A 71,779-nucleotide genomic window follows, 5' to 3' on the forward strand; every position below is an offset into this window, starting at 1 on the left:
GTGGAAACCCTCACACATATGGTTTTCAATTGTAAACTATATGCTGATCTCCTCCAGCAATTTCTAAATCAACTCTGTATCCCCAAATGGAAACCAGAGTCATACATTTTCTATTACCGGGGGGAATGATCAGGAGCTCACCAAGTTAGTGGCTAAATATCTCTATTTGGTTTTTTGTTGTCGAAATACACTGCAGAAGCCAGATCTCCCTGGAGACCTAGAGATGTGACGATAGACTGCTCTGCCTCCTTTCTTTTAGCAAATGTTTTGCACCACTCGGGAAGTGGTAATTCTGTATTGATTTGTTTTGGATGTTGTATGTGATGCCAATAAAGGTTTTACGACACGATACGATATGATAAAGGCCTTGAGTGGAGTTACACAGTTTAGGGATACTTCCCTGCTTCTTCTTCAACAAACTTCAAGTCTCTTATACTTTCATTGTACACAGCACAATGCCAACTGCAATTCTTCTTTAAGCAAACAAGCAAGCACACATGCACACACGCACGCACGCAAGCAAGCAAGCAAACAAACAAACTGAATTTCATTCCTGACAAATTTCCCTGTTTTTCAGCTAAAGGTCATCTGAAAGGCTACAACACCTTTCCCCACCTGTTTTTCTATGCTGCTGGTAGAGCGGGTTGTGAGCAAATCTCTCACAAACCCTTAGAAATAATTAGTGAGATGAATCAGCACTCTTTCAGAAAGGGCTTTTTCACATCTATAGGGACAGCTATTTTTAAAACGTTTCAATGAATCACGCAATAAGGGCTTATCCAACGAGGATAATGCTATCTTTATGTGTAAAACTTAAAGGAAAAATAACAACAATCCAACAGCTGCTTCTAATACACAGGCGAAAAAGTATGTACAGCCACATTATCAGAAGGGTGACGTTGCAATACATGTGATTACAAAACAGAAGCAACTTCTTTTTTGATGGTGTTTCTTGTGTGGTTCTCCTAATGTCTTCAAGCCCCAATAATTTAATCAGAAAGGGTTCAGTCCTGAATTTTCAGAACACTCCTTTTCTCCAGGTCATTCATCTCCTTCAGGATCAGAGCAACATTGTACCTTAATTCTTGGAATTTTCCAGCTGGCACCTGGAACATAAAAATACCCAGAAAGGTCAGGGCACAACATCTCCTTCTGAGAATATATAATAGGCTTGTAGGAGGCCCCTGAATTCTGAACCTATTTAGAGGACAAGTCACCAGAGGAGAAATCCGACAGATCACCTGAACATTATGTCCCCCAAATTGAAATGATCTAATTAATTGCATTTTTGCAAATAGAGTCCACAGATCTTAACTAGCCCACAAAAATTTCCTGCCCAACATCACTACAAAGGGAGACAGTGACTTTCATTTCCTAGCCACTTTGAGCTTACTTCAATTCCGTACCCATGCATCTGGGAGTAAGCGCTTTGGAACTCAGTGGATTTACTCCCAAGTATTTATTTACAAATTGCAAAGCTTTCTTACCTGCCCTTCACTGCAAGGTCTGAGGGCAAGTTATGACAATATGCAATTACAGAAAATGAAATTATAAGAACAAGTCAACAGCATGACAATGATAAAACACATCAATCCATTCCAAACGCAACAGAACAGTATAAATTCAGCAAAAGGGGCGGGTCCCACAAAACACACTACTTTAATCGTCAAAGGCCAGGGGCAAAAAGGTGAGATGTCAGCATCTGTCAGAAGCTGCATAACGACGGTGCCAGATAGGAAGACAGATGTACAGTTTAGAGGCTGCCTCAGAGAATGCCTTTTCCCAGGCTGTCACTCCCTGCAATTCTGAGGATGAGGGATCTACCAAGAGTTCTCTCCTCTGCAGATAATAATAACGTTCAACCAGTTCGCATGTAAAGGATTGTGCCATTAAGTCTGTCATCAAAACTGATTATCAACAGCAGATCTAACTGTTAGATTTATTAGCAGCAGCCTTGCACTTGTTACTCAGGAACTCAAAGATACCAAAATATCGGGGCAGTTTTGAAGTCAGCGGTTAAAATCAGTTTTGAAACATTTAGCTTGTCATCTTGATTGAAAATGGCACACTGCTATATCCAAACATAGGTGAAAACCTGCTCCTCAGGAATAATCACCCAAAATGTGCTAATGATATCTTAAAAGGTGTCCGAATGCACAACTTTCCAAAATACTTTTTAAAAAACAAACAAACCCAAATGTATTGTTGCTTTGATGGAACAACCTCCTGAAAACACCCAGAACAAAACAAACAAGCTGGTTGCATAACTTTGTATAAAGAAAAGCCGCAGTTTCAGCAACTTCTCTGTTTTCCCCACCTCCTGGAGAGTACAGGATCCGACCTGGCCACTTAGCACATGAGTGTGCTGACTTAGAAAAATGTGATAGCTCAGGATCAATTTCTCTTTCAGCCTGCCAACAGCACTAAGGATTTACCTCATCTATTTGCCAAATCCCTTCATTAGATTCATGAACTAAATGAGAGATAATTTGTGGAAATGACTGCTTATCTCCCTGCTGCCAAACATACAGCTCAGTAGGTAGAGCACGTGACTCTTAATGTAAGGGCTGTGGGTTTGAGCCCCACATCGGGCAAGAGTCCTGCATTGCAGAGGGTTGGACTAGAAGACCCTCAGGGTCCCTTCCAACCCTACAATTCTATGATTCTATACCAGGGTCTCCCAAGCTTGCATCTCCAGCTGTTTTAGGACTACAGTCCCCACCATCCCTGACCACTGGTCCAGCTAGCTAAGGATGATGGGAGTGGTAGTCCAAAAAACAGCTGGAGACCCAGGTTTAAGACACACTGTTTGATACCAATTCACCTCTCACATCACACACTTTGTACTCCAGATTAAGCTTTGTAGGATCTACAACAGTGCTGGGAAACCTGTGGCCCTCCAGATGTTGCTAGACTTCAATTCCCATCATCCCTGAATGCTGGGGGTGTGTGTGCTGCTGATAGGGGCTGGATTCCAACAACATCTGGAAGGCCACAGTCTACCCAGCCCTGACCTACATTATGGATTTTCAAATCAAATTTAGGCAAAAAGGAGAACTTGCTCTCTGGAGAATCATTTCTTGTCCGCACCACAAGAACTGCATTCCACATTAATTTCTGCAGAGCTACAATACTGCCCACTCAGTTCCATGTTGCCCCCACCTTCCAAAAAGGAATGGGGGAGAACTTAAGAGCCTTAATGGACCAAGCTAAAAGCCCACCCAGTTCAGTATCCAGCTCTCACCATGGCCACCAGAAGCCTCGGAGTCCATCAGCAGGACATGGGGGCAACCCAATGTTCTCTGCTTGCAGTTTCCAGCAACTGGTATACATGGGCTTGCTAAAACTTGTTGCTTAAACACGAAGGCAGCTTTGCAGGAACCACTCTGAGAAAGAGGTGTGAATCACTAGCAGGGCCCTCCTTTCAAGAAGGCACCATTTGTGTGGGCAAGCACCTCTCCATGGCCGCTGCACTTTACAACCCTGCAATTCTTTGCAAAAGCAGAGTGGCGGCCCTAGAAAGGTTTGAAGACCAAAGCTTAGTGTGAATTTACAAGGCTGTGCACCATAGCTCACTGGGCAGAGCATCTGCTTTGCATCTAGAAGGCTTCAGGTTCCATCCCTGACATCTCCAGGTAAGGCTAGGAGACAACTCTGGAGAGCTGTTGCCAGCCAGCATGCAGGGCTAGATGTAGCAGTGGTCTGGCTTGGTATAAAGCGAGCTTCCTACACTCCTAACTATATCTTGCATCTCAAATGTTCATTAGTTATTTGCATATTTAGATGGCTGAGCTGATTAAAGTCTGTTCAGCAGCAGCAGCAGACAATGCCAGGGAAATCCAGCGTGGCTCCCCTCCCGATGCTGTTGAACTCCCCTAAAACCCCAGCCAACATGGCCAACAGGAACTGCTCTTGGCATCAGTCTGTCTCAAGAGGCAATGGAGTGAGCCTCCTCTCTGGGATGCAAGCCTGGGCAGTGTGTATGGAGGTCCTGGGCTACCCAGACAACAAGACTCTCCTATCAGCCTTCTTGGTGTGGCCCAAAGGAAATCTGAGCAATAGTTTTGGCACCAGCTTGACTGCAGCAGTTGCCGGAAGGAGGAGTACAAGGCGCCATCCAACCGTCTTAGGGACTCCACTCTGGATTTGTGTTGGGTTGACTCCTGAGCCTTTTCTTCTCCCAAAGATGTCCCACAAAGCAGCAGGGCTGGATTTTCCCTTGGGGTTTACTCCCGAAGCCTTTCTCAAGAATGAGTATAGCAGAGGTTTAGGACCAGAGTTTTCCTTCTCCTAGATGAGCTACCTTCCCAGGCTGAAGAACCCCATCTGCCCCTCACCTTCTTCAACAGCTTATTCAGAAAACTACCATCTTGACCATTGGACCCACTACTGGTCTCTTTGTCTCAATCTGCTAGAGCCTGTCTTCGCATGCAGGGGAATTCCCTAATTCACCAAGGGTTTGAGACCCTTTGGCTACCCTCACTTAGTTTACCCAGCTAGTTGAAGCAGTTTTCTGAGTTGTGACTGCTGTCACATGCTGACAGTTTCTAGGAGCCACAGGTGAGAGCGGAGTGCAGGGTGGGGACCAAAGGTGGACAAGCTATCGCAGAAAGAGCATGATGTGTCCCCCGCCAGGGGTGCTACCTTTCCCCTAATACCCCATACACTCCTCAGAAATGGTTGACCAACAACATATGGAGGACCCACACTGACACTTTGTGCTGAATTTCTTCTGAGATGATGAGCTGTGGCTTTTGGAGGAGAATGTTTTTATTAAACAATGCCTGACACTACAAATCAATTATTTCCTATTATATAGGAATATAATTCTGGTATATTCTGCATTTTTGGATGAAATGACCAGGAGATGGTCGCGACAACAAATACACTTTGTTTGATTGACTGACTGACTGATGGATGTTCGTAAGTGGCAGACTTAAGTGTAGTTTCAAGGGAATCTTAAAGATTTTAATTTATTTTTAAAATGCAAATAAATGTAAGCTGGATAAACCATTAAGGTGAATGCATAAGAAGTGAACTCCTATGAAGATCTGCTCAGAAGGAAGTACCTTAAGCTCAATGGGACTTACTCCCAGGTAAGTATGTATAGGATTGCAACCTAAGTGTATGGGAAACAGTAAACACATGAAGCTGCCTTATATGAAGTCAGACCAGTGGTCTATCTAGTTCAGTATTGTCTACACTGACTGGCAGCAGCTCTCCAAGGTGTCAGATGGATGACATTCCCAGCCCTATCTGGAACTGGACCTGAGACAACTGGCATGCTCTATCACTGAACCAGAGCCCATTCAGTTGGATATTTCAGACTTGTTTGCTTTTCATGTTTCTCTCTGAATCCAGAAGAGCAAGAGATATTTCCATTTTTTCACCCATCAAGCTCAGCCCTTGTTGGGGTCTCCTTCTTGGATTTTTCCCTAAAGCACACAACCCTTATGCCTCGGCACTGTTGTTTTAACCTCTTAAACCACATCACTCACTCAGTGAATATTGGAAATAGAGATAATGCAGTGCACTCTGAGAGCTTTAATTTGTTTTGCAGCCCAGGTCACCCTGTGCCTGATTCTTAAGAGCAGTCTTTCAGAGAACTCCATACAAATCCATGAATATAAATTGCTTCCAAAGGCTTTCTAAAATTCCTAGTAAACAGCTATTCACTGTCGTACGAAGAATATAAAGCAAGCCCACTCTTATTTAGCAATGGCAGTACTTACTTCAAAGCGATGAGCTGACCCGTCAGAGAGCTTCAGTTGCATTAAAATGGATGGCTGCAAAGCCCGAGCCAATGAGCTAAAATCAATCACATTATTACCATTAGAGTTGCTAGGGGAACAAGGAAGACTTGGACATGAGTCCTTTACATGTAGTGCAAAACAACAACAACAACAACAACAACAACAACAACAAAACCCCACAGGCAGTATCTGCTACATTCCAGGGGAATGTGTGCCTTTAAGCTGGACAGGAAACCAGATCCAATTAATGGCCACAACATCTGGACTCTACATGTAAGCAAATGTGGGCACATGTGTAAAAAATACAATGCAAATTATCTTAAGATATAACCACTATATGAAAAACACAGGTGTTAGGGTTGTCTTAAGCATATGCGGCACTGGGGTGCAAAGACCTGCCCGGCGCCCCCCCCCCCCAGCCCAGCACAACAAACAAGCCCGAGGCCTTGGCAACTGAGTGAAGCCAGGCGCCTCGTGGTGTGAGCAGCATGCGCTGGGCAGGCCTACACCAATCCCAGCATGCGCTGGGCAGCCCTACACCAATCCCAGGCGTGCAGGAAGGTGGAGCCAGCCAGCCGCTTCAGTGCCTCACTGGCTTGCTCGCCCCCGAACTCACGGTGCAGAGCTGCCCATAGCAGAAGAGCCTGCGGCGGCGCTCTGATGGGTGGCCACTTCCCCAGACTCCAACTCTTGGGCCCCAGACTCTTGGCCTGGTCCCCCTGAGAGCCTGGCTCCCGGGTGCCCCGCACCCTTGGTGCCTATGGTTAAGACGGCCCTGACAGGTGTTCTTTAAACCATGCACTCTTGGAGGAAACTGATTTTATAGAACCATTTCAATGAAAGTCTAGGCCCATTTTGGCACAGAAACTGCTTTTTTCATAGGCCTTTGGCTAATTAAACACTCTACAGTCTTATAAACCGTGTGTGCACGCGTGTGTGTGTTATTGTTTTGTTTATTGTTAGGCTATGTATTTTTGTGTTTTTATATTGCAAACCGCCTTGTGATACTCTGAGGAAGAGCAGCATATAAGATTTAATAAATACCGTATTTTTCGCTCTATAGGATGCACTTCCCCCCTCCAAAAATTAAGGGGGAGCGAATGCCGGCTCCTTGGCTTCAGCGATAGCAACGCGATGCCTCCGAAGCACAGAGGGAGCACTCCCTCCGCGCTCCGGAGGCTTCGTGTTGCTTTCGCTGAAGCCTGGAGAGCGAGAAGGGTCGGTGCGCACCGACCCCTCTCGCTCTCCAGGCTTCAGGGATAGCCACCTGAAGCCTTTGGAGTGCAGTGGGAACTTGCGCTCCGGAGGCTTCGGGTTCCTTTTGCTGAAGCCGGGAGAGCAAGACTCTCCCGGCTTCAGCAGAGAGGGAGAGCTGTGCAGCGCCCCTTCAGCAAAGCGGGAGGAGAAATGGAAGGGGCTCTGTTTCTCCTGCCGCTTCGCTGAAGGGGCGCTGAGCAGAGAGAGGAAGAATTTTCCCCCCTGTTCTCCCCCTCCTATTGTCCGGTGTGTCCTATGGTCTGGTGCGTCCTATAGAGCAAAAAATACGGTAAATAAAATAATTGACGAACTCTCCACAGTTTAAAGCATGAAACAAGATGTATTCCTGGAGACTATGGTTACGTGCTTAAATAATCATTATTGCTGCTATCGTTTTATTGTTTCTTGTGACTTCATCATTTATATACTTCTACCCCCACCCCCCACCCCTGAATGAAAGAAAAACTGCTGGGGCTGCCCTATCAAAGGCTCAAACAGCTGGGCCACTAACACAGTATTACCTACTGTGACAGGCAACTGCTCTCTTAAGATCTCAGGAGCAAGCCTTTTCTTCTTCCTATCAGAGAAGTTTTTCACTGGAGATGCAAAGGACTGATCTAAGGTCCTTCCACCAAGCCAAAAAAGGTCACATAACATTATAATCTATCCCATAGTATGATGTCAGCTGCTTTCAACCTGGTATTCTGCCCCCTCTAAATTCCTTAATTCCCCTAATGCTGGTCCCAGCTAAGTCCCGCTCAGAGCAGACCCACTGAAATTAATGTGCATGACTAATTTTGCCCCATTAATTTCAATGGGCCCAGGTTTGGTTGAATGCAACCTCCTGCTCTCTCTCTCTCTCTCCTAGCAGTAGGATTCATTTCTGAAAGTGTTATGAGCATTGGCAATCCTCAGTAGGGATGCACTCTCAGCAAACTCGCACACAGGAAGTCAACAGGGTGGCAGGGGAGAGCAGTTTTCCACTACAGTGGTACCTCGGGTTAAGTACTTAATTCGTTCTGGAGGTCCGTACTTAACCTGAAACTGTTCTTAACCTGAAGCACCACTTCAGCTAATGGGGCCTCCTGCTGCTGCCGCGCCGCCGGAGCACGATTTCCGTTCTCATCCTGAAGCTAAGTTCTTAACCTGAGGTACTATTTTTGGGTTAGCGGAGTCTGTAGCCTGAAGAGTATGTAACCTGAGGTACTACTGCGTTTCTCATTTGTGGAAAATTTTTCCATTCCTGAAAATATACTGTTTCATAAAGCTAATTAGAAACAGGCTGATTGCATGATGATATCACTCAAACTGGGCAGTTTCAAAAACAGTGATTCACTCTCTGCTACCCTGCAAAGCAGGTGAAGGCCACCATCCCCTTACCTAATAAGCAACCTTGAGTCATTATTGTTTGTTCAAGGTTTTCTAGCTGGATGAGAACATCTCTGGCTTAGGTGTTCCTGCTGCTTTGCTTTCAAAATTATATTTAGTTGCTTTTATGGCTATGCTTGTAAACAACCTTGAGCCTGATATGGAAGACAATCTGTAAAATAAATTAATGAATTTGTATTTGCAAAAGTGGGCGGCAGGCAAGTTGAAAGGTGTTAAACTGAAGGAGTTTAAATTTGATTTGATTTGATTTGAAACCAAAAGCACACATAATTAAAACACGGGAAATTAGATCTAAATAGAGTTAGGGCATATGGGGATTGAAAGTTATCAAAACAACAACGACAACCCAACATCAGCTGAGAAAGAAACCCATCTCTCTGAAAACTGGACAAGGACATTATAGCAACCAAACTGAGGGAAGGGCCTTTCTGGAGCCAGCCTTGTTGAACTCTCCCCAGAAGTAGAAAATGAATCACTGTGTGTGCCATTCTGCCAGCCAGTTGGCCTCTACCAAAATTAGAAAAGAAACCAGCAGATGCCAAGAGCTCTATGGCCAAGAATGAACTCTCCCGTGCCTGTAGGTGAGGCTGTTTCCTGAGGATAAACAGGAAGTTTCTGGGGGAGCTGGCAAGGGATGGAAACCAAGAAGGAAGAAAACCCAAAAATGGAACCCACGTTCTCCAAGGAAGGACTGTTTACACCTCCCAAAACAACTAAGGTGAAGAATATTTAGCTATGTGTTCTCCAGTCTTTCGTTGGTGCGCAATATATAATAAAAGCCACTGTGATGATAGTACTGTTGACTCCAAATAAATAGAGGGATCCAGCTCCTGTCAGGTCAGGTTTCTCTACCTAAAACATGTTCAGCAGATTACTGTATTTTTTGCCCTATAGGACGCACTTTTTCCCCTCCAAAAAATGAAGGGGAAATGTGTGTGCGTCCTATGGGGCGAATGCAGGCTTCAGGAAGCTATCCACAAGCTGTGGGAGAGCTGTGTGAAGTCGCCCCCCAGGCTTTGGGCTTCGCACAGCTCTCCCACGGCTTGTGGAGAGCTGCCTCTTCTGGGGGCTGGGGTCGGGGGAAGCTCAGGCTTCCCCCGCGCCTGGGGGAAAAATTCTTTATTTCCCCCCCAAAAAAACTAGGTGCGTCCTATGGGCCGGTGTGCCCTATGGGCCGAAAAATACAGTACCTTGAGACACTGACTACCCGGCAACTACATGGAGCCTTTGTTGAACCAAGGTTCCAACAGATGCCTTCAGTATACTTAGAAGGGAGACACCCAGGAATCCCCAATATGGAACGCAAATGCATTTATGGATGCAATCAGGTCGAGGGTATCATCCAATACCTGCTGATTTGCCCCTTATATACCATATTTTTCTCTCTATAAGACACAAATTTTCCCTGCCAAAAATTAAGGGGAAATGTGTGTGCGTCTTATGGAGCGAATGCAGGCTCCTTGGCTTCAGCGATAGCATTGCAAAGCCGCCAAAACGCAGAGGGAGCGCTCCCACTGCGCTCTGGAGGCTTTGCATTGCTATCGCTGAAGCCTGGAGAGCGAGAGGGGTTGGCATAGGCGCCGACTCCATGGGGCCTGAGGGGGCCCGAGCCCCCTCAAAAATTCATTTGGGGGGCTCCGCCCCCCCCCCAATAATTTAAGAAAATTATTAGTTATATTATGCTTTGTAAAATCACAAAATTATGTTGGTATTTTTTATTTTCCTTGTTTGACGATAGTTACCTTTTAAAATACATTCAGTAATGAGTTAAAACAAATAATTATTACGGTAGTAAAAGAGGCGGCGCGAGTAGTTTTGCTCGGTGCGTGCGACTGGCCCAGCCCCTCTTTCCTTTTCCTCTCTTCTGCTCTCCCGCCGGGCGCCTGAGGGAGAGTTACTTAGCGGTTCTGAGGAGCCGCTGTTGTTTCGGCAGGGGAAAAACCGCCGCCCGCGAACTGCCGAGCTCCCTCTCTCTTTCCAGCCCCTCTCTCTCTCTCTCTCTCTCTCTCTCTCGCTATGGCCAAGGAGGAGGAGAAGCCCTTCAGCCAGTCTATGGCCGAGTGGCGGAGGTTCATCTACAACCCCAACAGTGGCGAGTTCCTGGGGCGAACGGCCAAGAGCTGGGGTGAGGAGGGCGAGCGAGCGAGCGCGCGCGGGGAAGGGAGGGGAGGGGGCGGCCGGCACGAGGGGCGGTGGGAGGCACTTGCCTTGCCCACCACGCATCTCTCTCCTTCTCGGTCTCTCTCCCTCCCTCAGCTGGCGAGGGGGCCACGAGGCGGGCGTCAGCAGCAGCAACGGGCCGGGAGCGGCTCTTAGAAAACTTCCCGGGGCAGGACCCCGGTATGGGCCCCCCCAATATTTTTTATAAGTCGGCGCCCCTGGGGGTTGGTGCACACCAACCCCTCTCGCTCTCCAGGTTTCAGGGATAGCTGCCTGAAGCCTCCGGAGCGCAGCGGGAGCTCCTGCTGTGCTTCGGAGGCTTCGGGTTCTTTCGCTGAAGGGTAGGTGCCCCTTCAGCTAAGACCCAGCACTCCTTCAGCAAAGCGGGAGGAGAAACGGAAAGGGCTCCGTTTCTCCTGCCGCTTCGCTGAAGGGGCGCTACGCAGAGAGGGGGAGAATTATTTTTTCTTGTTCTCCCCCTCTAAAACAAGGTGCTGCCTATGGTCGGGTGCGTCCTATAGAGCGGGGGAAAAAACGGTACAATGCACGGACAACTTTTTTTTATCTCCTCTTCTCAGGCTGATCCCCTTCAGGAAGTGACAGTCGAACGCTTAGGCTTCGCTGATAAAAGATCTACAAATTACAAACCTGGTAGCCAAATTTGCTCTGTTCCAGTTATGTTAATGCTTCCTAATTTTAAATATTTATGCTTTAAACTTTTTATGCTGCAAACCTTTATAGGTTATGTCATGTGATTTCAGAAGAAAGTCTTGCTCCTGCCTTTGTAAAGGCCTTTGGCTATACACAATAAATGGATGGATGGATGGATGGATGGATTGATTGACTTTCAGCAGACCAGCTCCCTACTTCCCTGTCTGCTACAGCCTGGAAAATTACCAACTATGAGAATGGCAGACTGTCAATTGGCAACAAGAACACGATCAGGGTCCCTCTGGGTTTACATCTGTTCTGGTAGTTAGGCTTTTCCTAAATGTGCTTGAGAAGGTGCTTATTTTTTAAGAATGTGGCGGCTCTGCTAGATGAAACCAAAGGCCTGTCCAGTCCAGCATTCTGTTCTCACAGAGGCCACCCTGAGGCCTATGGGAAGCCTGCAAGAAGGACACTCTCTTTCTCATGACCCCCAGCTACTGGAGGTAACACATAATCTTCATGCTCATGTTTTCCTAACCAGGTGGGACCTGGCTGAGGGGAGATTTGAGTTTGGGGGGCGGGGCACTTTCCCATCTGCCCAAACTGAGCCAGCCTCCACAGACACCCACTGAAAATTCAGGCATGGGCTTCATATATCCTGTACCTGGTAGAAATGGCCACATCTACCCTCCACTTGAAGTCTTCGATTCTAGGCAGCTTACTAGCTTGCTTCTGAATGGCCTCTTCAAGAGCAGGTTGCCTGTTGGTGAGAAAAATTGAAACGGCACTCAAGAAAGCAGGAGCGAGACTCTTCAGAGCAGTGGCGCGCTTGGAACCTTTGTACCCCAAGGGGCACATTCCCTTCTGGACAATTTTCCAGGGGGCCACACCCAGCAGTGGGCAGGATCAGAGGCAAAAGCAAATTTTACCTTTGTATACCAAGCTAACTTTATGCACACACTCACTTAGCTGTCTGCCCCCTCCATTCAGGCAAGCAAGAGAAATAGCCAGAGTTTAGCAAATTCCAGCCAGGCAAAAACACTCAAGGAGGGTATGCAGCAAGACACTGGTGTGGCATAGGGAGGGAGGGTGGCATAAGGCGGGTGTGTGGCCTGGAGAGGATTCCGAGGGCCAGACAGAGAGGTTGGGAGGACCACATTTGGCCCCAGGGCCAGAGTTCACCAACATTGCTCCAGAGGCAATGAACTGGGGGAACTGGAGTATGACTTCAGTGAATAATCTAAAGAGTAAGGTATACTGCCATGACTAAGGAACATGGGCCAGTATCAGTGTCTGGGATATTAAGGGGATCCTCTTGGTACATCCACCACCCACAAGAGAGGGCATTCTCTGTGGTAACCCCCTAATTCCCCCTCCTTAATTAGGGGGAACCAATAAACTTTCTGATAAATGGCTTGTTCAGAAATATATTAAATGAAAGAATAAGACCTTGTGGAGAGAAATATAGGTTAGGGAATGATGCAAATCTCAAGAAAGGGAAAGGGAAAGACTGAAAATTTCAAACTTACCTGTTTCCAAAGACTACAGTGCCGAAGTCCACAATGAAATCTTCTGGAATCCTTAAAATAAAAGAGCAAATTGAGGCAAACGGCACACGAACCCCACTATGAAGTATGTCCTCCTCCCAGTTATTAAAGGAAGAAAAGATAGTAGCTTACTGGATGTGGAATTGCGTTTTAGGAAGTCCCCCATAAGGAAAGCCAGCACAACAACCTTGTGGTCAAACTATACAGAATCAAGTTTTTAAAGAGAGATTTTGGTCACAGGTGTGTATTTCAGCCTAAGGGTCTTGGACAGCTGATTTTGTTATCACAAATGCTTCTCCGATGTTTTAATTCTCTAATGTTCAATTTCTGTTTTGAATTCTGTATATTGTATTTTGTAAGTTGGTTTGGGCCCCAGGTGGTGAAAAGTGGGGTATAGATTTTTTTTAAAAGATGAGTAAATGGAACAGGGAAGTTTCCCTAGCTGAGTGAAAACCTCACCCAGAACGTCAGGGTAGGAGAGGAGGTGAGAGGTGAAAGGATTGGGGAGCCGGGACTTCCGGAGGCGGCGCGAACGGCAATGGCTGCCCTCTTCTAACTGGGAGAGGGAAGCTCCGCTGAGAACGGGTCGTCCGCTGCGGCGAAGCGGAGACCCACTTTGAAAAACCACAGGCGGCAGAAGCCTGTGGCCTCGGGACACGGCGGGCGCCAGGAGCGGCCCCCGAAACGTTGAAGGGACCCCGTAAGGGGCTCCGGATCGCGGAGGGGGTAGCGGCGCTGTGGGTCATCACGCAATCAGCGGAGCGAAGCCGCGTTGCTGCTGCCGGTGAGCGCTGACCTTTCTTCCTTGAAACTTCTGATTCGGAAAACAACAACCCGTGAGTAACAAGGACTATACAAAACTTTAAGATTTAAGAATATTGAATTTGGCCGAAAGCGGAGTGACGAAAAACAGGAAGTCCGTCTTCCACTGACACTGAACTTCAAAGTAAAGAGCTGGAGAAGTGGAGGCAAAGAGCGAACTTTCAATTTAACTGATCTGGGCACCCACTGAAATTAATTTTAAGCAGATTAAGGACTCTAAGTATTTGATTTTATGACTTCTATGGGATTGTGATACCTTTCTTCTATTTGGATTACAATTTAAGCAAGAAACCCAGGTGCTGGAACTGCCTGAGTAGCTGAGCACTCAGCCTGCAGATTTGGATACTTTGAACTGAAACTTTGAAATAATCTGAGGGAGTCTGGACTTGCTATTTTGAAGCACCTTTCTGAATTCCAGTAAGCACTGTCTGAAACATTGTGGCTTTTTAAATACTAACTCTGCCAAAATCTATCTTAGTGAGGGTTCCTGGATATTGAATTAGATTTTATTTTATTGGAATTGATCTCTTCCCTAAAGACATTTTAAGCTCCCCCTAGAGGATTTGGGACTCACAGCAGTGACATTGTTTTACTTTCCTTTTCCCGGCCTCCCGTTTGACTGTTACCATCTGGGCCGTTGCTTTCTCATGGGAACAACTCAGCTTGACCTTGACTTTTAGATAACTTTGGAATGAGTGGCGCAAAAAGAAAGGGACCAAAAACCAGACAAACAACTCTAACAACCTTAACCGCAGCCTCACAGGCACGCAGATCATCTGTGCCTACTTTGCCTTCTGAGGAAGAAGCTGCTTCTCTGCCACGGGCAGGGGAGGGAGAAACTGAGGAATTACAATTGGAAGATATGGCCTCAGGAGCAACTGGCTCCATTTTAGAGAGAATTCTTGATAAATTGGAGTCTTTGGATAGAAAAGTTGATCAGCAAACAGCCAAAATTGATCAAAATACAGAATGTTTAAATAGATTAACTGGACAAGTTGCACAGAATGCTCAAGCAATTGGAGAACTGAAGGAGGCTGCAGGTGAAAATCAGAAATTGGCTGAGGATACCAGCCAAAGACTGGGAGAGTTAGAAAAAGAGGTAAAACCACTCAGTAAACAAGTAGGTGAACATCAGACCTATCTTTCTATGATAGAACTTCGGAACAGGGAGACCAATTTAAGGATAAGGTCGATACCAGAAGTGGAAGAAGGCAACCTAGCTGAGTTTCTGACTAAAGAATTTTCCAAGTTTTGGAACCTAGAGGAAAAAGATTTTAAAATTGTATCAGCTTTCAGGCTTGGAAGACTTATAAAAAAAGAGAAGCCCAGAGACTGTTTGATAACGTTGAGATCAAAGGAGGAAAGGGACAAGATTTTGGGCCTGCATTACGGAAAGTCACTGGACATTTCGGACAAAAGAATTGAAATTTACAGGGACATCCCTAAACAACTGTTGGACCTTAGATCTGGCTATTTGGAACTAGTAAAATTGTTGAGGAGCAACTCAATCATCTTCAGGTGGGACTTTCCCCAAGGATTATCTTTCACTTTCAGAGGGAAGAAGATCAAAATTAGAACATTGGAAGATAGAGATAAGTTTCTGACTGCATACGGAGAGGACCTTCATAAAGGACTTGAACTACCCGCGGGGCCTGAACCACCAGGGGTACCTGCACCATTGGACCCTAAAGACCCGAAGAACAAAGTACCACCCCAAGGAAAATAACCAGATTTATTCAGGATGTCTCTGCAACTTTTAAGCTGGAATATAAATGGCTGTAACATTCCGGAAAAAAGGAGGAAAATTTTTCACATATTAAAAAAGGAACAATTGGACATTATTTGTTTACAAGAAACACATGTGACTAGGCTCCACAGAAAAGTATTAATAAATAAAAGGCTCGGCCAGGAATTCATATCTTCGGACACAGTAAAGAAGAGAGGTGTGGTGATATATGCAAAAGAGAGCCTTTCACCCAAATTTCTATTTAAAGATGAACATGGAAGAATTTTGGCAATCGAAATACAACATCAAGGAGAGAAAATCCTGATATTAGGAATTTATGCTCCAAATGAAGGTAAATCGGAATTTTATAAGAAGTTGCATGAGATTATGCTGGATTATCTGGACTATAACAACATCATTATGATGGGAGACATGAATGAGGTCGTATCAACTAACATGGATAAGTCACAAAGCCAAAACGTCACAAAAGACGGAAGACTACCAAAGACCTTTTTTGAAATGACAGACAATATGGATTGGATTGATATCTGGAGAGTGAGAAACCCCTTGGGAAGAGAAGGAACATTTTTCTCTGCAGCCCAGCTGACTTGGACAAGAATCGACCAAATATGGATAACTAGAGGTCTGGCACCCAAGGTCAGAAAGGTGGAAATCTGCCCAAAGACCTGCTCCGACCATAATGCACTGAAAATGGATATGACACTATTACCAACCGGTTCCTTTAGATGGAAGATGAATGACAATTTGTTTAGAGATCAGGAGATCATTAAGAAAGCCCAAAAAACTTTGAAGGACTACTTTGAGATAAATATGAACACTACGGTGGAAAAAAGAACTATTTGGGACGCAAGCAAAGCCGTGATGAGGGGGTTCTTGATACAACAGAATGCTGTAAAGAAAAGGACACAAAACGAGAGGAAAGATAAGATTTTGGAGAAAATCAAAGAATTAGAGAAGAAGTTAAGATTAAATCCGAAGTCACAGCCGATTCTGAGAGAAATCAAACTTCATCAAGCACAATATTCTAAACTGATAAATCAGGAAATAGAGTGGAAGATTAAACTAATGAAACAAAAAACCTTTGAATCGGCAAACAAATGTGGGAAACTGCTAGCGTGGCAGTTGAAGAAGAGACAAAAATTAAATACAGTTACAAATTTGGAAATTGAAGGAAGAAACATTCAGAACCCCGTGGAGATTAGAAAATGTTTTCAGAAATATTTCAAAAAATTATATACTCAAGGGCCGCAGGATGAGGTAGAGATTAAACAATTTTTGGGAAAAAATGGACTTAAAAAACTCTCACAAGAAAATAGATCACTCCTGAATAGTAAAATAACACGACAAGAGATTGAACAAGCCATTCAGAACATGCAATTGGGCAAATCTCCAGGACCAGACGGGTTGACCTCCAAGTATTACAAGACATTAAAAGACTATTTGATACAACCACTGATGGAGGTCAGCAACGAAATTATAGAGGGGAAGAGGGCGCCGGAATCGTGGAAGGAAGCTTTCATCACATTGATACCCAAATCGGAATCGGAAAAGACACAACTCAAGAACTATCGTCCCATCTCCCTTTTAAATGTGGATTACAAAATATTTGCAGACGTTTTGGCAAGAAGATTTTAAAAAGTTCTAAATGAAGTAATCCATAAAGACCAGGCAGGCTTTCTCCCAGGTAGACACATGTTTGCTAATACAAGAAACATTATTGACATCTTGGAACTTTTGCAAACAGACATAAACATAAAAGCAGTGTTAATTTTCATAGATGCGGAGAAGGCCTTTGATAATATCTCTTGGAAATTTATGAAGGGAAATTTAAAAGAAATGGGAGTGGGACGGGGTTTTGAAAATGGGATTGAAGCAATATATTCAGAACAAAAGGCTAAATTGATAGTTAACAATGTGGTTACAGAAGAGTTTAAAATTGAAAAAGGAACACGACAAGGCTGCCCGATTTCCCCTTTGTTATTCATTTCGGTTCTGGAGGTGCTCTTGAATATGATCAGAGGGGACCGGTTGGTGCAAGGGATTCAGGTCGGAGCGAAACAATATAAACTTAAAGCTTTTGCAGATGACCTAGTTTTGACCCTGCAGGAGCCAGAATCTAGTACGAAAAGAGTATTACAACTGATTCAAGATTTTGGGGTAAACATAACAGCAAAAAATCTGAGTCTTTTTAAGGATAACTATGAAAAATGCTGGTCCGAAATTAAGAGAGACTTAGACAGTTGGACAAAATTGAAACTTTCTTTGTTAGGCCGAATTGCTGCTATTAAGATGAATGTATTGCCAAAAATGTTGTTTTTGTTTCAAACACTACAGATTGTGGACAAGACGGAGTGCTTCCGGAAGTGGCAGAGAGACATCTCTAAGTTTGTCTGGCAGGGCAAAAAGCCCAGAATTAAGTTTAAGATATTAACTGATGCGAAAGAAAGAGGGGGCTTTGCCCTGCCAGACCTAAAGCTGTACTACGAGGCCGCAGCTTTCTGCTGGCTAAAAGATTGGCTACTTCTCGAGGACACTGACGTTCTGGATCTGGAAGGTTTTAACAATGCTTTTGGTTGGCATGCATACTTATGGTATGACAAGGTTAAGATCAATAAGGCCTTTAAGAACCATATTGTCAGGAAAGCAGTATTTAATGTCTGGACAAAATACAAAGACTTATTGGAAAATAAGACTCCGAGGTGGCTTTCGCCTCTGGAAGCTAAGGCCCGAAAAAGACCCAATATGGAGGCCAAATGGCCAAAATATTGGGAAATACTAGAAAAAGATGGAGAAGATTGGAAATAGCAGAGTTTGGAGAAAATGAAGGATAAAGTGCGAGACTGGTTACATTACGCTCAGATTAAAGAAGTTTATAAAAATGACAGAAAGTTAGGGTTCCAGGTGGAGAAATCGAAGTTGGAAACAGAATTGTTAGAACCAAAGACTAAGGTACTATCTAGAATGTATAACTTGCTGTTAAAATGGAATACACAAGACGAAATGGTTAAATTGGCTATGATAAAGTGGGCACAGGACATTGGGCATAACATTATGTTTGAGGACTGGGAAAGGTTGTGGACCACTGGGCTGAACTTCACCGCATGTAATGCTCTGAAGGAAAATGTAATGAAAATGATATATAGGTGGTACATGACCCCAGTTAAACTTGCCAAAATATACCATTCGTCTGATAATAAATGTTGGAAATGTAAGGAAAATGAAGGAACATTCTTTCATCTCTGGTGGACTTGCCCTAAAGTGAAGGCCTTCTGGGAAATGATATATAATGAGTTGAAAAAGGTATTTAAGTATACCTTCACTAAGAAACCAGAGGCCTTCCTTCTGGGTATTGTCGGCCAGAAGGTGTTAAAGAAGGACCGAACATTTTTTCTGTATGCAACAACGGCAGCAAGGATACTCATCGCTAAGAACTGGAAAACGCAAGATCTACCCACACTGGAAGAGTGGCAGATGCAGCTGATGGACTATATGCAACTGGCTGAGATGACTGGCAGAATCCGAGACCTGGGAGAAGAGAGGATCGAGGAAGACTGGAAGAAATTTAAGACGTATTTACAAAAACATTGTAATTTGGTTGAATGTTAAGAAGGATGCTAGATTATAAATAATCGGCCACCACTAAATTAGATTTGAATTTGATGATAAGTGAGATTAAAGAAAACAAAAACCTTTTGGAGAATTGCTAGATTGTATTTAAATGAGTGGATATAAGATTGTAAACAAGTTGATAATTTGCTTGGAAAAACTTTTTAACGATGTAAGTGGGAGCGGGAGACGTGAGGGAGTCCAAAGAAGTGATGAAATCACGTTTAGATATAAGTAATGTTGTTTATTATTTGTGCATTTGTATCAAAAATTTTAATAAATATTTATTTAAAAAGAAGAAGAAGAAAGGATTGGGGAGCCAACAGTTCACCAACGTAGCTGGTGATGGAGGCAGGAAGAAGAGTCTGTGGCTCAGTCTCCACTATACGTTTAAAGTGGTATCATACCAATTTAAACAGCCATAGTTTCCCCCAACACGGGTGGCGCTGTGGGTTAAACCACAGAGCCTAGGACTTGCCAATCAGAAGGTCGACGGTTCGAATCCCCGCAATGGGGTGAGCTCCTGTTGCTTGGTCCCTGCTCCTGCCAACCTAGCAGTTCGAAAGCACGTCAAAGTGCAAGTAGATAAATAGGTACTGCTCCGGCGGGAAGGTAAACAGCGTTTCCGTGCGCTGCTCTGGTTCGCCAGAAGCGGCTTAGTCATACTGGCCACATGACCTGGAAGCTGTACGCCGGCTCCCTCGGCCAATAAAGCGAGATGAGCGCCGCAACCCCAGAGTCGGTCACGACTGGACCTAATGGTCAGGGGTCCCTTTACCTTAGTTTTCCCCAAAGAATCCTGGGAACTGGCATTTAGGAAACCCCTATCCCGCACACAGAGCTACAACTTCCAGAGTGGTTTAACAATCAATCCCTCTTGCCAAGGAACTCTGAGTATTGTAGCCCTAGGCAGGTTAAGGGGTGGGTGTGTCTCTGAACAACATTCAGCACCCTTAACAAACTACAGTATCCAGGATTATTTGGGGGAAAGCCATGGTGGATATGATACAGCATCATTGCAACAGCACTGATGCATTTTTAAACCCCAGCCAAACCTTTGCGAGCTGGTCTTGAGTTCTCTCTCATTTTCTCTCTCTTGCTATGTCCAATGACAGGATGTTTCAAATGCAGCCTCCGCAGCACTTTAGTGCTTATGCAAAGCCTCTGCTCTACACCACCCGGCAGAGATTTTGACTAAGTCCACGTAACAAATGGCATATTTTGCTTGCTAATTAGAACAAGCGATCACACCCAGACAATACAGGCGGATTCTGCTTGTTATATCACCGTCCTTTGAAAACAGAAGGAAATGTTTTAAAAGTAGGACAGGGCGTCTCATTCAGAAATACCAACTGTCTTGCTATTAACAACAACAATAAAAAGTTTGTGTGTCTGTGTGAGGGAAGGTATTAGTGGGTAATTACATGCGTGCGAGAAAGATATAATTTAGGAGAACTGATAGAGGCCCATCTCTTCTATATAACATGCACTCAGCACCACATCAAAAAAAAAAAAAAGGACATGTTATACAACATCAGGGTGATTCTCCTGGCTTCCAATGAGCTCATTAGTAAACTATTACATGCAAAATTCCATCTGAGTGGGACAACAGGGCAATGCTTCCCTCCTAAGCACCAATAATCTCTTTTGTGATAGTTGGGGGTGGGGAGAAGAAGCTGCCAGACATATTTCATCAGCTGATTTGTAATATTAACAGGCTACTGAATTAGCCTGCCTGAAAACTGAGATGAAGCAGAGACCAAGCCCACTTCTACACTATACAGCCAAAGCGTTACGATACCAATTTAACCAGGCATGGCTTTACCCAAAGCATTGTGGGAACTGTATTTCCCTCGCACAGCTAAACTTTAGAGACTTCCCTGGGATAAGAGATTATTAAAGAACTCTGGGAATTGTGGCTATGTGAGGGGAATGTGTGTGTGTTTGGGGGGGTGTCTCCTGACCCTCTGTGCCCTTATAGCAAACTACAGTTACCAGTATGCTTGTTTAAAATGATATCATAGTGATTTAAGTTTACATCGTAAATGGGGCCCACGCTTAAAGTTTTATTTATTTATTGTATTTTATATACTGCCTTTAGGGACGCGGGTGGCCTAGGACTTGCCAGTCAGAAGGTCGGCGGTTCGAATCCCCACGATGGGGTGAGCTCCTGTTGCTCGGTCCCTGCTCCTGCCAACTTAGCAGTTTGAAAGCACGTCAAAGTGCAAGTAGATAAATAGGTACCACTCAGGCAGGAAGGTAAACGGCGTTTCTGGGCACTGCTCTGGTTTGCCAGAAGCTGCTTGGTCATGCTGGCCACATGACCCGGAAGCTGGACGCCGGCTCCCTTGGCCTGTAAAGCGAGATGAGCGGTGCAACCCCAGAGTTGGCCATGACTGGACCTAATGGTCAGGGGTCCCTTTACCTTTACATACTGCCTTTATCTTCCAGGGGTCTCAAAGGTGGTGCATATGGTTCTCCTCCCCCCACCCATTTATTCCTCACAACAACCCTGTGAGGTGGGTTAGGCGAAGAGATGGTGACTGGCTGAAGGTCACCCAGGGAGCTTCATGGCTGAGTGGGGATTCGAACCCTGCTCTCCCAGGTCCTATTCTTGACCATTGCGCTTTGTGTTTCAGCTGGTTGGAGTAAGCCTGGCAGCCTACAACTGAAACCTGAAATCTGTAAAGTTCTTCGACTGCCAGAATCACTTCCTGTGTGTGCTGCTCTCTCCCTCTTTCTGTGTGTGTGTACGTCTAACTGTGGCCTAACGATATGTCTTCCTTAGCTCCCGCTAACGCTGAGTGATCAACTGTTTGTGTAATTTTAAGAAAACCTGCCCCATTTCCAAGCCCTCGCTATTCTCTCTTTGCAGAGGGCAGTGGAGCAGAAAGGTTTTATGCCCCCTCCATGTGCTCTGAAATGTAGGTGCTGCCTGTTGACATCGCACACACCTGACTAGCCCCGCTCACGATATCCATGTGTTGAGAATGGGCATCCGTAGTTTAGGTTCCCATGAGCTGACTGCGGTTCCAAAATGCCTTGAAGCCCATGCCTCAAGGATGCTGGAGGCAGGGCCAACAGGGTGTCCCCCAACCACTGCTCCCATCAATGTGTGGAGCCTTGATTCATCCAAGTAACACATGAAGGGGCTCCATGGCAGGGGTGAGGAGCTTCAAGCCTGCAGGTATAATGTGGCCCTCCAAACCTCTCCATCTGCCCCCCCAGGAGTCATTCCAGGTCACTGTCCCTGCGATGCCCCACTCTCAGGTATGCATTCCTAGCTGGAAAGTATTTCTTAACTGTGATAACGCTTCTTGTTTTCCTGGTGGGAGAGAGGAAGGTGGAAGTATTTGTGTGTGCCACATGGAGAAAGAGAGGACAAAAATTCAGTTTACCGTACAAAAGGTACGAATCACACCTGTTGCTCCAACCACTTTTGCACCTGGTATCACCCACCACAGGGATGCAGTCCCCCTCCCCCCAGAAGTCTAGTTCTTCTTGGGCTGGGGAAAAAGTTTCCCACCCCTTGCTTTTCAGCAACCACTTATCTACTATGTTTGACACAAGCAACTGGCAGATTGACCAAAAACAGGCATACCTGAGCTCCTGTAGGTCTTCTTTAAAAAGCTGCAAAATGAAAAGACAAGGAGAGTTCAAGGAGAGTTTCTGCAAGAACAAGGGTGGGTGCCCCTCAGACGTCTGGGAAAATGGAAAGGGATCTAGAAGACAGTGAAACCGCCCCCCCCCCCGGCAACTGATGCATCCAAACCTCAGGCTGAGAGTATGCCAAGTCTGGGTGACCCAAGATAGGCAGCTTTCATGAGTGGCTGACACCACACACCCAACCAGCTGAAACCGTTCCTGGGGTGTGGCCTCTGTTGCATGCTGACAGCGTCTAGGAGCCAGAGGTCAGAGCAGGGTGGACAAACTGCCCAGAAAAAGGAGTACGTGTCCCCTGCCAGAGCTAGCTCAGTACTGTCTACACTGACGGGCAGCAACTCTCTAGGATTTTAGGCAGAATAATTCCCTGCCCTAACCTGGGAAATGGGACACGGGGGGGGGGCGCTGTGAGTTAAACCACAGAGCCTAGGACTTGCCGATCAGAAGGTCGGCGGTTTGATTCCCCGCGATGGAGTGAGCTCCCGTTGCTGGGTCCCTGCTCCTGCCCACCTAGCAGTTCGAAAGCATGTCAAAGTGCAAGTAGATAAATAGGTACCACTCCAGCGGGAAGGTAAACGCCGTTTCCGTGCACTGCTCTCGTTCACCAGAAGCGGCTTAGACATGCTGGCCACATGACCCGGAAGCTGTACGCTGGCTCCCTCGGCCAATAAAGCGAGATGAGCGCCGCAACCCCAGAGTCGGCACGACTGGGCCTAATGGTCAGGGGTCCCTTTACCTTTAACCTGGGAAATAGCAGTACAGTCATACCTCTGGTTACGTCCGCTTCATGTTCTTTCAGGATACGTCCTGCAGCGACCCGGAAGTACTGGAAACGGTTACTTCCAGGTTTCACTGCTCGCGCATGCGCAGACGCGCAAAATGGCACGCGCAGAAGTGGCGAATCGTGACCCGCACAGACGTGGGCTGCATTCTGCTCATGTTGCGAACGGGGCTCTGGAATGGATCCTGTTCGCAACCAGGGGTACCACTGTAATTGAACTTGAGACCTCCTACATGCGAAGCAATTGCTTTACGACTGAGCTAAAACATCTGGAGGGTCACAGGTTCCCCATCCCTTTTTTTGGAGCTACCATCTTGCTCGTCTCACAGTTTAGCACATACATAGTTTTTATTGAGGAATGTGCATGCCTTCTACTCACTTCTTGCTTCAGAGACGATGTGGGCAGCCTCAAGGCCTCTCGCAGGAGAGTATACATTCCAGAGATGAGGACAGCAAGCTGTTCATCTGATAGTTTTGCATTCTCGGCAATCACTTTTACCAGTTCTTTGCAGTCTTTTCCTTCTAAGGCGCTGACAGTGACTGTTTGGCAAAATAACGATAAAGGTTAAGTTATCAACTTTGGCAGAGTCCCGCAAGTACAAGCACATAATTTCACCATGATCAAAAGCCCCTGGGAAAAGACTAGCGACTTTGCAACAGCAGCAGCATCTAGGGATCTGACACCATCTAGCCATGCTTTAAAGGGGGAGGTTTGTGCACAAAATGGGGGAGGGGAATTTAAATGGGAAAGAACAGCATACAAACTTCAGAAGAGCCCTCTTGAATCTGGCCAATGGCCAATCTAGTCCAGCATCCTGTTCTCACAGTGGCCATCACCAGATGCCTGCCAACTGGACCTGAGCAGAACACCACTCTCCCAATTGTCACTCTCAGCAACTGACATTCAGAGGCAAACTACCTTGAACAGTGGAGGCAGAACATAACCATGTGGTTTAGCTGTAAATAACTTTCGGAAGAGTCTCATTCAGTGTTTTTTTTTCTTTAAAAAATGTTTAGGGATACAGTGGTACCTCGGGTTAAGAACTTAATTCATTCTGGAGGTCTGTCCTTAACATGAAACTGTTCTTAACCTGAAGCACCACTTTAGCTAATGGGGCCTCCCGCTGCTGCCGCATGATTTCTGTTCTCATCCTGAAGCAAAGTTCTTAACCCAAGGTACTATTTCTGTGCTAGCGGAGTCTGTAACCTGAAGTGCATGTAACCTGAAGCGTATGTAACCCAAGGTACAACTGTACTCTAATTTTGACTCAAGAAAATCACCATTTTACAGTCATACCTTGGGTTACAGGCGCTTCAGGTTATGTTTTTTCAGGTTGCAGACCGCCAAAACCTGGAAGTATCAGAACGGGTTACTTCGGGGTTTCAGCGGTCGTGCATACGCAGAAGCTCTAAATCACGCTTTGTGCATGCGCAGACATGCTGAATCGCAACCTGTGCATGCACAGATGCGCCACTGCGGGTTGTGGATGCTGCGGGTTGCGGACGTGCATCCTGCACGGATCACGTTCGCAATCCAAGCATCCACTGCATAGTTCAAATTGGGGAAAATAAATACAGCAAATGAACAAAAGTAAAAAGATTCACAAAATGTTTAGGGACATGTGTACCCCTGTGTCTCCCCAGAAAAAAAGCACTGGTCCCATTTATTCCCACTACTGTGGATAACTGTTCCCTCTAACAGCAAATGCATCTGCTGAGTGCCAACAGGATTAAAACCTAAACCTGGAAGCTGAGAAACAAGAGAGGTATCCGTATACTCAGGGAAACACCAAGGTTTGCAAAGTACAAAAGAAAAAGGGTGAGAAATCCTAAACACACTTCAGTGAGGGGGCAACCATTTTACACCCCCAAACCCCACCCCAAAAAATTCAGCCTAATGAGGACTGAGCATACTTTATGACCACAGAAAAAAAAAAAATTCCTTCCAGTAGCACCTTAAAGACCAACTAAGTTAGTTCTTGGTATGAGCTTTCGTGTGCATGCACACTTCTTCAGATACACAGTGTATGAGCTTAAGCTCATACCAAGAACTAACTTAGTTGGTCTTTAAGGTGCTACTGGATGTCACTACTAGTATGTAAAGCCCTTAATGGCTTTGGATTAGTTTACCTGTGAGATTGCGAGACTTCCGGAGGCGGCGCGAAACAGCAATGGCGGTCCTCTTTGCGCTGTGAAGAGGGGCTCCGCGAAAAAGGGTCGTCCGCTGCGGCAAAGCAGAGACCCATCAAGAAAAACCGCAGGCAGAGTGAGCCTGCGGCCGTGGGACTCGGCGGGCGCCTGGAGCCCCCCCAGAAGCGGGGAAGGAGCCTCGTAAGAGGCTCCGGAACGTGAAAGGGGGAGCGGCGCTGTGAGTTCATCGCTCTTTTCGTGGAAGCAAAGCCGCGCTGCTGCTGCTGATGAGCGCTGACCTTTCTTCTTGAAATTATCGGAATTGGAGCAACATACCCGTGAGTAAGGGTCCTAAATTTTTCAACTAAACTGAAGAAATTCGGCCAAAAGCGGGAGGCGAGTAACAGGAAGTCCGCCTCCCGACTCTGCTAATTAGATCAAAGCAAGGGCTCGGAAACGAGCTGAAGTATTTAAAAAAGGGATTGTAAAAGTGGAAGAAAGGGTGCATTGAGAGACTCTGTATTTTGAAGATAAAAAGGAAAGAACTGTGGGTTGTATAGACTTTTATTCTTTAGAACTATCCTCCAATTTCTGGGCTAAACGGGGCTGAAAGAGATAACCCCGTCACCGGGCTGCCAGTGTATAGAAAAAGAACTGTCAAACTGCTGTCAAACTGACGACATTGTTGCAGAGATCGAAATTGTTGCATAGACTGAGATACTAACATTAAACATTGTTGCATGGACCTGTATCGATACTTTATGGCTGGATTTTAAGAGATTAGAAGTTCTGGAAACCTTCCTTTTGTGTTTGGGAATTACAAAACTCAATATGGGGAATTGAGGAACTTCAATGGCGGAAAATAGTTCCTTTCTTTTTTGAAGCTTTGAAATACTCCCCCTATAGGACTGTGGAAATATAGGTGCATGGGAACTGAGCTTTATTGAAACTTTTTGTGGTTCTCTTTATTTATATTTGGGACTTGTCTTTCCCATGGGACAAAAGACCATCTGACCTTGAACAGAGGCAGGTGTGGAATGAGCGGCACAGGGAGAACAAGAGCAGCTAAAGCTAAAGATAAAGAAAAAGAGAAAAAATCTGGGCAACTTTTGCAAACAACTTTAACTCATCACCGCAGATCATCTGTCCCAACTGTGCTGACAGCACAGGAGGTGGAACTAGTGCAGCCTGCTGCAGAAGACATGGCAACTGGAGGATCTGAAACAGTTTTAAAACAAATTTTGGAACAATTGGCAGTCTTAAACCAAAAAGTGGACAATCAAACATCAAAGATTGACCAAGCTACATCCTCTATTGGCAAATTAACTGAACAGGTTTCACAGCACACTCAGGCAATTGAGAAATTGCAAGGAGCTACGGCAGAAAACTTTAAATTAGCTGTGGAAGCCAACCAAAAAGCAGAACAGGCGAACTTAAAGGTGGATGAAATTAAAGGAGAGGTAAGACCTTTGAGAAGGCAGGTAGGGGAACAACAAGCCTACCTGGAATTGGTCGAATTGAAAAGTAAAGATAGTAATCTCAGGATAAGGGCTATCCCGGAATTGGAACAAAATAATCTAGAGGGATTTTTGACACTTTTGTTCACCAAATTCTGGGGAATTGAGGAAGAAAAGGACTTTAAAATTGTGACAGCCTTTAGACTGGGAAAATCAGTAAAGAAAGATAAGCCCAGAGACTGTTTGGTTGCTCTGAGATCAAGAGAAGAAAGGGATAAGATACTAGGCCTACATTTTAAGAAATCTTTGGAGGTAGAAGGTAAAAGGGCCGAAATTTACAGAGATATACCCAAATATCTCTTGGAACTTAGGACTACCTATATAGATTTGACCAAATTGTTGAGACACAACGGAATTCCTTACAGGTGGGAGTTTCCACAAGGACTTTCATTTACTTACAAAGGAAGGAAAATAAAGATTAAATCACCTGAAGACCAGCAGAAGTTCCTACACGACCACGAGGAGGACCTGCAAAAAGGAGCCGCAGCTTCTTGGCCTCCACCACCACCGGGACCATCTCCAAGAGTTATACCACCAGGACCAGGACCAGCATTACCTCCACCGGGATCGGGAGGAAGCTTAGATACCCCATTGTAGAACCCGTCAATTGATTCAGGATGTCTCTACAGCTTCTTAGTTGGAATATAAATGGCGGAAACTCCCCGGAAAAAAAGAAGGAAAGTCTTTCACATTTTGAAAAAGGAACAACTGGACGTTATCTGCCTACAGGAAACACATGTGACAAGGCTCCATAGAAAAGTGTTAATTAACAAAAGACTAGGCCAAGAATTTATTTCTTCAGACAAAGTTAAGAAGAGAGGAGTGGTGATTTACGCAAAGGAGAGCCTGTCACCGAAATTTTTATTCAAAGATGAACATGGCCGAATTTTGGCGATTGAAATACAGACGCAAGGAGAAAAAATTTTGATATTAGGAATATATGCTCCAAATGAGGGAAAGTCGGAATTCTTCAGGAAGCTGCATGAGACTATGCTGGATTATTTGGACTATAGCAACATCATTATGCTGGGTGATATGAATGGGGTCGTGTCTGTACATATGGATAAGTCACAAAGTGCTAACATATCGAAAGACGGCAGACTACCCAAAACCTTTTTTGAAATGACAGACAATATGGACTTAGTAGACATTTGGAGGGTTAAGAACCCTCTAGGGAAAGAAGGGACTTTCTTTTCTGAAGCTCATCTGACATGGACACGAATCGACCAAATCTGGACAACTAGAGGACTGGCACCTAAGACTAGAAAAGTGGAAATCTGCCCAAAAACCTGCTCCGACCATAATGCTTTGAAAGTGGAATTGAGACTAAATACAACCGGATCCTTTAGATGGAAAATGAATGACACTATTCTAAGAGATCAGGAGATTGTCAAGAAGGCCCAAAAAACTCTAAAAGACTATTTTGAGATAAACTTGAATACCACTGTGGAAAAAAGAACAATCTGGGACGCAAGTAAGGCAGTCATGAGAGGGTTTCTAATACAACAAAACACGATTAAGAAAAGGCTCTGGAATGAAAAGAAGGAGAAGATATTGGAGAGAATAAGAGAAGGTGAGAAAAAATTAAGATCTAGGCCTAAGTCGAAGGACGTGTTAAGAGAAGTGAAATTCTTCCAGGCGCAATATTCAAAACTGATAAATCAAGAGGTGGAATGGAAAATTAAACAAATGAAACAAAGATCCTTCGAATCGGCGAATAAGTGTGGGAAACTGCTAGCTTGGCAGTTGAAAAAGAGACAAAAGCTTAATACGGTTACAAATCTAGAGATCGAAGGGAGAATGGTTCAGAAACCCGAGGAAATCAGAAAGTGTTTCCAGAGGTACTTCAAAGAACTTTATACACAAGGGCCGCAAAAAGCCTCAGAGGTGGATCAATTTCTAAAAACTAATGGATTACAAAAAATACCCCTGGAAATGAGAACAAACCTGAACTGTAATATTACACAGCAAGAAATTGAAAGTGCCATTCAAAACCTTCAACTTGGCAAGTCCCCAGGCCCGGACGGCTTAACCTCCAAATATTATAAAGTTTTAAAGGACTATTTGATACAACCTTTGATGGAGGTTTGCAACCAGATAATGGAGGGAGGGAGGGCACCGGAAACGTGGAAAGAAGCTTTCATCACATTGGTACCTAAATCAGAGATTGATAAGACCCAACTTAAGAACTACCGCCCCATCTCACTCCTAAATGTGGATTATAAAATTTTTGCAGATATTTTGGCAAATAGACTTAAAAAAGTACTAAATGAAGTGATTCACAAAGACCAGGCTGGCTTTCTCCCTGGTAGACATTTGTTTGACAACACAAGAAACATTATTGACATTTTGGAGCTTCTACAAACAAATCTGAATACCAGAGCGGTTTTGATTTTTGTTGATGCAGAGAAGGCCTTTGATAATATTTCTTGGATGTTTATGAAGAAAAACTTGGAAGAGATGGGAGTGGGGCGGGGGTTCGAAAATGGTATAGAAGCAATCTACACAGAACAAAAAGCTAAATTGATAGTAAACAATGTGGTGACAGAGGAGTTTAAAATTGAAAAAGGGACACGCCAGGGGTGCCCTCTATCCCCCCTATTGTTTATTTCAGTCCTGGAGGTGTTGCTAAATATGATTAGAAAGGACCGGTTGGTCCAGGGAATTGAGGTCGGAGTGAAACAATATAAATTGAAAGCATTTGCAGATGACTTGGTATTAACACTTCAGGAACCAGTCTCCAGCACTAAAAGAGTGTTAGAATTAATTTCTGATTTTGGTCGGGTGGCGGGGTTTAAGTTAAACAAGCAAAAAACCAAGGTTTTAGCAAAAAATTTGACAGCTACAGAAACAGATGAGTTCTCCAAAGAAACGGAGCTGAATGTGGCTAAAAAAGTAAAATACCTAGGGGTGTACTTGACCTCCAAAAATTTGAATTTGTTTAAAGATAATTATGAGAAATGCTGGTCAGAAATCAAAAGAGACTTGGATATATGGTCAAGACTGAAACTTTCCTTGTTAGGCCGAATAGCTGCTGTAAAGATGAATGTATTGCCGAAAATGTTATTTTTGTTTCAGGCCCTACAGATCGTGGACAAGGAGGAATGTTTTGGAAAGTGGCAGAAGGATATTTCTAAGTTTGTTTGGCAGGGCAAAAAGCCCCGAATAAAGTTTAAAATATTAACTGATGCGAAAGAAAGAGGGGGATTTGCCCTGCCAGACTTGAGGTTATATTATGAATCTGCAGCCTTCTGCTGGTTGAAAGATTGGATTTTATTGGAGAACACTGATGTCCTGGATCTGGAAGGGTTTGACAATGCGTTTGGGTGGCATGCATATTTATGGTATGACAAGGCCAAAGTGCACAAATTGTTTAAAAACCATATTGTCAGAAGAGCAATTTGGAGGGTCTGGATAAAATACAAAGACTTATTGGAGAGTAAAACTCCGAGGTGGCTCTCACCGGTGGAGGCCAAGGCACGTAAGAGACCCAACATGGAGGCCCACTGGCCTAAATATTGGGAAATAATTGAAAAAACTGGAGACAATTGGAGGTTGCTAAGTTTGGAGAAATTGAAAACTAAGGTACGAGATTGGTTGCACTATGCGCAAATTCAAGAGGTATTTAAAATAGATAAAAAAGTTGGATTCCAGGTGGAAAAATCGAAACTAGAGACTGAATTGTTAGAGCCAAAAAGTAAACTACTTTCGAGAATGTATAACTTGCTGCTTAAGTGGAATACACAGGATGAGACAGTCAAATCCGCTATGATAAAATGGGCTCAGGATGTGGGGCATAACATTATGTTTGCAGACTGGGAAAGGTTATGGAACACCGGTTTGAAATTCACGGCATGTACTGCCTTGAAGGAAAATATTATGAAAATGGTATACCGGTGGTACATGACCCCAGTCAAGTTAGCCAAGCTATATCATCTGTCTGACAACAAATGTTGGAAATGTGGAGAGGCGGAAGGGACATTCTTTCATCTCTGGTGGACCTGCCCGAAAGTGAAGGCCTTCTGGGAAATGATCCATAATGAACTAAAAAAGGTATTGAGATTTACCTTACCTAAAAAACCAGAGGCCTTCCTTCTGGGCATGGTGGACCAGAGAGTGTTTAAGAAGGACAGAACCTTCTTTATGTATGCTACCACAGCAGCAAGGATCCTGATTGCAAAATACTGGAAGACACAAGATTTACCCACGCTGGAGGAATGGCAATCGCAGTTGATGGACTATATGGAACTGGCTGAAATGACTGGCAGAATCCGAGACGCGGGAGAAGAAACAACTGAGGAGGATTGGGAAAAGTTTAAGGACTATTTGAAAAAACACTATAAGTTGTATGAATGTTAAAAAAAAAAAATGCACCTTTCAGGAAATTCTAGCTTCAGCAAATGTAAGTTATTGGAATGAAAATTAAGACACAAGAATTCAGAGGTAAAGTAATGAAATAACTTTATTGTGTTTAATATAAAACATATAAGAATTGAGCGACAGTAAAATTGAAAATAGGGAACATGATAAAATGGAAGTTACAATAAGTTTTGAAATAAGTTAACAAATTGCTGATGCTTTATAAGACAGAGAACGCAGGGTTCGGAGGATGTGGGGAAGTCCTATAGGTTAGATGGAAAAAGAATATGGAAATTTGTTATTTATATCTCTCTTTCTTATAACCACTCTTTATTCTTTTTTCTGTATTTCTGTACTTTTAAAAAAGCAATAAAAAATGTTTAAAAAAAAAAAAGCAAAGTACAAAAGAAAAAGGGTGAGAAATCCTAAACACACTTCAGTGAGGGGGCAACCATTTTACACCCCCAAACCCCACCCCAAAAAATTCAGCCTAATGAGGACTGAGCATACTTTATGACCACAGAATGTTAGGGGTGTACAGGGGCAGGGAATGGAATCAGTGTTCGAAATTAGCCAGGCGCCAGGTACATTTTGCACCTGTCTTTTGACCACTTGCGACCAAATGAAGATTCCTGGGCGCCAGTATGGCACCTGACAGCTCCACCACCTGGAGATGCATGCCTGGGAATCATTGGATCTGGACTGTTTTCACACACTAATACTCGACACTGCAGAATTCTATGTTATTTTATTTTATTTACACCAGTGGTTTCAACCAGTGTGCTGTGAACCCCTTGAAGGATGGTCATGGGTGACGCAAGCCACACTGGCCTCTGCCCCTCTTTCCCATCCTCCCTCCTCTGATGCCCTTTTGCATCTCTGCCCCCCCCCCCAGCTTGCACAGCTGTTTGTTCCAGCAGCGCTGACTACAAGCTCCGGGGCTGGCCAGGGGATGCTGGTTGCCAGGAGATGAGCAAGCAAGGAAGTGGATAAGAGAGCCCAGCCAGCTAGTCCTCCAACCCTTGCTGTTGGGAATGGACAGACAAGTGGGAGACCAGGCAGGCAGGCACTGTGCTGGCCTTTCATGTGCTTGCTGTGTGCAAGGCCTGCCTGGGAGCTGAGTGCCTGGTGCTGAAGAGGAGCCAGTCTGTCTTGGCAGTGCCTGCTGCTGCCACTGCTGCCTCCTGAGGTAAGGTGCTGGCCTCATGTTCACCTTTGCCCACTCTCCGTTAGTCCACTAAGGCTGGGGGCATTATCTGCCAGGCCCCTGTGGGCAGTGTGAGGAGGCACCATTCTTTGGGGCTGGGTGGGGGGTAGCTCAAGAACCAGGGGCAACAGCAGCGGCTGCCCAGAGGACTCCCAAGGAGAGGGGAGGGGAGGCTGGGGGAACTCTACAAGGGTGGGTGGGAGGCTGCCAGCTCTGCAGGCAAGGGGTGACATAACTAGGCTCCAGAGTCCCACAGGTGTAAGGCAGAAAGAATGCAGTTGGTCAAGGGAGCCATGGATTCAAAAGGGTTGAAAACCTCTGCTTTACACAATCAGAATGAATTTCTGCAGCCAAAATACTTTTTCTGTGCAGCCTGGGCAGTATACAATATGCAGTATACAATAAAAAGAAAAGCAACAACCCAATAGCCCCCCCCCCAACAAAAACAGCAACACATTTTAAAAGGGCATACTATGTAAATTGATCAACCAAAGGCCTGGTTAAAAAGGAACACTTTTGCCGGGTGCCTAAAGGTGTATAATGAAGGTGCCAGGTGAACTTCTGTGGGGAGAGCATTCCACAGACGGGGAGCCACTGCAGAGAAGGCCCCTTACCGTGTTGCCACCCTCTGGACTTCATGTGGAGGAGGAACACAAAGGAGGGTCTCAGAAGATGATATCAGGGTGTGGGCATAAGATTGAGTCCTGCGGAACCCCACAATGAAGGTCCACAAGGCTGAAAAGCATTCACCAAGTAATTAATTCTTCCGTGGTGAACATTTGTGCAAGCACTCCCCCTTATGGTAAAAAATGGAACTAGAATTGCAACAATAATTTTAAGACTACTATTTTTAAGCACGTCAAAGTGCAAGTAGATACCACTCCGGCAGGAAGATAAACAGCGTTTCCATCCGCTGCTCTGGTTCGCCAGAAGCGGCTTAGTCATGCTGGCCACATGACCCGGAAGCTATACGCCGGCTCCCTCGGCCAATAAAGCGAGATGAACGCCGCCACCCCAGAGTCGTCCTTTACCTTTTTTATTTTTCGCACTATTTCGTGGCATTTACACAGGCCTAGCAAAGGGACTGTCCTAATATGGATTTTAGAATTATTCAAAAGTGTGAGCATAGTTACTTTTATTCTTGTTGTGACAAAATAAACGTGTGGCTATGCTCTGTCTTTCACTATGTGAAGCACGGATATAGCCAGGATTTTTTTTGGGGGGGGCAGCCAAAGCTCATGAATTTTTTTTAGGATGTCAATGTTGTTGAGCTTGGAGATCACAGGGAAAATTACCTGTGAAGAGGACATTACAGATGGCATTATTATATAGTTTCATTATCTTTTATATTTACATATTTAATTGCACCTTTTCCCCTGAGGGAACTCAAGCATAGAAAAAGCTATCATTAAAAAGCAAAATTTGTATTTTGATCCTGCAACACCCTGGCCACCAAATTCTGCACCAGTTGAAGTTTCCAAACCGTCCTCAGAGACAGAACAGTCTCGGGTTAAGAACGGACCTCCATAACGAATTAAATTCTTAACCCGAGGTACCACTGTAATTACCGGTAATTCTTCCATGGTGAACATTTGTGGAATCACTCCCCCTTATGGTAAAAAATGGAACTAGAATTTTAAGACTCAACTATTTTTAAGCACATCAGCGTACAGTGGTACCTCGAGTTACAGACACTTCAGGTTACAGACTCTGCTAACCCTGAAATAGTATCTCGGGTTAAGAACTTTGCTTCAGGAAATCGCGTTCCGGAGCCCCTTTTGCAACCAGAGCAGAACGCAAACCGCGTCTGTGCATCTCTGGGTCGTGATTCACCGCTTCTGTGCATGCGCATGATGTCATTTTGAGCATCTGCGCATGCACGAATGGCAAAACCCGGAAGTAACCTGTTCTGGTACTTCCGTGTCAGCGCAGGACGCAACCTAAAAAGATTTAACCTGAAGTGTCTTTAACCCGCGGTATGACTGTAATTAATTCTTCCATGGTGAACATTTGTGCAAGCACTCCCCCTTGTGGTACAAAATGGAACTAGAATTGCAACAATAATTTTAAGACTCAACTATTTTTAAGCACATCGAAGTACTAGTAGATAAATAAGTACTTATACCCCAGCCAGATGGGCGGGGTATAAATAATAAATTATTATTATTATTATTATTACCGCTCCGGCGAGAAGGTAAATGGCGTTTCCGTGCACTGCTCTGGTTTGCCAGAAGCGGCTTAGTCATGCTGGCCACATGACACAGAAAAACTGTCTGCGGTCAAACATCAGCTCCCTTGGCCAGTAAAGCGAGATGAGTGCCACAACCCCAGAGACGTCTGCAACTGCACTTAACTGTCAGGGGTCCTTTACATTTTTTATTTTTCACACTATTTCATGGCATTTACACAGGCCGATTAAAGGGACTGTCCGAATACGGATTTTAGCATTCTTCTGAAAGTGTTAACCTTTATTCTTGGTGTGACAAAATAAACATGTGGCTATAGCTCTGTCTTTCATTCTCCTGGGTATAGCCAGGTTTTTTTTTTGGGTGGGGCCAGCCAAAGTTCCTGAATTTTTTTTTAGGATGTCTAGGTTGTGGAGCTTGGAGATCACAGGGAAAAATACCCGTGAAGAGGACATTACAGGGGGCATTATTATATAGTTTAATTATCTTTTATATTTATATATTTAATTGCACCTTTTCCCCTGATGGAACTCAAGCACAGAAAAAGCTATCATTAAAAAGCAATGAAATATTAATAGAATTAAAACTATATACATATGTAAAATCTGTTTTGTATTTTGGTCCTGGAACAACCTGGCCACCAAATTCTGCACCAGTTGAGGTTTCCAAACCTTCTTCAGAGGCAGCTTCACCTCTAACACATTACAGTAATCTAACCAAGAGGTTACCAGAGCACGGACAACAGTAGTTAGGCTATCCCTGTCCAGACAGGGGCGTTGCTGGCCCACCAGCCCAAGCTGATGGAAGGCGCACTGGGCCACTGAGGCCACCTGAGCCTCAAGTGACAGCAAAGGATCCAGGAGTGCCCCCAAGCTGTGAACCTGCTCCTTCAGGGGAAGTGTAACCCCATCAAGAGCAGGGGACCTTCCAGCCATCAGGTCTAGGGAACCACCCACTAACAGTGCCCCAGTCTTATCAGGATGGAGCTTCAGTTTGTTGGCTCTCATCCAGTGCATTTCTGTGGCATGACCCTGGTCCAGCACTTCCACTGTCTCACCCTGCAGATGTAAAGGAGAAATAGAGCTGAGTGTCATCAGCATACTGCTGACAACATGCTCCAAACCTCCAGATAACGCCACCCAGTGGTTTCATGTAGAGGTTAAGCAACATGGGGGACAGGATTGAGGCCTGCGGAACCCCACATTGAAGGTTCCATGGGGTTGAAAAGCATTCCCCATAATTTTTCCGTGGAGAACATTTGTGCAAGCACTCCCCCTTATGGTAAAAAACGGAACTAGAATTCCAACAATAATTTTAAGACTCAACCATTTTTAAGCACATCAAAGTACAGTGGTACCTCGGATTACAGACGCTTCAGGTTACAGACACTTCTGATTACAGACTAAATAGTACCTCGGGTTAAGAACTTTGCTTCAGGATGAGAACAGAAATTGTGCGGTGGTGGCGGGCGGCACCGGGAGGACCCATTAGCTAAAGTGGTGCCTCAGGTTAAGAACACTTTCAGGTTAAGAATGGACCTCCAGAACGGACTGCATTCTTAACCTCAGGTACCACTGTACTAGCAGATAAATAAATACCACTCCGGAAGGAAGGTAAACGGTGTTCCCGTGCGCTGCTCTGGTTTTGGCCAGAAGTGGCTTAGTCATGCTGGCCACATGACCCAGAAATACTGTCTGTGGACAAACGCCGGCTTCCTCGGCCCATAGAGAAAGATGAGTGCTGCAACCCCAGAGTCGTTCACGACTGGACTTAACTGTCAGGGGTCCTCTACCTTTTTTATTTTTCACACTATTTCATGGCATTTACACAGGCCTAGTAAAGGGACTGTCCGAATATGGATTTAGAATTCTTCTGAAAGTGTTAACCTTTATTCTTGGTGTGACAAAATAAACCTGTGGCTATAGCTCTGTCTTTCACTTTCCTGGGTATAGCCAGGATTTTTTGGGGGGAGGGGGCAGCCAATGTTGCTGAATTTTTTTTAGGATATCAAAGTTGTTGAGGTTGGAGATCACAGGGAAAAATACCTGTGAAGAGGACATTACACATGGCATTATTATATAGTTTCATTATCTTTTATATTTACATATTTAATTACATTCAGACACCACAGTTAAAATCAGAACTGGGATGTCAGGCAACTATACTGACCCACTGCCACTGGGGAAAGGGGTTAAACAGGGCTGTTTGTTAGCGCCGTTCCTCTTTAATTTCTATATAAACGACATTGTTCAACATATGGCAAAGTATAAGTCATCAGCTCCTGCCCTGGAAGGCAAACACCTGAATATACTGCTATATGCTGATGACATGGCGGTCATGGCACTCACTCGAAGGGGCCTACACAGCATGCTGGAGGGGCTCGCAGCTTATTGTTCCCAAAACTCTCTAAAGATAAATTATGACAAAACAAAAATTGTGGTATTTACTAGAGCTCGCCACACATTTAGATGGTCTTTAGATGAACACAAAATTGAACAATGTATTTTCTTTAAATATCTTGGTATCACTTTCCAAGCTACATCTAGCTGGCTTGCCCACTTCAAGACTGTAGCCCTTCTAACACGCAGGACAATTGGTGCTCTGCTCAGCTTTTTTTATTCGAGGGGAGGGCAACTGGTGACCCCGGCACTAAAAACTTTTGTTGGAAAAGTGATCCCCCAGATGTTATACGGAGTAAAACTCTGGGGATGGAATCAGAAGCTGTTAGAACGGCTTGAAATCTTCCAAAATTTTTATCTCAGAAGAATTCTAGGCCTCCCTCAGAGTACTCCGGCAGCTCTCCTAAGAGTGGAAGTAGGATTACCTTCTGTGTCTGCCAGGGCCCACTTAAGATTCCTGCGTTTTTTCACCAACCTCATAGATGCCCCAAACACCTTATTGGCTAAACAAGCCTTTGTATCATTACAAAATAATACCACTTGGCATAAAAACCTACTAGACATTCTATCCAGATACAACCTACCTGAGTTTAATACTCTCAAATTGTGGAGCCCTGATAAAGTTTGGGAATGGATCTTTGAAAAAGACGCCTTTTTGGACTCCACCAAGATAAAAAACTCTGGGTTTTCCTACTGGTTCCCCTGAGTAAAAGCAGTCAAAATCTGTGCCAACTACTTGGTGGAGATCACTGATCCCACCCTCCGGAGAGCTTTCACTATGGCACGGTTTCAAACATTGCCAACTGCTTATCTGACCGGTAGATACACAAAAACCCCAGTAGAACATCGTTTATGTCCTTGCCTTATGAAAATTAAAGAGGATCTTACACATTACTTCCTCTATTGCCCCATTTACTCGGGCTTTAGAGACGCATTGCTGCAAATTATACCCAACTCTATAACCAGTCCTGAAGATAGAGTAAAATTTTTGTTAGTTGATGCAAACCCACGCATTACCCATGTGGTAGCGGTTTTTGTGATGAAGGCCATGAAAGCCAGGGAAAGATTTATGGACGACAATGTAAAGACCCCTTCATCGTCTGTTTAACTCGTTGCTTGTTTTCCCTCCTTTTCTATTTTGTGGGAAGAAGGTTTTGTTGGCATAGTATGTAATGAATTTTAATATTTTTAACTATTGTAGTGTTGATTTTTCTGCACAGGCATGGTCCTCACAATAAACGGATTTGTTGTTGTTGTATATTTAATTGCACCTTTCCCCCTGAGGGAACTCAAGCACAGCAAAAGCTACCATTGAAAAGCAATGAAATATTTATAGAATTAAAACGATATACATATGTAAAATCTGTTTGTATTTTGGTCCTGGAATAACCTGGCCACCAAATTCTGCACCAATTGAAGTTTCCAAACCTTCTTCAGAGGCAGCTTCACCTCTAACACATTGCAGTAATCTAACCAAGAGGTTACCAGAGCATAGACAACAATCGTTAGGCCATCCTTGTCCAGACAGGGGCGTTGCTGGGCCACCAGCCAAAGCTGATGGAAGGCGCACTGGGCCACTGAGGCCACCTGAGCCTCGAGTGACAGCAAAGGATCCAGGAGTGCCCCCAAGCTGTGAACCTGCTCCTTCAGGGGAAGTGTAACCCCATCAAGAACAGGAGATCTCCCAGCCATCTGGTCTAGGGAACCACCCACTAACAGTGCTTCAGTCTAATCTGGATTGAGTTTCAGTTTGTTGGCTCTCATCCAGTCCATTACTGAGGCAAAACCCTGGTCCAGCACTTCCACTGTCTCACCTGCAGATGTAAAGGAGAAATAGAGCTGAGTGTCATCAGCATACTGCTGACAACATGCTCCAAACCTCCAGATAACCCCACCAAGTGGTTTCATGTAGAGGTTAAACAACATGGGGGACAGGATTGAGCCCTGCGGAACCCCACATTGAAGGTTCCACAGGGCTGAAAAGCATTCCCCAAGTACAGTGGTACCTCTGGTTACAGACACTTCAGGTTACATACTCTGCTAACCCAGAAACAGTCCTCGGGTTAAGAACTTTGCTTCAGGATGAGAACAGAAATCGTGTGCAGCGGCGGTGCAGCAGCAGCAGCGGGAGGCCCCATTAGCTAAAGTGGTACCTCAGGTTAAGAACAGTCTCGGATTAAGAACGGACCTCCATAACAAATTAAATTCTTAACCCGAGGTACCACTGTAATTACCTGTAATTCTTCCGTGTTGAACATTTGTGCAAGCACTCCTCCTTAAGGTAAAAAATGGAACTAGGATTACAACAATAATTTTAAGACTCAACGATTTTTAAGCACATCAAAATACAGTGGTACCTCGGATTACAGATGCTTAAGGTTACAGACACTTCTGATTACAGACTCTGTTAACCCAGAAATAGTACCTCGGGTTAAAAACTTTGCTTCAGAATGAGAACAGAAATCGCGGTCCGGAGCCCCTTTTGCGACCGGAGCAGAAGGCGACCCGCATCTGTGCGTCTCTGGGTCGCGATTCACCGCTTCTGTGCCTGTGTGTGATGTCATTCTGAGCATCTACGCATGCGCAAATGGCAAAACCCAGAGGTAACCTGTTCCGGTACTTCCGCGTCACGCGAGACGCTACCTGAAAAGATTTAACTGAAGTGCATTTAACCCGAGGTATGACTGTACAGTAATTAATTCTTCCATGATGAACATTTGTGCAAGGACTCCCCCTTATGGTAAAAAATGGAACTAGAATTGCAACAATAATTTTAAGACTCAACTATTTTTAAGCACTCGTTGAGTCTTAAAATTATTGTTTTAAGACTCAACTATTTTTAAGCACGGGGACGCAGGTGGCGCTGTGGGTTAAAGCCTCAGCGTCTAGGACTTGCCGATTGAAAGGTCGGCGGTTCGAATCCCTGCGGCGGGGTGCGCTCCCGCTGCTCGGTCCCAGCGCCTGCCAACCTAGCAGTTCGAAAGCACCTCCGGGTGCAAGTAGATAAATAGGGACCGCTTACCAGCGGGAAGGTAAACGGCGTTTCCGTGTGCGGCTCTGGCTCGCCAGATGCAGCTTTGTCATGCTGGCCACGTGACCCGGAAGTGTCTCCGGACAGCGCTGGCCCCTGGCCTCTTAAGTGAGATGGGCGCACAACCCCAGAGTCTGTCAAGACTGGCCCGTACGGGCAGGGGTACCTTTACCTTTACCTTTATTTTTAAGCACATCAAAGTACTAGTAGATAAATAAGTATATGTGGACTGTCCCTGGATCAACTGACTTTTCTTCCTTGAATTCTCAAAGCTCTTAACTTGGCTTAAGACTGTCCTATTATCTAGCCAGATGTTTAACTGAGAATCAGTCACAGTCATTCCATTGAATATGAGAGATACCTGTGCTTAGGCTCATTATTCCAGGACTTCTAACAAGTTCCCACGCAAGACACAAGCCAATCCTAAAGAGACTATATCACACCACCACTGGAAAAAACCAACTTCAAATCAGGAACCAGCATAGTAACCAGGCAAGAAAGGAGCTGCCAATTACGGTTCTCGCAGTTTCTCATTTTTCCAATCTTAAATGCAGTTCTCCACATTTTGCAGGAATTTGAATTAAAACAAAACTCCTGAAAATGCATCAGTACTTTAGTGTGAAGTTTCCCTAATAAACACATTTTTACATGCTGTGTTGACTTAGGTTCACATGTTGGCAAGTAATTTCCCCAAATGTAATGCAGTTTTGTATATTATTTTTACCAATATATCCATTTTGATGCACACTTCTTCAATTGAAATAAGTGCAACTCACTATTTTAATTACAAAGCAGATTTCCTTTCCTTTCCTTTCCTTTCCTTTCATGTCATTTCATTTATTGAATGAATTTATATACTGTACTGCCCTATACCTGGGGGTCTCATAGCAGTTCAAGGAATAAAATCAAGATATAAAACCACAAAATATATAATAAAAAGAAAAACGACAACTCAATAGCGCCCCCCCACAAAAAAACCATTTTAAAAGAGCACAGTATGTAAATCAGATCAACCAAAGGACTAGTTTAAAAGGAACGTTTTTGCCTGGTGCCTAAAGGTGTATAATGAAGGCGCCAGGCAAATTTCCCTGGGGAGAGCATTCCATGGAGAGGGAGCCACTGCAGAGAAGGCCCTGTTCTCATGTTGCCACCCTCCGGACCTCTCAAGGAGGAGGCACACGAAGGACCCTAGAAGATGATCTCAGGGTCCGGGTAGGTTCAGATGGAAAGAGGCGGTCCTGAGCCATTTAAGGCTTTATAGGTCAAAACCAGCACTTTGAATTGGGCCCGGAAACTAAATGGTAGCCAGTGTAGTCGGACCAGGATCGGTGTAATATGCTCAAACTGTCTTGCTCTGATGAGCAACCTGACAGCTGAATTCTGTACCAGCTGAAATTTCCAAACTGTCCTCAGAGGCAGCCCCACGTATAACACATTGCAGTAATCTAACCTTGAGGTTACCAGAGCATAGAGAATGGTAGTTAGGCTATCCCTGTCCAGACAGGGGCATAGCTGGGCCACCAGACAAAGCTGATGGAAGGCGCTCTGGGCCACTGAGGCCACCTGAGCCTTGAGTCACAGCAAAGGAACCAGGAGGACCCCAAGCTGTGAACCTGCTCCTTCAGGGGAAGTGTAACCCCATCAAGAACAGGCGACCTCCCACACATCAGGTCTAGGGAACCAACCACTAGCAGTGCCCCAGTCTTATCAGGATTGAGCTTCAGTTTGCTGGCTCTCATCCAGTCCATTACTGAGGCAAGTCGTAAAGGAGAAATAGAGCTGAGTGTCATCAGCATACTGCTGACAACGTACTCCAAACCTCTGGATAACCCCACCCAGTGGTTTCATGTAGATGTTAAACAACATGGGGGACAGGATTGAGCCCTGCGGAACCCAACATTGAAGGTTCCATGGGGCTGGAAAACATTCCCCAATAAATTAATTCTTCCGTGGTGAACATTTGTGCAAGCACTCCCCCTAAAGGTAAAAAATGGAAGTACAGTGGTACCTAGACTGTACAGTGGTACAGACGCTTCAGGTTACAGACACTTCAGGTTACAGACTCTGCTAACCCAGAAATAGTACCTCGGGTTAAGAACTTTGCTTCAGGATGAGAACAGAAATCGTGTGATGGCAGCACAGTGGCAGTGGGAGGCCCCATTAGCTAAAGTGGCACCTCAGGTTAAGAACAGAGAAAGATTAAGAATGGACCTCCAGAACGAATTAAATTCTTAACCTCAGGTACCACTGTACTAGCAGATAAATAGGTACTGCTCCAGCAGGAAGGTAAACGCTGTTTCCGTGCACTATTCTGCCTTCACCAGAAGTGGCTTACTCATGCTGGCCACATGACCTGGAAAAACTGTCTGAGGACAAACGCCGGCTCCCTCGGCGCATAGAGCAAGATGAGCGCTGCAACCCCAGAGTCGTTTGCAACTGGACTTAACTCTCACAGGTCCTCTACCTTTTTTATTTTTAGCTCTATTTCATGCTTTTACGTAGGCCGAGTAAAGGGACTGTCTGAATATGGATTTTAGAATGAATTTCTGCAGCCAAATTGCCTTTTTTGTGCAGCCTGGGTAGGAGCACTCACCATAAAGAAAAAGAGGTCAGAATAGGCCAATATATATGTGGTCTGTCCCTGGGTCTACTGACTTTTCTTCCTTAAATTCTCAAAGCTCTTAACTTGGTTTAAGACTGTCCTATTATCTAGCCAGATGTTTAACTGAGAATCAGTCACAGTCATTCCATTGAATATGAGAGAATATGTGTTTAGGCTCATTATTCCAGGACTTCTAACAAGTTCCCACGCAACCCACAAGCCAATCCTAAAGGAACTATATCACACCACCACTGGAAAAAACCAACTTCAAATCAGGAACCAGCATAGTAAGCAGGCAAGAAAGGATCTGCCAATTATGGTTCTCGCAGTTTCTCATTTTTCCAATCTTAAATGCAGTTCTCCACATTTTGCAGGAATTTGCATTAAAACAAAACTCATGAAAATGCATCAGTATTTTAGTGTGAAGTTTCCCTTATAAACACATTTTTACATGCAGTCTTGACTTATGCACGCATGTCTGCAAGCAATTTCCCCAAATGTAATGCAGTTTTGTATATTATTTTTACCAATATATCCATTTTGATGCACACTTCTTCAATTGAAATAAGTGCAACTCACTATTTTAATTACAAAGCAGATTTCATTTTATTTCATTCATTTATTCATTTATTGAATGAATTTATATACCGCCCTATACCTGAGGGGTCTCAGGGCAGTTCAAGGAATAAAATCAAGATATAAAACCACAAAATATATAATAAAAACAACAACTCAATAGTGCACCCCCCCAAAAAACCACATTTTAAAAGGGCACAGTATGTAAATCAGATCAACCAAAGACCGAGTTAAAAAGGAATGTTTTTGCCAGGCGCCTAAAGGTGTATAATGAAGGCGTCAGGCAAACTTCCCCGGGGAGAGCATTCTGCAGACGGGGAGCCACTGCAGAGAAGGCCCTGTTCTTGTGTTGCCACCCTCTAGACCTCTCAAGGAGGAAGCACACGAAGGAGGGCCTCAGATTATGATATAAGGGTGTGGGATATAAGGGTTCATATGGAGAGAGGTGGACCTTGAGGTATTGTGGTCCTGAGCCGCTTTATAGGTCAAAACCAGCACTTTGAATTTGGCCTGGAAACTCATTGGTAGCCAGTGCAGTTGGACCACTATTGGTGTAATATATTCAAACCGTCTTGCTCCAGTGAACAACCTAGCCGCTGTTATCTGCAGCAGCTGAAGTTTCCAAACCATCCTCAGAGGCAGCTTCATCTCTAACACATTGCAGTAATCTAACCAAGAGGTTACCAGAGCATAGACAACAGTGGTTAGGCTATCCCTGTCCAGATAGGGGCGTAGCTGGGCCACCAGCCAAAGCTGATGGAAGGCGCTCTGGGCCACTGAGGCCACCTGAGCCTCACAAAGGATCCAGGCGGTCCCCCAAGCTGTGAACCTGCTCCTTCAGGGGAAGTGTAACCCCATCAAGAGCAAAACAAAAAAAATAAAAAAAGATCCTTCCAGTAGCACCTTAAAGACCAACTAAGTTAATTCTTGGTATGAGCTTTCGTGTGCATGCACACTTCTTCAGATACACACTGAAGATACACACTGTGTATCTGAAGAAGTGTGCATGCACACGAAAGCTCATACCAAGAACTAACATAGTTGGTCTTTAAGGTGCTACTGGAAGGAATTTTTTTTATTTGTTTTGTTTTGACTATGGCAGACCAGCACGGCTACCTATCTGTACCCATGAAGAGCAGGCAACCTTCCAGCCATCAAGTCCAGGGAACCAACCACTAACAATGCCCCAGTCTTATCAGGATTGAGCTTCAGTTTGTTGGCTCTCATCCAGTGCATTTCTGAGGCAAGACCCTGGTCCAGCACTTCCACACTGTCTCACCTGCAGATGTAAAGGAGAAATACAGCTGAGTGTCATCAGCATACTGCTGACAATGTACTCCAAACATCTGGATAACCCCACCCAGCAGTTTCATTTAGATGTTAAACAACATAGGGAATAGGATTGAGCCCTGAGGAACCCCATATTGATAGTTTCACAGGGCTGAAAAGCATTCCTCAGGTAATTAATTTTTCCATGGTGAACATTTGTGCAAGCACTCCCCCTTATGGTACTAAATGGAACTAGAATTGCAACAATAATTTTAAGACTCAACTACAGTGGTACCTCAGGTTACATACGCTTCAGGTTAAAGACTTCTCTAATCCCAGAAATAGTGCTTCAGGTTAAGAACTTTGCTTCAGGATGAGAACAGAAATCGGGCTCCGGCGGCGTGGCAGCAGCAGGAGGCCCCATTAGCTAAAGTGGTGCTTCAGGTTAAGAACAGTTTCAGGTTAAGTATGGACCTCCGGAACGAATTAAATTCTTAACCTGAGCTACCACTGTATTTTTAAGCACATCAAAGTACAGTGGTACCTCGGATTACAGATGCTTCAGGTTACAGACACTTCAGGTTACAGACTCCGCTAACCCAGAAATAGTGCCTCGGGTTAAGAACTTTGCTACAGGATGAGAACAGAAATTGCGCAATGGCGGCGCAGCAGCAGTGGGAGGCCCCATTAGCTAAAGTGGTACCCCAGGTAAAGAACAGTTACAGTTTAAGAATAAACCTCCAAAACGAATTTTGTTCTTAACCTCAGGTACCACTGTACTAGCGCATAAATAAGTACCGCTCCAGTGGGAAGGTAAACGGTGTTCCCATGTGCTGCTCTAGTTTTGTCAGAAGCGGCTTAGTCATGCTGGCCACATAACCTGGAAAAACTGTCTGCGTACAAACACCAGCTTCCTCGGCCAGTAAAGCGAGATGAGCACTGAGACCCCAGAGTTGTCTGCAACTGCACTTAACTGTCAGGGGTCCTTTACCTTTTTTATTTTTCACACTATTTCATGGCATTTACACAGGCCTAGTAAAGGGACCGGGACGCAGGTGGCGCTGTGGGTTAAAGCCTCAGCGCCTAGGCCTTGCCGATCGAAAGGTCGGCGGTTCGAATCCCTGTGGCGGGGTGCGCTCCCGCTGCTCGGTCCCAGCGCCTGCCAACCTAGCAGTTCGAAAGCACCTCCGGGTGCAAGTAGATAAATAGGGACCACTTACCAGTGGGAAGGTAAACGGCATTTCCGTGTGCGGCTCTGGCTCACCAGAGCAGCGATGTCACGCTGGCCACGTGACCCGGAAGTGTCTCCGGACAGCGCTGGCCCCTGGCCTCTTGAGTGAGATGGGCGCACAACCCCAGAGTCTGTCAAGACTGGCCCGTACGGGCAGGGGTACCTTTACCTTTAGTAAAGGGACTGTTCGAATACAGATTATAGAATTCTTCTAAAGTGTTAACCTTTATTCTTGGTGTGACAAAATAAACATGTGGCTATAGCTCTGTCTTTCACTTTTCTGGGTATAGCCAGGATTTTTTTGGGGGGGGGGCGGGGGCCAGCTAAAGTTGCTGAATTTTTTTTAGGATATCAAAGTTGTTGAGCTTGGAGATCACAGGGAAAAATATCTGTGAAGAGGCCATTACAGGGGGCATTATTATATATTTTTATTATCTTTTATATTTATATATTTAATTGCACCTTTTCCCCTGATGGAATTCAAGCACAAAAAAAGCTATCATTGAAAAGCAATGAAATATTAATAGAATTAAAACTATATACATATGTAAAATCTATTCTGTATTTTGGTCCTGGAACAACCTGGCCACCAAATTCTGCATCCAAACTGTCTTTAGAGGCAACTTCACCTCTAACACATTGCAGTAATCTAACTTTGAGGTTACCAGAGCATAGACAACCGCATCAAGAGCAGGTGATCTCCCACCCATCTGGTCTAGGGAACCACCCACTAACAGTGCCCCAGTCTAATCTGGATTGAGCTTCAGTTTGTTGGCTCTCATCCAGTCCATTACTGAGGCAAGACCCTGGTCCAGCACTTCCACACTGTCTCACCTGCAGATGTAAAGGAGAAATAGCATACTGCTGACAATGTACTCCAATCCTCTGGATAACCCCAGCCAGTGGTTTCATGTAGAGGTTAAACAACATAGGGGATAGGACTGAGCCCTGCAGAACCCCACATTGAATTTCCACACGGTTGAAAAGCATTCCCCAAGTAACACCCTCTAGGAACATCCATCCAAGTAGGACTGGAACCATCGCAAAGCGGTGCCACCCAGCCCCAGTTCAGAGTCACTCAAGAAGGATACCATGGTTGATGGTATTGAAAACTGCTGAGAGGTCGAGAGCAATTAACAGGGACATGTTTCCCTTGTCTCTCTCTCGACACACTTAATCATACAGGGTAACCAAAGCAGTTTCTGTGGCAAAACCAGGCAAAACCCTGTTCCAGGAAAGCAGTTTCTTCCAAAAGTGCCTGGATCTGGTGTGTGACCACTTGCCCCAGATCCTTGCCCAGGAAAAGGGGCTAAGCAACTGGCTGGCACATTGCAACAAACGGAAGCATGCAAGTAAAATTATACCACCCAGTTTATAAGAAGCGCAATAAACTGTTTTAATGGCAAAACTGATTAACAATATTTCCTGTGGCCATCACATTAACTAGTCAGTTCCACATCGCAGCGCTGGAAGCAATCCGCAAGAAACTTAAGCAGTTAATATAGAAGCACAAAAGCAGTAATAGCAAGACGTCCTGCTGTCAAGAGCAACTGATGGGAGCGTGAGGAAAGGGCCAGGCAGAGCCTAAGACCAAGCTCACTTCAGGACCGCTGGAAGGAGGTTAAACTAAGCAGCGCCTAAGCAGGATAAGCTCTCAAAGGCAAGAACTCGTTCCGTGCGGGCACTGATTCCCACCCCTCTACCTGTCCTGCCGGCAAAGCGTTTGTTTACCTTTGAGGAGTTTGCGAAAGGTTTCCTTGTCCAGCTCCCGAACGCTCCTGGCCATCGCTTCCACCTCTGCGGGTATCCGAGCCCCCAGAAAGCTGACCCTGCTGAGGTTAGTCTCGAGTCCCGAGTGCTGGTAATGGGGTAACAGGGCCTTCGCAATCGCAGCCATGGCAGCAGGAGCTCCCTCTGCAATGCTTTGCAAAAACGAAAGAAAAAAAAAATGCAGGCCCGGCTGGCAAGTCACGTGACTCTCCTCTTCCCGGGGAACGTTCTATTTCATTCGAGCGCCCCCTAATGGCCCAAAGTCCGAAATGAAGGATGGGAGAAAGCTTGTTCTGGAGCGCAGAATTCGAACCAATGGCAAGGCAGGAGATTCCGACGAAACATCAGGAATAACTTTCTGTCAGTGAGAGCTGTTTGACGGTGCAACAGACTCCCACGAGAGGAGGTGGCCTCTGCTTCCTTGTAGGTTGGATGGCCATGTGTCCTGGATGCTTTAGTTGAGATCCCTGCATTGCGCGGGGTTAGACTACAGGACCTTTGGTGTCCCTTCCGACTTTATGATTCTGTGATTCTATGAATTTGACTGTCTTCGGGAAGTAAAGGGTAAAAGCTCCCGCCCCGACAAAGAGCGTCCGTCTGCATACTTGTAAATCCATCGTTTGATGACTGCAGCGGGAATAGCGTCCTGTGAGGCAGGAATAGGACACTCCGCAAATAATGCGCAGATATAACAGGCTTACCCAACCTGGCGCCCTCCAGATATTTTAAATTCGTTTGCATCAGTTTGTTTAAAATGCTGCAGATTTATCACAGCCAGTTTTTGCCATTTTCTTAAAAAAAACCCCTAAGCATTGCTAAAAATAAAGTACCAATTCTTACATTATGGTGTGAGATAACGGTTACGTAATATTCTCGTGGAAAGGGTGCTTCTAGTGTGGTCCATTCAGCTAGCTGCTTGTTAGAGGAATCAAGAAATGTGTGAACCCGGACCCGTCTATGTATGTAAACAGTTATCAACATTAGCTCAAATTGAACAGTCACCGTTCTAGGCACACGTAACAGTACTTTGCATCTGCACCTATGAATTGAATAAACAAGTTAGGACGACAAATAAGAATAGTAATCATCATTCATAATTATATGATTTGGCTATAATGGCTAGGTTTGCAAATTATGTCCAGTCACAGCAACATACTTTTATATTAAATTGCTCTGCGCCATTAACTTTTATAGACAAGAAGTCAGGGAGGAAGAGGTAAAATCAGTTATGGTCCATTGGGCCCGGGACATTGGACATACATATATATATATATATATATATATACACACACACACACACACACACACACACACACATATGTGTGTGTGTGTGTGTGTGTGTGTGAGAGAGAGAGAGAGAGAGAGAGAGAGAGAGAGAGAAAGGCTTTGGAGAGAAAACATAATGAAAATGCTGTACCGATGGTATCTGCCCCAGGCCAAACTGGCCAAGATGTAGAAGAAAAGCTCTGACGTTTGCTGGAGATGCAAAAAAGCGGTTGCAAATGTGATGGGACTGTGTGAAGATAAGATCATTTTGGGACATAATATCCAATGAACTCAAAAAGATCTTTAAATTTTCGTGTTTTTTTTAAAAAAAACACCCTGAAGCCTTTTTGTTAGGCATTATGTCCATTGATATACAACCCTCCGCCCCAGAACCCTCATGTACGCAACCACAGCGGCGAGGATTTTAATAGCAAAAAAATGGAAATGTGATGTAATCCCCGCAATAGCTGATTGGCAAACAAAGAAGATAGAATATTCAGAACTTGCAAGATGACTGGGAGAATAAGGGGAATCTCTAACCAGAAATTTAGTAAAGATTGGATAATGTTCAAAGAATATCTTTAAAAGTACTGCAATAACACAAATCTCCTGACAGATTCGGATTGAATCTTGAAGTTCAATGAAATTATAGAGTAAAATTCCCCTCCCCCATAATTAACTGAGAATAATAATAAATATGAAGTGCGTATACACTAGTAAGGTATAAAAAGCACAGAGGTGAATCGGAAGTTAAAGGGTATGTAATGTCGGATGAGATGTTTTATGTAAATTGTTTTGTAATAAAAAATCTTCTTAAAACAAACAAAAAAAAGCTTTTATAGATACAAACCACACTCATCTAATAATGTTATATGCCTGTACTTATTTATTTTTAACTTGCTGATAAAGCCTGCAGTCCAGATCCACTTAACTGCAAACAAGTTCACTTGAAAGATAGAGGTCTTACTTCTGAGCAGGCATATATAGGATCGCAGTGAAAGATAAATGCATATTTGTATGCACAGGTGAGCCGCAGCGGGAATTTACGCCAGCAACACAGGCTGTGTACACGTTACTGCTTACTGTGGCTCCAGTGCGCTCCCGCTGCTGTTGTTTAAAGTCTAATGCACACGGCATTAGCCACAATCCATAAGTATACTGTAGTTTATTTCAAAATACTCCTCTTTGATACGCTTTCCCTCAAACTATTTTCCATCAGATCCCATCAGTTTTTAAGCTGCTATATATACCTTCGAGACCGGCTTTGCCACGTGCGAGGGAGAAAGTTTCGTTGAGTGGGAGTTTGAGGCAGGGAAACAAATCCAGTAATGTACACTGGGTGAAGTGTACCTCTTTGGTGTGCCCACTGGGGTTGCCGCCGGAAGCAGGGTTGCTCTGTATTTAAATGTGAAATGCTACGTCCCTTATTGATACAGTTTTGTCTTGCATTTCTGGTCTCCTCTATGTTTCTTTTTCTCTCTCTGCCAAGTTAGGGACGTGTGTTTGAAAGGGTGTGGGAAAGGACATGTCTTTAAGCTCTGGGTACCCAGGGACAGGCAGATGTACAAATTCAGGTGTAAGCGTGCGCCCAGGTGTGCAGCGAGTTCCAGAAGGGCTGTCCTGCTGGGCTGCAAATAGGTCGTAACGGATTTCTTCAGCACCAGAAGAAAATGAAAACGAAAATCGCCCCCGCTTCGCCCTGTATCATGCCAGAACAAAGGTTGTACCCCTAGTACAGCTTTGTTTAAAAACAAAACAAAAACCCCATTTGAAACGCAGTGTGTGGAGGGGAGGGAATCACTTCGTTTGCAGCATTTTAAGTCGCTAATGAGCGTGTAGCTGTATTTATTCATTTATTTGTATATAGAATTATGTTCCTCTTTGTACTAGCCTGGGCAATGGCGGAAATGTAAATCCTCCTCGGTTTATTAATTTATTATTCTCAACCTGTTTGCTCACAATCTAGCTTCTCTAGAATCTAGATCAGCGGTTCTCAACCTGTAGGTCCCCAGATGTTGTTGGACTACAACTCCCATCATCCCTGAGCTCTGGCCTTGTTAGCTAGGGGTGATGGGAGTTGTAGTTCAACAACATCTGGGGACCCACAGGTTGAGGAAGGCTGCTGTAGACGACCCCAGATTCAGTTCCTGGGAATCTGCGGGTAGAATTGGGCGAGGCACTGCGATTCCCCTCCCCACCCCACCCGCCCTTCAAAAATGGCGCCGAACGCCAAGGAAAGTGGTGAGGCGGGAGGCGCGCAAAGCAGGGAGGGCTACTCTCGAGTAGACTGAGAAAGGTCTTCTTTCTCCCTCTTCACGCCGCGCCTCTTGCAAAGTTTCTTGTTGTGTCTGGAGGCCGGTTGAATCAGGCACGACCCCTTTCTATTAGTAACCAATTTACCCGGGACTAGCCTGGTCCTCCCCCCCATCCCAGTCCACTGTATACTGATGCTAAGCCGCCTGGACACCCGCTCCCTCAAGGCTTGCAATTTGCCCTTAACCTGTAATCGGGATGTATGGCATTTCTACATAGCCAAGAAAATGCTCAAGAGTTTACAAAGAGACAAGTGGGGAAGGAAACTTAATTGCAATTTGTGCTCGGTAGTGGAATTGTCCCCTGCTTGCAACTAGCTATCGGAAATGGACAGTAAAGGAATGCAAAATCTAGCACGCATTGTTTCTTCCACTTAAATGATATTTACAAGGACCTGCATCTGCTTAAAGTACGTTGGAATGCAGGTCGCTAACCCTTCCATTCCCGGGAACGTCCTATTACAAAAACTATTACAAAAACAGGTTGCCCATTTTGGGTCCAGAAGACCCAAAATGGGCAACCTATTGTCTCATTAGTTTTTTTTAAATTAAAATACGTAGTTAATTAAAATACATAGCATTCTAGTTTACTAAGCAGATAATTGTAAAGAAGTGAATTAGTCATAGTTAGGTGAACCAATTTTTTTTTTATTTTTTCCCCATCAATGCAGTTGCACCCAGTGCAAAATAGTAATAGATATGCAACAACCCCAAACTGCAAAGTCAAACCCCAAAGTCATTAACTCTGAAGATAATTAACTCTCCCTTTCTTCTCCTGTAAGTGAGCACTAATTGTGCTAACAATGCAGTAAGCCAAACATTCAAAGCTCATAGAATTTGTCAGCAGGAATTATAGTAATGTCACTGCATATGTCCTCTTGCTTCATGTCAATAGCTCGCATATTTGCAAGCTCCAACAAACAGTAGAATGTTGCTCCTACTTCCTTGCAGACCATATTATGTGTTAGTTCAAAAAAGCTGATGGCTTTATTTCCAGTTGTGGCAACTTTCTGCTGAAGAACACGGAGCAATTGCTGAGGGGTCTTGTTCCATTCGCGTTCCTCTTCTTCTTCATCCTCGGTTGATTGAATTTCCCCCATTTCACCTAAGAGCTGCGGCTCTGGAGTTGTCTGCAATGGCACCAAAGTCTTAATCCTAGCTTCTGTAGCAGCAACCGCTTGCTGCACATTGTACGGAGGTGAGGCTTTGGAAGCGCCTTCCTGGTAGCTACAGGAGGGCTGCTCCTCATCTGGCACTTCTCGATTTGTCTTTCTCACTTTCTTTTTCGGTTCGGAGGATGGAAGCATTTCGGTACTCTTGAAACTCTTTGTCACACTCGGCTGGCCTCCTACCCTCTTTTTGGTAGCTGCTGCTGCTGCTGCTGCTGCTGCTGCCGCCGCCTCCTCTGGAGCCACAGTTGGTTTATCCGCAGGTGACGGAGGGAGGTCCACCATGGCCACTTCACCTTCCAAAGGAGCAGCTCTTTCGGCATCCAACATGCTTCCTTCCTCGTCGTCAAAAAGCCCTGCAAACGGGATCAAGCCATGGTCGCCCTCTCCGAAAATGTCACTCAAGTCGTCCTCACAGTCCATGAGGGAACTTTCATCTCTCGGGTTGACGATGAAGCAGTCTATGATGCTGTCGTCTCTCATCAACTCGTTGATAGTTCCCATATCAACACCAAATATATTTCCCTCATACACAGGGATGTTCTCCGTGTTGTCTTCCATCGTAACGCTGCTTTGGTGCCAGCAACAGCGCTTCGAATTTGGAGATTTCGGATAAGGTGGTAGCGTTGTGTCTTTGTCCCAAGGCTACCCAGCGCGTTATGAGCCTCTTCAACAAAGCACGTAGCCTTTTTATTGCAAACCTGAGTAGCACCGAGCAACAGCTGTGCTGAAGCCTCCAAACCAGGAGAGATAATTTGTTTCCCACGCCTCTCTTGTTTGCAACAGCCTGCAGCTAGCCAGACCGAGGCTAGTGCCCTCTTATTTTTTTACAATAAATTGAGCATCCGTGGCTCTAAATTTGCAGCCATCTAGTCCTTCAAATACTCTCGCGGAAACCATGCTCCCCGAATTTCGCTCTATTTTTTAAAACTCTAGTTTCAACGCCCACTTGAGCTCGCTGCAACCCTTGCCATTGCCCGCCTCCACGGCAGGGGGCGCTGCAGGGAGAGATATGGGGGGGGGGTAGAGACGGGCTTTCTTCTTTCTCCCCCTCCCCCCCTCCTAGGCAGGCGCGCGGCTGAGCAAGGAAGCTGGCGATAGAGGCTTCCGGTCCGAGCGGCCGCTGGATCTCTGACAGGAGGCTCCGTTTGGAAGCCGGCAGTGATCGCGGAGGAGAATCGCTTTCTTTCCCGTTATGGCGGCTCGGCTGAGCCTTCCCGTCGCGGGGCCCGCGGGCGCCTGAGGGACGCGTAGGCCCCGCTGCCTCCGCCATGGCCGGCGAGGAGCCGCAGAAGTTCCTGGCCCCCGACGAGCCCAGCGCCCTTCTCTTCTCCGCGCCGCCCCGCGCGCACGGTGCTGGCGGCGGCCTCGGCTTGTGCGATGAGGGGTCCGCCTGCCTGGACGTCAGCGACTTCGGCTGCCACCTCTCCTCCTGCCACCGCACGGACCCTCTGCGCCGACTCCACGCCCACAGGTGAGAAGGGGGGGGGGCGAAGGGTGTGTGTGTGTGGGGAGTGTGTCTCAGGTGGTCTTGTGAGCCCCCGATGCAGCGGTGGCCCCGTCGCCCGCCTACCTCGCAGGGTTGTTGTGGAGGCTGGGAAGAAAGGGATTGGGAGAGCCGTGGGAGTTCGAAGGCACCCCAAAGGGTCGTCGACATGGGTGTGAGGGGCTGCGGATCGTGCTCGCCCCGAATAGTTTCTCCCCCCCCCCCCCAGCTTTAAAAGCCTCTTAACTGCGTGTGAAGCTGTGGGGGAAAGTTAGACGTTTCCTTGTGGGAAGCCCGAGTGGCTATTGTAATACCTTCCCTATCTGGAAGAATGAATAGAGGGGGTTATCTTTTCATATCATCTTCTGCTTCAACATCTAAAGGGCCTCAATAATAATAATAATAATAATAATAATAATAATAATAATAATAATAATAATAAATTCTTCTGTAGTATTTAATAATGCAACATTTTCAGTAGAAGCCCCTATTTTTGTTTTTATTGATTTCCCATTGGGAAGAATGCAGGTAGGAGAATTCTCTCCACGGGATATTTAAATCCTGCACCCCAAAAGTCTCAGAGCAACACAAATTAATGGCGAGAGGCGGTGGGGGGATTGGTACCAGTCGCATCTGCACTGCGCATTGAAAAGCACATGGTGTTTGGGTACAAGGAGGCTAAGAAGACTGCTGTGGGTGAGGGGACTGTATGGGCTTTTAAAAAAAGTTTTCTTAATAAAACTAAGGAGAGACGGGATTAAATACTATATACTAACATATTGGCTTCAATACACTGATGTGGTTGAGGCCGAGTAGAAGCTAGGTAGGTTTGCCACTTCTTCTTTTTTTATAACCTGCTTGGCATGCATAAAATTAATAGGCAGAGCTGTCCCCATTGCTGATATATCTGTGCGAGGGAAAGTGTCACTTGTTCAATTTTTTTATTTGCAGTACTGCTGTTCAGGGCAGAGGATCAGGGCCAGAAGAGAAGGTGGCAACCCTTGCAGTGGGTAGAGATGGCAGCTTCTTTTCTAGCTGGGCTCCTGTGCCCTTAACATATTCCCACGGAAGCTTTTACACTGTTAATATTTGCACACTAAGCAAGTTTCTGAAATATGTTTCCTGACAAGCAGAAATTCAAGAAGTTCATTTCTTTTCTTTTTTTGTAGCAGAGTGAAGCCTGCCCTGTCTTGTATCTGCCTGTCATGTACAGGTGGAACTCAAAAAATTAGAATATCATAGAAAAGTTCATTTATTTCAGTAATTCAACTTAAAAGGTGAAACTAATATATGAGATAGACTCATGACATGCAAAGTGAGATATGTCAAGCCTTTATTTGTTATAATTGTGATGATTATGGCATACAGCTGATGAAAACCCCAAATTAACAATCTCTGAAAATTAGAATATTAAATGAAATAAGCCAAACAAGGATTGCAAATAGAGCAGTATTGGACCTCTGAGAAGTAGAAGCATGCATATGTACTCAGCACTTGGTTTGGTCCCCCTTTGCATCAATTACTGCCTCAGTGCATCGTGGCATGGATGCTATCAGCCTGTGGCACTGCTGAGGTGTTATGGAAGACCAGGATGCTTCAATAACAGCCTTCAGCTCTTCTGCATTGCTCGGTCTCATGTCTCTCATCTTTCTCTTGGCAATGCCCCATAGATTCTCTATGGGGTTCAGGTCAGGTGCATTTGCTGGCCAATCAAGCACAGTAATCCCATGGGCATTGAACTAGGTTTTGGTACTTTAGTTAGCATCCCCATAAAGCTCGCCTGCGGAAGAAAGCATGAAGTGCTCTAAAATCTCCTGCCACAGAAGTATCAAAACCTGGTTCGCCTGACCTGAACCCCATAGAGAATCTATGCGGCGTTGCCAAGAGAAAGATGAGAGACATGAGACTGAGCAATGCAGAAGAGCTGAAGGCTGCTATCCTGGTCTTCCATAACACCTCAGCAGTGCCACAGGCTGATAGCATCCATGCCACGCTGCATTGAGGCAGTAATTGATGCGAAAGGGGACCAAACCAAGTACTGAGTACATATGCATGCTTCTACTTCTCAGAGATCCAGTATTGCTCTATTTGCAATCCTTGTTTGGCTGATTTCATTTAATAGTCTAATTTTCTGAGATTGTTAATTTGGTATTTCATCAGCTGTATGCCATGATCATCACAATTATAACAAACAAAAGCTTGACATATCTCGCTTTGCATGTCATGAGTCTATCTCCTATATTAGTTTCACTTTTTAAGCTGAATTACTGAAATAAATGAACTTTTCCATGATATTATAATTTTTCGAGTTTCACCTGTAGGTACAGAACCCCTGATAGAGAAATTAAACAATGGTAAACTTCAGAAGGGTTCATGGCGGCCATAGAAATCAGTGAGACATTATTCCTGCTTTTTTGCCTGTTGGATCCCTGAAGCAGTTTGAAACACAAAAATTGCAAGATAAATACTTATAACAATAAAGCATTATACAATACTCAGGAATTTGCTTGGGGGGGGGGGTTGTTCTTGATTTTTTTTTTTTGTATCTTTATTTTAGGTCTGATTATGATTTATGTTTAAATTTTTCAATTTGGTCATGTATTTTTGATGTTTTATTATTTATGACTACTTTTCTTTGTAGTTGAGCAACCCCCCCCCCCCCCCATTTTGCAAGCCGCCATAAGCATGGTTTGAATTATGGAAAGGCTGCATACAAATAAAATGGTGTATGTATGTAAACAATTTCAGTTTACAGATATTAACACATCTGGATGCAGCAGCATATTGAAACCTAAAGTTTTGTCTGTGAAGTTCATTTGAAAAAGAGGTGCATTTACTTCTTTTCTGAAGCCTGGAAAGCTGCTAAGCTTGTGGACTTCTGATGGGATAATGGAGTTTATAGATGGGGCACCATTGCTTAAGAAATATTAACTCGAGGTCTAACTTAGGGCTTATTTTGTCATCTTTGGGGCCGTTGTCTGGCTCACTGTGAGCTGAACATGAACAATCCCTAATCTGCCATGTACCCTTTGTTGCTCCATAACTGGTGCATATTTTGAATGGCTGCTTTGAAGCTCGATGCAAGATATGGGGGATACACAACTTGCTTACTGCATGTTATTGTGCACTCAAGGTCTTAAGCAGATACCTGTCAACAGCTGTTCATCCTGGTGCTTAGGTTAGCTGGCTTTTAATTCCAAGTAAGCTAGCAACATTGAATGTTACTGAAATACTAAGGTCAAACGTGACTGCCATTCTGTTTTGCAGGTGGAACTTGACTTCATGTGGCACGAGTGTAGCCAGCTCTGAATGCAGTGAAGAACTGTTTTCGTCTGTCTCTGTCGGTGACCAGGATGACTGCTTCTCACTTTTGGATGATCAGGACCTGACATCTTTTGATTTGTTCCCGGAGGGTAGTGTCTGCAGTGATGTCTCTTCTTCCATTAGTACATATTGGGACTGGTCAGACAGTGAATTTGAATGGCAGGTAAAAATGCTTTTATAGGCTGTCCCATGCATTAATAAACTGCCGTGGTCTGTATAACAACATTGAAAACACTGTGTTTCCAGCTAGACAGTAGCCATAAGTCAATGCTGCTTTTCCTAACACAGTTGGCTTCCATGTAGCTGTGTTTAGGATTGAAGCCTTAATTTTCCGTATTTAATTCTAGTGTTTTAGTTTGTTGCTGAATGTTGGACTGCATTGCTTCATTCTGAAATTGATCGGATATATGTATTTTTTTGTCTATAAGTTGCCTGGCAGTGACATTGCAAGTGGAAGTGATGTGCTTTCTGACATCATACCCAGTATATCAAGCTCTCCCTGCATGCTCCCAAAAAAGAAAAACAAGCACAGGAATCTTGATGAGCTTCCATGGAGTGCAATGACTAACGATGAACAGGTAAAACCTTTTTGAATTTGGAGACTGCATGCTTGTAAACCAATTTTTAAGGGCTAAATTATTCATAGCAGATAAAACTCTGGTTTGTAACAGTAAGTGCTAATTCTCTTAATTATATAGAGGAGGTTAATTTATCAAGTTTTATTTTTCTGTGGTGTTATTCAAGGTATCTTGAATTGTGAAAGAGCTGACATTTATACCCTGCCTCCATCTAATTAAAAGCCCCCCAAAGGCCATCCATAATAGACTAAATAGAGGATAAAGCATAACAAGCAGATAGCAACTGGTAGGAAAGAATTGGGGAGGATAGACAGTAAGGCTTGGCTTGTTGTCTAAAGAGAGCAGAGATGATGCTACCCAAATTTCTCTGAGGAGGGCAATCCAAAGACAGGAGGCTTCAACCAAGAAATCCCTGTCCTCCTCTCACAACACATCTCCCCTTGAATGTGGGATTCTCAGTGAGCATTATTGGTAACTAACTACCTGTTCCATTGTTTTCTTAGGTGGAATATATTGAATATCTGAGTCGTAAAGTCAGCATGGAGATGGGGCTTCGAGAGCAGCTTGACATCATTAAAATTATTGATCCCACAGCTCAGATTTCTCCTACAGACAATGAGTTTATTATCGAACTAAATTGCCTCACTGATGAAAAGCTGAAACAGGTATGTGAAACTGAGCTTGAGATTCTTTTTAAACCAACTATTTGTCTTATTCTGGTATGCATGATCTTGCTGCATACTTCTATAAACAGTAACAATTAGTTGTTAATTTAAGGGCAACTGAAAGACTTAATGCATTTTATTTTGGAATGAGCTCTCATAAGGTAAAGCCCTCTTTGTTGGGCCCCTCAAGAGTAAGAATACATACTTCTACAATTGTGTCAGGGTTGTTCCATCCCTTTCGTTCTCCATCAGATTTTTTTTGTTACCCATATGTGTTTACTTGAAAACATTTCCACCATACCTTACTTAATAAAGAGATACTTATTGAAGGTAGTGGCCTGTGGATATCCTCGACTATCAGCATATTCTCTGGAGGTGGGGATCCTTGAATATCCTGGTCCCAGGCTACTTAGGGCTTTAAAGTATATTGAAAAGGAGGGGAAGTCATTGGTGTTGGTGGGTGAGCATCTACTCTTGGGTTTTCCTTTCTTTCTGCAGCAGAGTTCCTTTTACAGAAAAGTTTTCCTGCATCTTTTACTTCTTTACAGCAGCAGCATTGCAGCTCTTAGTGAAATTCCTATTACAGGAATAAACACCATTTGGTTCTGTTTCTCAGAGCCTTTATTGTTTACAAAACTTTACACTGGACATTTAATAAAGAAAACAAATAAAGCAACATAATATTTTTCTCTTTTAGCTATCCAGCCAGAGACCTAATGCTGACTTCACATACTCATTTACACTGACCCAGACTTAGTTGAGCACCTGTTGCTGGGGAAATTTTCTGTTCAAGACCATTTTCAAAAGTTTCTTCTAGAATATTCCAGCCATTGGACCTGGTAAAGCACCTGTGTGTCTAGTAGGGTTCCCCCTGTAGTTGCTTTTAAAACCAACTGAAGTTTCTGAACAAACTTCATATAGCATCATGTGGACCATACAGCACTAATTCAGGCCCCATCTGCAGTAGATATTCAAAGCAGTATCATACAACTTTAAACAGTCATGGCTTTCCCCCAAAGAATCCTGGGAGCTGTGGGGTTTTGTTTTTTAAGGGTGCTAAGAATTATTAGGGGATTCCTGTTCCCCTCATAGAGATGCAATTCCCAGACTTGGGGAGAAAGATTGATTGCTTAACCACCTAGGAATTTTAGTTCTGTGAGGGGAACAGGAGTTTTCCTAATAATTCTCAGCACCTTTAACTAACCGCAGTGTTCAGGATTCTTTGGCCAGAAGCCATGATTAAATTGGTATAATAGTGCTTTGGATCGAAACAAAATAAAAAAAATCCTTCCAGTAGTACCATAGAGACCAACTAAGTTTGTTATTGGTATGAGCTTTCGTGTGCATGCACACTTCAGCCCATACCAATAATAAACTTAGTTGGTCTCTAAGGTGCTACTGAAGGGAGTTTTTTTATTTTGTTTCGACTATGGCAGACCAACACTGCTACCTACCTGTAACTAGTGCTTTGGATGTTATTGTGTGGATGTGGCCTCAGTCTTTTGAAGGCCAGGTGTACCCAAGCACTTGCCACTTCGACTCTTCGCCTTGACTTCTTTCTTTGTGTGTTTAGGTCAGAAATTATATCAAGGAGCATGGCCCCCGGCAGCGGTCTGCAAGGGAGAACTGGAAGCGAAACAGCTACAGTTGTGGCAGTGCCAGTGGAGTGAGCGGTGCCAGCGCCAGCAGCAGCAGCGCCAGCATGGTCAGCTCAGCGAGCAGCAGCGGTTCCAGCATTGGCAACTCTGGTTCAAACTCCAGCGCCAACATGAGCCGGGCTCACAGCGACAGCAACTTATCTGCAAGTGCTGCAGAGCGAATCAGGGATTCAAAAGTAAAGCTTCAGATTCAGATGGACTTTTAAAAAACCTTATTAGTATACTTTGAATCATTGCAGTTAAAATGTAAATGCATTTACATGTTGCAAAAGCTCAATGAATGTTATTTTTTGAGGATTCCGGAGAAAAGGGTAGCCCACCTTTCCTGTAGTTAACTTGCAGCTTAATGAGCTCTAGCACTCTTTTATTTTGCAATCAGATTTGAAAGTATGGAATAAGAGCTAAAACAGCTTAAGCAAACTTAAGCTTAAGTATTTGTTAGCATTGTGGACAATTGAACTTTGAAAGATTAGCACTTTCAGTATAGCACCATCAGTTTCAATTACTCATATTTCTTCAGGAAAGCCATAGGATACTCCTGACCCCAAAGGGAAACTAGCTGTTAACTTTGGATTGTAGTCAAAGAAAATGTCATTAAGATTTCTCTTTTTTGTTTTCTTTTTAAATTTTTATATCTATACAATCAAAGGTGAAGGAAAGCAGCCATTCCTAAGTCAAGTCACGTTTTGAACCAAAGAAAGCAATGAATATGTTGTTGTTAAATTTATAGCTCCAAAAAAGAAATTGTTGGTTTTTTGGATTTATATACCACCCTTCCTCCTCAAGATGCCCAGGGCAGGAAACAGATATGCAACTTAAAAAAAGAAAAAAAAAAAGCAAAAACATTCTAAAACAGTTTAAAACATTAGGAAACCAGTTACAGTTACATTATTCCATCCCATCATTACAGGATTGCCAGAAACAAATATTCTTCAGCCACCAAATATCTGGGCAAACAGGAATGTTTTCAAATTCCTCCTGAAAATTAATAACGGTAGAGACAAATGTGCCTCACTAGGGAGGCATTCCAAAGCCAGGGAGCCACCACTGAAAAGGTCCTGTCACCCATCTTGCTATAAATCTGCTTTCAGGCAGATTTCTGTAAAGAGTCCTTTCTCATTGAACTTTGTGTAGGGAGGATAGAGTTGGCATATCTCTGTGGGTGGAGCCTTCCAGCGTCATCAGATTATTGCCATATGTAACTGGATATTACGAGGCATGTAGAAGAGGGTTCCTTTCTTCCTCTTCCATCCCAGTAAAAGATGCTTACCTGAAAATATTGGATTAGTTTTTGGCTGTATACACAACATCTGTTTAAAGCACATCTCCCCACCCTAGTTGGAACTGTGGTTTAGAGCTATGATGCTCAGTATCCTTAACAAACTACAGTTCCCATAATTCTTGGGGGAGGGGTGCTTTAAATGTATTGTGTGTACAAAGTCCTAGTTAAATATGTGCCTTGTTTTACAGTGGTGTGTACAGTTTTGTGTAGAGACTGGGATTGACTTTGGCCATTTCCTTTATTTTGACAGAAACGTTCTAAACAGCGCAAGCTTCAGCAAAAGGCTCTGCGCAAGAGACAACTGAAAGAGCAGCGGCAGGCTCGAAAGGAGAGACTGAGTGGTTTGTTCCTTAATGAAGAGGTTCTTTCTTTAAAAGTCACTGAGGACGACCATGAAAGAGATGTGGATGTCTTGATGTGACAGGGGTGTTTTTAAATTTTATTTTAAATCAGTGTTCTTTCTAAGCCTTAAGCCTATTATATTGTTTACATATACTTTTACCAAAATTTGGATTGGAGCTGGGACTAGTTAGCCTGTGTCCCTCATCTATAGTTTAAAAGCAAAAAAAGCATGTGATAAGAGATTAAGAGGATACTTTTTAAAAAATAAAAGGAACTAAGGCTAATTTATTTTGCTTTCAATTATCTGTGAGTACTTTACTGAAAAGTTTGCATTTCGTTTGTAATTCCGCCTTAACCAGATAGATATAATAGTTGTTCTTTGGGTAAGAGTATTTCCCCCCTACCTGCTTTTTGGCCTGAATGGCTTAATGTTATTTTCTTTAAAAAACAAAACAAAAAACTGCAACTCCATTAATAGTTACTGGGTGACATGTTCTCCCAGTGGACGTGGCAGGATTGCCCTTCCTTCTCCTCCCCATCTGCTCTGAAGGATCCCCCAGTTTTTGCAGTGCAGATTTTGGGAATGTTGGGGAGGGCTACAAGGGCAAGTCCTGTTTGCACAAGCAAGACACTACAGTTTGACGTCGCACATTTTTGTTCCTACTGCAATCATATCAAGGCTTTAAGGCTACACAAAATCATTTTTAGATTTTTTGAAATAATTATTATTTACTTTTTATTTTGCCCTATGCCCATAGAACTCAGGGCGGTTCGCAACATAAAATTACAATAAAAAAGAATACATAATACAAACAGAAACAAAGAAACCCCAATAATCCTCCCATGGCTTCATTTACTGCAGGGACTGGGGAACCTTTTAAGCCAAATGCACCCCATGACTAACGTATACGTGGCCCACAAGGGACTATTGAACCTGCGTTTCTGCTTGCCAGGGAATTCAAAACCAGGCAGGCAGAAAATGCTTGCAAGTGCCTGTCAGGCCATGAAATATGGCTACATATAGCCGGGTGGGTCATTCATGGTGTGAAGGCCTGATGTGGTGTTACAAAGCAATAGGACAATCTGGTGAAGAAAACTTCTAGAAACAAATTCACATTTCCTCCCTCTAGATGCATGTGTCTATATGTTCCAAATCACTGTAGTGTCATGTGCCTTAAAATTTATTTGAGACCTTTTCTTTAAAGTGAAGGTTTTGAAGAGAACATTGCAAAATTGAAATTAAGCAGATAACATTTTCCTGATGTTTCAAAAAGATAATAATGTTTATTTCTCAAAGCCCTGTTCAGCTTTTTGGGGGAAAAAGGCAACGGTTGAGAGATTTCCAGCCTGACCTTATGTTTTTGCATAAAACCACATATTTCTTTATTCAGTTTCATGGTTAAAGTGATCTCATTTGGTTAATATTTATGAGTGGCTTCATGCTATAACAGAGTTAAGCAGATGTGTTTAAAAGACATGTTTCACATCCTCATTACTGCTGCCTCTACATTGTTTAGCTTTCATAGCATGAATCTGTGGGAGATGCACTAAATTCATGTGCATCCTCCGATACCAGCTAGGAAGCACCTTCTTCCATTTCCGACTAAGCTCTGTTTATTTCACTTGAAGTGTTTTCGAACTGGTTAGTGTAAGCTACCGTTTGTCTAAAGAAGCTAACTCAAAGGTTGGTTTCTGATCTTGGCTCTTTTGCATAAACCATGGTTAAAAGTAACCGTAGTTCCCAACTCAGGTGAACGTGGCAAACTCTTAAAACTGAAGTGGATGTTACTGATCTCTCTACGGCCACACAGGATAAAGAGATAGAAATGGGGAGCAGGTTCATGCATGTAATGCTAAGCTGTAGTTTAATGTTTCTGAATCACATCTAACTTTTAGGAACTGATGATACTGTGGGTGAATTTCAAGTAGTTACAAGTGTTGGACATTCACTAGATAAAGGGATTTCTGCTTTAAAAGCGGTTCTTAATGATGTGATATTCCTGGCTCTAATTCTAAAAAGTTTCTACTAAAGTCTTGTTTCATTAGGCAATCACACATAACACACACACACATACCCCTCCCCCAAAGCAGGAAACATTTGTTTTGAAGTAGCTCATAGCTCACAGGTAAAATACTTTGGAGTAAATAGGATAAGACCACAGCAAAGCTCATCATTATGACAATTTTTATGAGTGTTTGATCTATTTTGCCTCCCTCCTAGATCTTGATTTTTGTAGCTGAATGGTTGCATAACACTTTATAGTTTCCCTTTAGACCCCCACCTCCATTAATCTCCATTTTATCGAGCACATAATGTACTGTGTTTAAGGTGCTTCTCTGTCTAAACTGAACACACTGGTCACTCAGTGAACATTCATTTTGAATTAAACTAGCATTGTAAGTGAAAATGAAACTATAGCTGAGCCCCCACCCCATTCATACACACTTGTTATAGAATGGAAGCAAGTTGGGGGGTCTACTTGGTAGACTTTTGTCTGGGTCCTATTTATCTTGAATGCTTTACAAGAAGCATAAATAATTTAACTAGTGCAAGTGAGCAAATACACAATTCACCTTATTTGGAATTGCTGATCTCACAAAGCTTAGAAGGAGCACTGAAAACTTGATTGGAAAAAAGTTGTTCTCTTAGCCTAATAAGATCTGTTTTACATCTTGTTCTTGCATCTGCATTGGTTTCATTTTCCAATAGAAATGTTTTGACTGAAATAAAGCAGTGACATTTGTGTAAGGCAGGATATAGGATGCTATACCCTGGTTCTGTTCAAAATGCTCACTGAAGTTGGCGATCTCAACATTTAAGATGATCTTGTGGTTCGCAATAAGTTTTTGTTTTGTTTTTTTCTGTATGTTGGTCAAAGAAAACCATAGAGAATTTCTCACACAAATATTACATCAGATTGTATATATGACTTAAAAAACCCTTAAGGCTGGTGTACAGCACTTGTAGAAAATCTTATAGGACATTAGCCAAATTTCTTACTAATGCTGAAATAAAAGGACCTGTTAGTGCTCATATTTTCCCCACCCCCTTGGCACACCTGCCTTCTAAATATTAGCATGCTGTTGACTTTCTTCCTTTTTGCAAACAGGTTTTCCCAGTAGATCAGATTCTCATCACTTATCTGGAAACCTTAACTTGTGGGTGACTAGCCTGTGGCCCTCCATATGCTGTTGGGCTGCAACTCCGCTGATCCCTCAGGCTGATGGGAGGTGAAGTCCAACTATACCTGGTGGTTGCACAGTTTAGCCACTTCAACATGTTCCATCTTGGATCAGTAGTATTATAATCCCTGTGTCTTGCAGATTATTTTGGATTATCATTTGTCATGTTGGCCAAAATCAGCGCAGCAGGGGGGCAATTAACACTATAACCTGAGCTGTTATCAGATCATGTGTATCATACTGGATTAGAATGCATTGGGTGTGTGTGTGATGGTTTGTGACCGGGGGGGGGGGGGAGAGATTAGGGAGATGCAGGGAGCATCAAATATGTTCAGAAACATGGTTGAGAGTTGCTTTGTAAGGGCCAATGGCATTGGCATTCTGAGGATGTGTGCTTCATAACCAAAGCAAAGAAGATGTTTACCTTTGGCAATATACTTCAGATGGTCTTAAATACAAATAGATATATTAAATCTGGACTATTTTCCAGGTTCTCTGCAAAAGTGTATTGTATGCTGAAATGCACATGTACATACAACTGTTTGCTGTACATTCTGTATCTGCTCACTATGATGTTTGTGGAAAACTCTGTTCTTTCTTTATTTTTTGATGTTGTGAAGGTTTTTCCCAATAGGGTACTGTTTTACTTTCCCCCCCCCTTAAGCCCTTAATTGTACTTTAAATTAGTGGATATGATAGTTTGGAATAATATTAAAAAGAAACATAATAATGCAACTATATGTGTTCAGTGCCATACTTGGATTGCTCCTACAGATAAATGGATTATGTGTACTATACGGTCATTGCATATGGTGCTTTGCAGAGTGAGTCAGGAAACACAGATAGATCCCTGTTCTCAAGAAGCTTACAACCTGATTCCTATCAAGTCAGACCACTGATTTACCAAGTTCAGTATCATCATGGACAGCTTTACAGTGTTTCTGCAGCACTCTTCCTATTGTCTTTAATTGCAACACCTTTTCCCAGGGACAGGGAGTGGTGGAAATGACAGAATTGGTGTGTCAGCATGGGCCCTCCTCAGCCTCAACATCTACCCAACAGCACCAACTACTTAATGCTGCCAGAAGGAATTTTTAAAAATGTGCTGTACAGTGGTACCTCGGGTTACATACGCTTCAGGTTACAGACTCCGCTAACCCAGAAATAGTGGAAAAAAAAAATTCCTTCCAGTAGCACCTTAAAGACCAACTAAGTCAGTTCTTGGTATGAGCTTTAGTTGGTCTTTAAGGTGCTACTGGAAGGAATTTTTTTTTGTTTTGACTATGGCAGACCAACACGGCTACCTATCTGTAACCAGAAATAGTGCTTCAGGTTAAGAACTTTGCTTCAGGAGGAGAGCAGAAATTGTGCTTCGGCGGTGTGGCAGCAGCGGGAGGCCCCATTAGCTAAAGTGGTGCTTCAGGTTAAGAACTGTTTCAGGTTAAGTACGGACCTCCGGAATGAATTAAGTACTTAACCTGAGGTACCACTGTACTGTTTTCCTCTTAATTTGCTTGCAAGCACCTTTAGTTTCCACTAGAGGGCATGCTGCAACCACACAAATAGTAAGCCTTTGGTTTAAAAAGCAAAAGTTATTGCTATGTATCAAGTAGGTGCAGATAAAAAATTTCTGGAATGCAAAACCACTCAGCAGAATTTTAGACACATAAAAAGGTGTTTGCCTGTTTGCTTTCTCCATGAGAATGTCGAAGGTAAAGTAAATCAGTTTACATTAACAGATGATAAAATGCATATGTGATGGCTTTTGCACGTGGGCACCCCCCCACCCCCCTGGACATACTTGTGTAGACCATCCTTTAGATATCAAATGGTATGTGTATTAGCATAAGGATCCTTGGAAGATGATACTGGGCAGCTCCTGTAAGTAAAGGTTAAATGGTGTTTTTAAATATGTTCTAGCAAAATGAGATCATGCTCTACTGGTGGCATCTAATTAACATGCCAAATGTGAAGTCTGAAAGACAACTAGATCTGGAGGCCATTTAGGTCAGCACTCTGCCAGATAGTGTCCAGTAGCTCCTGTCTTAAGACCAGTTCCCAAACTCACCGCACCTGCTGGACCACTTACAAATTGGTTACTGATTTTATTATTATCATTGCCTATTGTAGCAATTGTAATGCACTGTGCTCAATGGCTCATGGTTTTTAATTGTATTTTTATTGAGTATTACTTTTTTATTGTATTGTAATTTGAACGCCATAGAATAAAAATTGTAATACGGAGCAATAAGTCTTATACAATGTATAAGATAAAAAGAGGCAATACAAATACAATTAAGAATCAATATGGATGTTTAATGTGGGCATGTTGTGGATCACCTGATCACCACAGATCACAGTTTAGGAACCCCTTTCTAAAGATAGAGCACCATCTTAGTTTCCTGGTACTTTCCAAAATACGGGTACAATAGCCTAAAAGAGGCACAGTGAAACATTAGAGAAGGGGGCAAGGGAAGACTATGTCATCATTTCAATTACACATGTTTAGGCTGAGTTGCAATAAGAGCAAAGGATTAGGCACTAGGTTAGCATCTCCCAAATTATTGACCCCCCTTGGGGTTGATGGGACACTGCAGGAGTTGAATAAGGACATGAAGCAGTTACTCTGTCACTGAGATGCAGCCGTTCAAAGGACACCTATTTTAAACGACGAGGGAGAATGATCAGTGGATATAGGAAGCTGTCACAAACCAGGTCTCCACCTGTCTCAGTACTGTTGACTCTGGAGCTGTTTTTAAGCACATAGCTTCCTGCAGAGAATCCTGGAAACCGTAGTTTGCACTGAACACAGCTATAATTCCCAGCATCCACAACAAACTACAGTTCCCAGAATTCTTTGGGGGTGAGCCATGTGCTTTAACTGTGTATGCAGACTGGGAGAGCCTGGGAGTAGCTTTCCAGGGTTTCGGGCAGAGCTCTTTCCTGCCACTTGCTGCCTCATCCTAATTGGAGATGCCAGGGACTGAACCCAAGACCTATTTTCCATTCAAAGCATGTGCACGAATACTGGCTCTCTCAGTTGGACAAACCCATGTTTAGGTGTGTATGTCCACCCACCTTAATGGCTTAAAAGAATCAGTGCTGGTTGCATCTTGGGAAGAGAGAGAATTATGTAGCCAGGGTGCCACTATCACCAAGGAGACCCATTGCCACATGGTGAATTTCAACTGCCCACGGTAGAGCTGCAAGGACCTCCCTCCAAGATCTCATGGACAGATCTTTAAGGTAGAAGACACACTCCTTTAGGTATCCAAACCTTGTGTTGTTTAAGGACTTTATAAGCCAATGTAAGAACCCTGAATTTGGCTCAGTAGTGGGTTGGCAGTCAGCATGCTCCTTTCAGAACGGATGTTCTGTGTAATTCTTAGGACAAATCCACTTACTTCTTTCCAAACCAGTAGATCTGGGGAAAAGGGGGAAAAAAACAACCAGCTGAAAGGAACCAGCTGCGTTTCGTCCAGCTGCAAAACAGTCGATCATAATGCCCTAGAACAAATCCACTCACTGACCGATAAAACTATTTGCAGACTGATAAAATGAGTAATTTATGGTGCTGAATACCTTGTTGGTGAATGTATTAAAATTCTGAAATATATCTGTCTGCCTGGAAATTACAGTTAATGCAATTCCATATAATGCTTGAATTCATTTATATATTTGCACAGCATGCTACCAGATAAAAAGTGCCAAAATGTGTATAAGGAGGTCATCACTTGAGCTTAATTGCACACAAATTTCCGGCAGACTGTGATGTTTAAGACCAACAACAACAGCCCGAGAGCGAGAATTAATGCATTAGCCCATAAATGGAGAGCTTATACTTGCATGACAAGGGCCACATCGTCTCTAAAGGAGCTTAGTAACATTGATTTGTGATTAATCATTTTACTTAATGACTCATCTGTGATCACAGTGCAAGGAAAATGTCATGTTTGCTTAGTTGCATTAAGTCCATTTATCTTACGTTCATCCAGCCTATGTTGGGCTGTGAATATGCTTTGGCTATACAGTTGTGAGAAGATGGATGTTGGGGTGTTTGTTAATGTGGATATTAGACACCCTACCACGTCTTTCCAATGTGCCTTCCATTGTCCAACTGTAATCACATGGTACAGACCAATGTAGCACTGCTGCTCTCTTCTCTATAGATAACTGAATGGGAATGGGTTATAAGCTTGTATCTGTTTAATGCCAGCCCTACCATTTGGCAGAGAGAAGCAAGCAATTCTTTCTGCAGATGCTGGGGGACAGTGGTGGTGGGTAATCTCTCTGGCTGTTCCTCCTGAGGTTTTTTTAGTCATCCCCTTCTGTTGCAGGGCAGTTCACTCCTAAACTAGCCTGCTGCTTCAGGAGCAGAAGAGGATGCTATCCTACCGCGTGTGTTGATGTAAGATTCAAATGCCCATCCAAATGGTTTTTGTACATGGAAGGGGGAGGAGGCACCACCTTGTCCTTCACCTTAGGAAGCAAAATGTCCTGGGCTGGCCCCATGTACATCTCTTTCCTTCATCATGGTTTAGTATGAATGTGTGTACCAATCCAACCATGGTTAAGATCAACCAGAGAAGGGTCAGGGCATGCATGCTAGAGAAGAAGAAGGGAGAAGTCTGCAGGCCTCTCTTGAAGAGCACTTAATTGTTACTAAGGGTGAGTTCTTCCGTCTGCTGTTAAGTATGCACATTCCTCAGAGATTCTGTAGCAGCTTCCTACAGAGCTTGGCACAGAACTGGACTCGGTTTGCATCGATATCGAATGATTTCATGCACAGAAATTTATCCTTTTATGATCTAATACTGTGGTTCCCAATTAGGGATCCGGGGACCGCTGGGGGTCTGTGGCACCATCCCCTGCTGGGGGACTCACTTATCTTATTAATTGCACAGTGAAAGCCTTCCAAGGACCACCCCAGCCTCTGCTTGCGACCAATGCCTGCTTGCTTGCATATGCAGTTATTTTTACATACAGAAGTGTGTTGGCTGTCAAGGATGAAACTATTGAAGCGATTCTTTGAGTTATGTGATGAAGTATGACTTTCTGAAAATTTCCATGTGATCAGTTGAACGACTTTGTGTGGTTGTGTATGGTAGCCTACTTAGCAGATGTTTTCACATACTTGAAGACTACTTCAAGGTAGTGATGTGAATATTTTCTACGCTGATGATTGAGGCAGTGATTAAAAAAATAAGGTTATGGGCAAGCTGAGTAGAAGGTGGAAGCCTCATTAACATCCCAACACTGGAGACCACTGACAAAGAATTGATACCAGAAGATTACTTTCCTGCACCAAATCCTGAAAACTCATGGATAAGGAATCCTTTTGAATGTGGTGATGTACAACTAACAGCTCTGTCTGCGGAAGAGCAATAGGCACTTGTTGACGTAACTTGTGACGGTTCATTGAAATCATTTTTCAAAGAATGTGGACTGGACCAATTCTGGGTGAAGGTTTTCGCTGATTATAAGAAGTGAGGTGAGAAAGCTTTGAAATGTCTAGTTCCCTTTTGTTCCACATATCTTTGTGAACAAACATTTCAACAGTTTGTTATATGAAGAACAAGCACAGAAATCGGCTTGATGTTGAACCAGATTTGGGGTGGTGGTGGTTGGGGAAACCAGGAATGTTTCCCATAAATTACCTCTCCTCCAGATTTCTCAGAGTCCAAAGCTAAAAGTCAAGAAAGTTATGGTCCCAAGTGGTGGTGATGAAACCAGGACAGTTTTCAAGCTTGCCCTAAAATAGCTTCCTGAGCTGCCTGAAATGGGCACCAGCATGCACCAGCCTTTTGGCTTGGAATCCCCTGAGCATGAAAAGATGTACATTGGGGTGGGGATAAAGTTTTTCCCTTTTTCTTTTTTGTTACCTGTGTGTGGGAAACCATAGCAGGTGAAATGACAGTGCTTCTGTGCCCATTGGCCTCAGGGAGGAGGAGAGGCAAGAGGTCGTGTTTTACTGAGACTGTTATGTACTGAAGTTCTCACCCTGGGCCAGCAGGGGGATACTGTAGATAGTTATGCAAATGAAGGATCGAAAGTGACGTTCAGTGATTGGATAGTTTGTATGCAAATGAAGGATCGAAAGTGACGTTCAGTGATTGGCTAGTTACAGAAAATGGTTACTGTTGCATTCTAGTGGAGCTCTATATAAGCAGGCTGACTGAGCTCCTCAGTTCAGTTCTGTTCCAGCTTACAAATAAAGAGCTGCTTTAGAAGAATCGCTGTGTCGTCTGATATGTTCGCCCACAACTTAACAGAGACCACCACCACAGCTGCCGCTTCCACTTTGAGGGGTTGGGCCGGCCTCAGGCAGATTCTTTTGGGGGATGAAGAAGGGCTGCAGGAGGGAGCACTTGGCGGGAATGAAGATGGCTGCTGCTTCAACCTTGGTGCCAGGCATGTTGAACCGGATTTTAGAATAAAAGTAGGAAGTATTGAACCAGATGTGGAAGGGGATTGTTCAGGACAAAAAGAGAAATGATTTCTCCCATCACATTTAGGTTTAATGTGTTTTTAACATTTTGTTGGGAGCCACCCAGAGTGGCTGGGGCATCCAGCCAGATGGTGGCAGATATAGATATAGATAGGGTTTTTTTGCAACCGGAACTTGCTGGAACTGAGTTCCGGCACCTCTTAGGTACGTTCCAGCACCTTTTTTGCTTGGGGCTGTGTGTTGGCGGTTGTGGTGATCACACAGGGTCCCCGGATGTTTAACGATCTATTGATCCCTGTGCCACCACTGTGCTCGCTTCTCTGCTCCCACCAACTCGTTACTCTCAGGTAAAACACCAGACAGTTGTTAAAATTGAACCAAATAAACAAGTTTATTTTATAAACATCAACAAG

At 44.0% G+C, this 71,779-nt stretch overlaps 2 protein-coding genes across 2 annotated transcripts; one reads left to right on the forward strand and one right to left on the reverse strand.

Moving 5' to 3' along the window:
* Positions 1-775: 775 nt before the first annotated feature.
* Positions 776-47,850, reverse strand: COMMD5 (COMM domain containing 5). The gene is made up of 7 exons (XM_083723120.1): positions 47,615-47,850; positions 23,756-23,916; positions 22,534-22,562; positions 12,740-12,790; positions 11,875-11,970; positions 5,733-5,808; positions 776-1,106 (listed from the first exon to the last, which is right to left on the reverse strand). The coding sequence occupies exons 1-7, from the start codon at positions 47,778-47,780 to the stop codon at positions 1,005-1,007; spliced, it is 681 nt and encodes a 226-aa protein (XP_083579246.1). The 5' UTR covers positions 47,781-47,850; the 3' UTR covers positions 776-1,004.
* A 5,635-nt stretch (positions 47,851-53,485) lies between these two features.
* On the forward strand, positions 53,486-65,653 carry FAM199X (family with sequence similarity 199, X-linked). Its single transcript, XM_083723036.1, has 6 exons — positions 53,486-53,874; positions 57,154-57,373; positions 57,639-57,788; positions 58,292-58,453; positions 60,027-60,287; positions 61,644-65,653. The coding sequence occupies exons 1-6, from the start codon at positions 53,672-53,674 to the stop codon at positions 61,812-61,814; spliced, it is 1,167 nt and encodes a 388-aa protein (XP_083579162.1). The 5' UTR covers positions 53,486-53,671; the 3' UTR covers positions 61,815-65,653.
* Positions 65,654-71,779: the final 6,126 nt, after the last annotated feature.

This window comes from Podarcis gaigeae, assembly GCF_964106915.1.
Source record: "Podarcis gaigeae genome assembly, chromosome: Z".
Classification (NCBI taxonomy): Eukaryota; Metazoa; Chordata; class Lepidosauria; order Squamata; family Lacertidae; genus Podarcis; species Podarcis gaigeae.

What these genes read in the sequence shown, in the direction of transcription:
- COMMD5 (XM_083723120.1), bottom strand. Translation starts at nt 47,780, where the DNA reads ATGGCTGCGATTGCGAAGGCCCTGTTACCCCATTACCAGCACTCGGGA. An exon ending in CATCGTCTCTGAAGCAAGAA is followed by an intron (nt 22,563 to 23,755) that starts GTGAGTAGAAGG and finishes TTCATTTTGCAG; the next exon opens with CTTTTTAAAGAAGACCTACA. An exon ending in ACTGTAGTCTTTGGAAACAG is followed by an intron (nt 11,971 to 12,739) that starts GTAAGTTTGAAA and finishes TCTCACCAACAG; the next exon opens with GCAACCTGCTCTTGAAGAGG.
- FAM199X (XM_083723036.1), top strand. Translation starts at nt 53,672, where the DNA reads ATGGCCGGCGAGGAGCCGCAGAAGTTCCTGGCCCCCGACGAGCCCAGC. An exon ending in CGCCGACTCCACGCCCACAG is followed by an intron (nt 53,875 to 57,153) that starts GTGAGAAGGGGG and finishes TCTGTTTTGCAG; the next exon opens with GTGGAACTTGACTTCATGTG. An exon ending in CAATGACTAACGATGAACAG is followed by an intron (nt 57,789 to 58,291) that starts GTAAAACCTTTT and finishes TTGTTTTCTTAG; the next exon opens with GTGGAATATATTGAATATCT.